Raw genomic sequence first — 72,089 nt, 5'->3', positions numbered from 1 at the left:
GCAGAGAGTTAATTCACTTTGTTATACTCTGGTTCCCACTGGATGGCTGAACAGGGTGAAGCCTCACCATTTGCACACTTTGAATATTTCCTGATACGGTAGAAATCTAATTAGACCACAGAAGCTAATGGAGAGACAGGTGGTGCTGATGACAATTTGCACAGCACACTGTGTTCAAGGCTACCTCCAACCAAAATAGGAAATTTTGCAAACCAATACCACTAAAATATAGGTGCACAGAAGCAATTGAGTCAATCCCATGTATTTGACTTCTCAAAAGAGGCTGTTAACTCTTAATTCGGTTCACTGAACCCAGAAATGTGAATACCATGCCCAGGGTCCACGAGTTCAGGTCCAATTATAATCCAGTCATTGTTAGCAAAGCGCAGGCCACTGCCTTGGTTCCCGTTGACAGATGAGATCATAGAGTCATATTATGACCGATGTGTAGTGTCAGAGAGAAATCTGGGACAGCAAAACTTCAGTGCAATCTGACAGTTCAATAATGATGAAGATGTTATCAGAGTTACAACAACCGTGCACTCTGCTTCAATAAGATGAGAGCCCGAAGGCAGTTATCCCCAAACCGCAGAAGATCAGCTGAGTCAGAGTGACCCACTGAGTGTTTTAAAAATACTTCCTCTAAGGTTCCAGCCTTGAGATTCCAATTTAGATTCAAGTCAGAGTCCAGTAGTATACACTCTTATAAAACTTTCTAGATGATCTGGTGCTGGAGCAGGTTTGTTTTTAAACTCCAAGAAAAAGAAATATTATTTAAAAAGAAAATTTTAATTTTGTTACACTCTGTGGCTTAACTGTAAACAGTATTTCTGGGGCTATATTAATATAAAACCCATTTTCTATGTCACCAAAAATTATGAGATACCTAAATTAGAAGGTGGGAGTGGGGAAGAGAAGTATGCATGTGTGGGAATGTTATCGGCAAGATGGGGAATAAAGAGCCAAAACCTAAAAATGAAAAATCAAAAAAACCAATATAAACATGCAAGTAGAAATATGGAGTTAAGTTCCAGAAGAAACAGCTCGAAATCTTTAAAGTGATTGATTCTAGGGGACAAGTACTAGGGATGTAGGAGCTGGCAACTGTTATTATTCACTCTAAACGTTGCAGTTACTATCTGACTTAGCAATATATATGTAACTTCTTGAGGAAGAAGACCACATTTACCCTCTCCCTTGAAACAATTTTTGAAAAGACAAAATACGTGAAACTAGAGATTGTAAAACACTGTACATCAGGCACCGAAGGACAGTAATCCCAGAGAGACAGGAAACAAACGGAGTGAGCTCTAAAAGTGCCCAAGCCTACCACCTGGAGAGAGTTTATAATGGCAGTGCAGGGAGGAAGGACCGATCCAAGTCCAGCAGAATCCTGGCGGTCAGGAGACAGACTTGAGAGCCTGTGAAGACCAGCACTAGAGTTGTCAAAACAAAGTACAGAGGATGAGAGTTGCACACAGGGGAGCCCTTGGTCTCTAGAGAGGATCCCCCGTGAGGACGCCATGAATACTGATGAGCACATGTTTGTGAAGGAACCACCCATGGCTCAGGCAAGAACACCTGAGGAATTAGAAAACAGTGCTCTCACCACTTCTGTTCAACAGTGTGCTGGAGGATCTGTGGGGAGGAAGGAAGGGCCTCCAAATTACGAAGAAAGAAGTAAAAGTGTCCTTATTCATAGACTACATGATAATCTATGGAGAAAATCCAATGTGATCTACAAAGAGGCTCCTAGAACTTATGATTGGGAGTAGTAAGGTCTCAAGATACAAGGTCAATGTACAAAAATCAGTTGGATCTCTATAGTAACAGCAAATGATTAAGAACTGATACTTCTAATGTATTATTTATAATATTAAAAATATGAAATTCTGAGGAATAAATCTAACAAAAAATGTGGAGCTACATACTGAGAAATACAAGACATTGCTGAGAGAAATTAGGGAAATCCCAAATACAAGAAGAGATGTATTAGAGTCACAGGTAGGAAAACACAATTGTCAAATGCCATTCTCCCCAAATTGATCTATGTTCAATGTAATACTAACCCAAATTCCAAAAGTGGTTTTGTTTTTTTTTTTTAAAAATAACGGACTTACTCAAAAATTTATATTGAAATGCAAAGGATCTTAATTGGCCAAAATCTTTGAAAATGAAAACTAAAGTCTCAGGATTAACACTAACATTTACTTAAAGGAACAGTAATCCAAACAATCATATTGGCACGCAGGTAGAAAAATAGGCCAATGTAACAGAGTAGAAAATCCAGAAATAAACATGGACAGCTTATTTTCAACAAAGGTGCAAAGGTAATTCCATGAAGAAAGAATAGTCTTTTCTTTTTTTCTTTTTTAAAGATTTTAATTATTTTTTGTGAGAGAGTGAGCACGCAGTGGGGAGGGGTAGAGGGAGAGAACCTCAAGCAGACTACACTGAGTGTGGAGCCTGACACAAGGCTCAGTCTCACAACCCTGAGATCATGACCTGAGCTGAAATTAAGAGTCAGACACTTAACTGACTGAGCCACCCAGACACCCCAAGAATAGTCTTTTCAACAAATGGTAGTGGAAGAATGAGATTTTCTTATGCAAAAAAAAAAAAAAAAAGGAAGAAAAGAAATGAAAAAGAACTTTGATTATAACTTGTACCATGAACAAATATTAACTCAAAACAGATTATGGAAACTAAAACTATAAATCTATGGAAGAAAACATGAAAAGAATTTTATTTTGGGTTAGGCAAATATTTCTTTAAAACAACAACTAAATCATAATTCATAAAAGAACAAACCATTAAATTGAACTTCATCAACTCTAAAACCTGTCCTCTGAAAAAGACACTACAAAGAGATGAGCAAACCACAAGCTGTGAGAAAGACAGTTGCAAGTTATATATATATCTGATAAAATACTTGGCAGAATAGGTAAAGAACTCTCAAAAATCGGAAAGAAAATTAACAGTCCAGTAAAGATGGCCAAAATATTTGAAGAGATGCTTTCACCAAAGATGATATGTAGATGACAAGCACATGAAAAGATGCTCAATATCATTAGCCATTAGGAAAATGCAAATTGAAACAAGCAAGATACCAGCACACACCTATTGGAAGGGACAAAATTGAAGACTGCCCATACCAAGTGTTAGCAAGGTTCTGAAAGAACTGAAACTTTCATATACCGCCAGTAGGAGTGCAAATGGTACACCCACTTTAGAAAAGAGTATGGCCATTTTTGAGAACGTTGAAGATACACCTACCATATGATCCATCCATTCCACTTCTAAGTGTTTACTCAAGAGAAGTGAAAGTATATGCTCACACAGATCGATGCTCAGAGCAGCTTTATTTGTATGACTGAAAAACTGCAGATACGCCGTAGGTTCATCAACAGATGAACAGATAAACAAACTGTGGTACATCCATGCAGTTGAAAACCATGCAACAATAAACAGGAATGAACCATTGGTTCATGCAACAGTGTGGGGGAAATAATTATATTGAAAAAAAATGGATAAAGTCAGGCAAAAAAGAGTACAGTACATACTGTGTGAATTTGTTGATATAAAACTCTAAGGAGTGCAAAGTAATGTATGGTGTATCTGAAAGCACATCAGTTGTTGCTTGGACACAAGGGCAAGGAGAGGTGTGATTGATTTTATCCCTCAACTTGACTGGGCCACAGGGTGCCTGGACATTGGCCATGCTTTACTCGGGGTGTGTCTGTGAGGAAGCTTCTGAATAAGATTAATATTTGAACAGGTAGATTGAGTGAAGCAGATTGCCCTCCCTAATGTGGGTGGGTCCCATCCAATCAAATTGAAGACCTCAGTAGAATAAAAAGGCTCAGTAAGAGGGAGCTCCTCCTACCTGAACATTTGAGCTGGGACTTCCGTCTTCTCCTGCCTTTGGACTCAGACCAAAAAATCAGCTTTTCAGGGGCTGGGGGCTGCCACCCTTTGGACCAGAATTTACACCACTGGCTCTCCTGGTTCTCAGGCATTTGGACTCAGGCTGGAAGTACGCCATCAAATCTCCTGGGTCTCCAGCTTGCCGACTACAGATCTTGGGACATCTCGATCTCCACAACTGCATAAGCCAGTTTGTTATAACATATATCCTATTGGTTCGTTTCTCTGGAGAACCCTGACTGATAAAAGGGATAGAGGGAGGGATTTTAAAAGGGCACCAATAAACTTTTGAAGGTGATGGATATGTTCACTGTCTTGATTGTGATAATGGTTTCATGGGCATATACATATGTCAGACTTAACAAATTATGCATTTTAAATATGAGGAGTTTATTGTGTGTCAGTTAGACCTCATTATATCTCAGGAAAGTTGTTTCCAAAATAGTTTTTGAAACAACTCAGTGTATAATGAAGAACAAATCCGCCTGTGGAAGTGTTACAACAGAGTTCCACGTAAAGTGCTGTGGGGTCCCAGAAGAGAAGTTGATTGTGATTGAAGGTATTGAGAACGCCTCACAGAGAAGATGGAGCCAAGAGTGTGTACCTCCAATCCCAACAACTCATACCCCCAGATCCTCCTCTGTTACACATATTCTTCCATCTTGCCTGTATCTGCAGCCCTCTCGGGAGAATGCTGTGGTTTCAAGTTTGAGCTCTCAAGTCATATGGCTGCTGACCACTCAGATAACCATCCTCCAACCGTCTGCACAATTCCCAGCACATGGCACCTAATAATGTTGGCTGCTTTTATTCATGCCTGGCCTTCCTCCACCATCAGACGAGAAGACTTTTCCATCCAAATTAGCATCATCAGCTCTCTCACTCATCATTTACTCCCTTGCTAACCGCCTGTGGTGGTTAATCCTCGTCCTGCTCTTTTCTCTGCTGGGCCCTGGGACGCCTTCCCTTCTGAGTCCTATTTCCTACCCGCAGCATTGCAGCGAGAACGATGAAAAGCCATCTGAATTATTCAGTATTTGACAAACACATACAATTTGGAATCCTAATCTGGCTTTAAAGTAAAAAGAGCCTGTGAGTAATTTATTGCTAAACTCGATGTCAGCCAGAGCTCGAATAGATAAATGTAAAATTACCCTTGGTGATTCTTATGAAAACATATGTAAATACATGGGTGGGCATAACCCAGTTATTGAATATTTTAAATCATTTTGCCCATTACTAATGAATGACTGGCCAGAATCAATTGCATACTCAAAATCAATAAATGGAGGATATTTCACTCTGAATTCCAAAATAGGTGAGGTTTTTATTTCCTCACGTTACATGGTATGTCATCAGAAGCTTATTAAAGGATTTAGCAATATTGAATCTGAAAACTAACAGTGAAGGATGGGGGAGAGAAACACCTTCTTCCAAGCTTGGCCTCAGGCCCCTGCCCAAATGGCAAGATCAACCCCTGGAGAATTGCAGAGCTGTCAAAATTTAATGTAGGGGTCCTGAGACCATTTTTTGATGTATCCTCATCTCTGTGGTTCTTTCCTCTTCCCTTCCTTCTCCCCTCAGAGCTTGGGAGTTTATAAGCTATTCACTTTTCCAAAGGAAAAAAAAAAATCAGATATTAGCCACTTAAATTTCAGTGTTAGCAAGGCTTCATGTCCTTCCTAAGAGAATTTGCATTTTACCAAGAAAATCTTAAAAATGTGGGATTTCGGAAGACTCATTGACTACAAGAGAATTTGGGGAGAAGCATGAAGACTCTCTTTCCTTTCCAAAATCACAATACTTATGCTATTACTTATGTATGTAAGAATGTCCCTGTTTCTGAATTTTAAGCCAAGCTTAAAATTGCTTGTTTTCACGGTCTTGTTTTCCTAAAAAGTTATGATTTCTTCTTATGTCCAAGGAGGAGGATTGAAAAAAAAATCTCAAGAGATTTCTTAGAGAACAAATGCACAGAAATNATGGATTGCCATGTGTGATTTAAAACTGAGCAAGATATATACCAGAGGTGAATTAGAAACATATAAATATTGTGCCACAAAGCCCCACTGAGTTTTTTATTGTCCAGTAAGACTGGTTGCCCAAAGCCATTTTAGGTAGGATGGAATTCAATTTGAATTGAAAAATGTAATGTACTTCTAACAAAGTGAAAATATAGCCACATGAAACAACCCTTGGTAGTTAATGTCATCAGAAAAAAATAACTGGTTTTTAATAGATATTTTAAAATACGTGGCAGTGTGACTCAGCCAAATGAGGTGAAGTTAAAAATCTGAATATAAAACCACTTAATCACCCCTTATCTACTCATCTCAAATGTCTGAGGGCCCAGCATGTGTCAACTGGAGAGTTAGCCCCATCTTCAAAGAGCGGACCGTCTGGTGCAGACAATGGGCATGTCAAGGACAACCTGCATAAAAGTTCTATGAGAAAGGGAAGGTCAGGGCACTATGAGGACACAGAGTAAAAGCACCTGTTCTAATCAGAGGAGTGAGCCAGAGTCTGTTTCTGTAGAGGGGAGGACCTGGAGAAAGGGGTCCTAAAGGAAACCCTAGCCAGGAATTCAACTCACAAGGCCTGGGTAAGAGAGAATTTGCAAGTATTATACGTAGAATGTCCAAACCAACAACAAGATCTAGGGTGTCCATTGAAAATGAGATAAAGCGGACCCAACCAGCTGAGACCCAAGGGGATAAGAAGAACTTAGATGGGGGGAGGGAAATCTAGCAATAGGGGCCACGGACTCAGTGTCAGGGAGATTTGGGTAGGAACATTCCTTTGGCCAGGAACATTCTTGTCTCGGAATTGGAGAACATTTTTCAAACATGAAAGAACACATTGCCTGTGTCGCTCACAACTTACCATGTTTTATTTTCTTTGCAGCATTTGTCAATAACTAAAATAACCTCATTTATTTATTGATGTGCTGCTTTATTTTCAGCACATCATGAAGGCCTGTTTCATAAAAGGCATCCAGTAAACATTTGTCAATGATTGTTAAATGAAGAATGCTAGGGCCCAGGGGCCAGGTGGGAAGGTGCCAGTGAATTGGGAAGCCCAGCAGGTTGTTAGGGTTCATGGGACAAAGAATTTACAATTCCAAAGAAATTGAAAATTTAATTAGACTAGTATGGGCTCACAATGTCAAGACATTGGCCAGTTTTAAATTTTTTTATTCAGATCTTCCTTACACAGAGCTGTTTGTGTGTGTGTGTGTGTGTGTGTGTGTGTGTGTGTGTTTACTTTTAAATGTTCGTCTGAATTTGCTGGAGGTCTTGAGTTTTTCTTATTCAATTGATGGTTAATCACTTCTAAGGTATCAGCCTGCTAAGACAAAATTGGTCAGAAGTCAGGGTCTTTCTTCCTACTCTCCTGTGTCGTCCTGTGTCTGAGATATTGCTGTATATGTTGTATATGATGAGTTTCTTCTATCTCCTTCCAAGGTATATATATTTTTTAGAAGGTCACATTTGCTCTTTGATTCGATGAACTCCTCAGGAGAAATAAAAATCTTGTGGTGTTGGCTGTCCTTTCTTATAATATCAAGAGAGAGTGTGTGTTCTCACGATGTCTGGGATAATTCCTCAGTCTAGAGAGTGACAGACTAGATTGAATTAGCTTTGGTTCTTTCATCACTAATTAGGTGGCAAAGCAGACCTGCCTCGGGGCACACAGACATGGACTCTGTTACCATAATTAGCTTAATGAAAGGGCGGTAGTGCTGGCAGGAGATGTCCTTGCATGATCTCCAAATTTGGAATTCACATTAGACAGTGGGCCTCTCAAGGACAGGAAGGTTGCCGCATTCTCCGTGTATTTCAGGTACCTAACACAGGGTAGTTTCCAACACTGATAGGTTCCCAGCCAACATTTGTAGAACTTAATGTGTTTCTATGAAGGAAGTTTCTAGAAATATATTACTGCATTCTGCCCTTAGCCTTGTTTTATTCACTATTTTTATCAGTGTCTTAAATAAAGAGAGACATGCTCATCTATTTTTAAAAGGATATAGCTGGGAGAAATAAGTAATGTGATGGTTGATGAAATAAAGCTTCAAAATTATCTGAACAGAGTAGAAAAATTGGCTATAGCCAACAGGGTAAAATTTAATAATGATACGTGGATATTCTTAGATATAGGTGCAAAATATCAATTACACCATTGCGAGGAGAAGCGAATATGATTAGCCATAGTTTATGTGAGAAAGGCCTGGATCGTCGTCTTCATCATCACCTTAGGGGGTACTCACTGTGTGAGGCATTTGCTGGAAAAAATAAAAATAAAACAATGATAGGAGATTTAATACAAATATAACATACAGAGCAAGGTAAATAATCTCACTATATTTTGTGGTCCTCAGACCACACTTGAGGGATTTACGTAATTCTAGTTGCTATATTGTAAGACATAGTCCAGCGGACTAGGCCAGTGCTTCTCAAACTTTAACGCTTATACAGACCATCTTGTGAGGAGGTCTGGCATGGGGTCTGAGAGTCGGCATTTACAACAAGCTCCCGGGGGAGGCAGAAGCTGCTGGGACACAGAACTCATGTCTTTCCAGAGAAGAGTCCGCACCCGGAGGTCTTAGGAACCTCAGAGCCAGCCCGTGATCATTGCTCAAAGAACTGGACCATTTGGCACAGAGAAGATTTGCAGGGTGGGGACCTATTTTGTCCTTAAGTTTTGAGTAACTTTCCTATGAATAAAGAACAGACTTGTGCTTTCTTGTCATCAAAGGCAAATGCAGAAGTGGAAGGAGTTACAGGAGGCAGATTTTGGCTAAATATAACGAAGTACATCCTAGCAGATGGAGCGACTCAATGATGGACAGCCCTGCCTCATCACCTCGACACGTCCCCGCATTAGGAACGCTGGAGCGGGCGCCGCCGACTGTCAGGCAGGCAGACAGAGATCATTCTTTTGTGGATGAGAGGCCGGCCTTGATAAAAATTTGGGATTCCTCTCAATTTTAAGATGCTGTGACTCTGTCCCTTATCTGTCTTGACTGGGCTCCTCTTTAACTGTCTTCTTTCAGCCAATTGTTCCAGACCCGTGAACTTCACAGCAGATTCTCTCTTATGAGAAAATGGGGGTGAAAATGTGCTGCAGTGTATAAAATATGAGTTTATATTGAGAGTTTTATATTACCCCATTAATTTTCTTTCATTTCTACATATCTGGTTGTCAACCTCACATGGCAGTTTCTTGGATCAAGACTGTATTTGGCAAGTGGGTGGCACTCATTTATGAGTGGGAGTCATATTTCATACTAATGAGGATGGCAGAGGTTGTTCGAAAGTTGACCGTGTTCCAAAGCAGTTGTGGCACCTTCAGCATTTAGAAATTTAGAAGAGGTCCTGACTCCTTAGGACGGTTCGAGCATAATCCACCGTGGCATCTGAGGGATACATTCATGGCTCTCAAGACCCTTTTCAAACCTAGGGTTGACGAGAATGCAAGTGTGTCCTGTAAAATATCGATGTCACTTGTTCTTGTTTCCTGTTGTGTCTCTACATTGACTGGGTAGCTCCAGTAGTTCCGAAGCTTTACATTTCAGGGCGATTTTTAGAGAACTGGCACCCGGAATCAGGGTGAAGGTACTTCATTAAGCTTATTACTGGAACTGAATCAATGCTTTTATGCCCCGAGGCTGGCCTGCTGTGCCATCTAATTAGTGATGGAAGAACCAAAGCTAATTCAATCTAGACGGCCTCTCCTGGGACTGAAAAATTGCTCAGGACATCCTGGGAACACAAGCTCTCTCTGAGGATGATGGTATCAGCATCGGTCCAAGAAGGTCACTGGTGTCAAGTGACGAAGGCCCTTCCAGCACCCCACACCTGAAAAAAGCAGCTTTCAGTAGAGCGTGCTTGATGGGAATGAATGCCAACCCAAGGCTTCCAAAGACAATACAACAGAAGCAGTGTATTCAAAATAATTTGTCACTTTTCTCTTGACGTAAAGTACCTACTAGAGTCACTGTTCTCCTGGATTTGAGGCTCAAAGATTGGCAAAGGAGACCCCAATTCCTCACCTTGGTAGCCAGGAAGCAATGCTAGATGTGGGTAGGTTTGTATAATAATATAGTACAGAAAAAAAATCACTTTCACTTTCAGAAATCCATCTGTCTTTGTAACAACATATATAGAAGGTAACGAGGGTAGATAATCTCATCTCATTGATGAGGACACTGAATTTCTAAGAAGCGAAGTGGCTTTTTCAATGTCACAGAGATGCTAAATAATAGAACCAGGACTCCTTTTAACTCCTAACTTAATTTTCTTTCCATTATGATAGAAGCAATTAAACGTCATATTTTCTTTGAGAACTAAAATGTGCCATTAGATTATGCCCATATATTGCTACAATAGGAATAAGTTTAAATATCTCTGCCACTAGTATTTTTAATGGAGTTTTTTTTATTCTCCCCTTTAAAACATAATTCTCTCAGACAATTCAGAAAATGTTTTATAAATATCCATGGTAATTGAGTTCCCGCTATGTACACTGCCTTTCACACAGTCCTCCCCGTGTGCTAGGATCATTTAGTCCTCACGAAAGCCCCACGAAATAGACAATACCAGCTCCACTTTGAAGATGCAGAAATGAACAGTGAAGGGTCTTACAGAGAGCAAGTGGCAAATTTGTCCCCCCCACTCCCCCACCCCCATGCCCATCCCATCATGCCCCTCTGCTTAGTCCAGGGGAGTCAGGAACCAATTTGACCGATGTTTACTGAATACATGTATGTTACAGTAGAATGAGAGCTCAAACATATAGCTGATGGTCATTTGAACCAGTTCACTTACAGCAGCTTAAAATCATTATTTTCTCGTTTAGCTTGGCATTTGTACCTTGTCCTTTTTTTTTTTTTTATCACTTTGAAACTTGCAAGTACTGAGTTAACACGTAGTGCACCTTTCTGTGTTAAACCTGAGAGACTGAACCAAAGGGTGACGAAGATGCCGGGGGTAAAATCCACTGTGATGCCATCTGCACGATCACCCTGTCTTGTGCCCGGCACTGACAGCCCATGACGAGGTTTGAAGGATGGAAATTGGAGAGGAACGACATGTGACAATTACTCTCTCCTTTCGGGCATCCAGAAATCACACATTAAAAGTTGCTCAATGGTCTTGGGTGAAAATCTCTCCAAGCCTCAGTCTCTCGACCTGTAAAAAGAGAAGACCACTGTTAGCACAGCATTCCTCTTGGGATTGCTGAGGAGCTAATGAAATCATGTCTAGAACACCTTTTGTAAACTGATGGGTATTACACACAGAAGAAATTACATACCAGTATAAGGTGTTCACACATTTTGATTTTTATTAAGCATTTTAATTGACTTGTCTCTGAATCACGTCCTTAACTGGCCTTACTCCATTTAAAGTGCTGGTCGCAGTTGGGCTGCATCACTAAAATGAAGGATGTGGTCATAAATGAAGCTGTAGGAAAGACGAGGATTGGGGGCTAGTCCTGCCAACAATACCTATGATATTGCTATATCGTAAGAGCAATGTGACCCTAGCCAAGTCGTTTAAATATCTTTCTCTCCCTCTGTAAACTGGGAAAGTAGCACCTGCTTTTCATAAGCAGGTTATGTATTTAAAGGACCTAACCAAATTTAGGACTCTTAGGGTATTTGCCAATTGTTAGTCCATTTCCCATAGCCATCCAATGAACCAATTAATTTTTAAAAGCTGTTGCGACTTGATTCTTAGCTTCCCTCTCTCACACACAGGGTAGGTGCCCTTGTAAAACAGGTCTCAGTCTGGTTTCAGCGTTACCATACATAACTAATGTGGTAAAAAACTTTGCATGCTGTTTCTGACTCTGGCGTTTATACCCCAAGATGCCATGGGTGATTCTGAGATACACAAGTTCTCATCTCTGTTTCCAAACCAAGAGGCTGATATTATGTTAATTTATGCTTTTACCAGGGAGTAGAAGGAAGTGATTCGTAAAAGTTACAAAGACTGAGATATACTAAACTGCAACCAATATTTGTGAAACCATATCAATACTGTTATAATTTTCTGTTATATTAGTCATGCATGTGAATGGTATGAATCCCTGGAAAAGTTTTGAAATTTACTACTGACCATTCCTCCCACCACAATTCTCTCCCCTTGAATTGATGTTAATATCACTTTAGATGAAGTTTAGCTTTCCATTAAATACATACCATCAAAGAAAGCAATACTTTTTGAGAAGTGCAGCAGCCCTTAAATGGAATAGTATTGATGCTTTCCAATCAATGTCCCTAATAGTGCATGCAGAAAAACAGTACAGCTCTCTATGCAGAAAAAAATCTATATATCTTAAGTAATTTACTGCAATAAGGAAAAGATAGCTTCAGGAAACTGAAGCTACGGGTTGTTTGTTTGTTTGTTTGTTTTTTCCTTGTTTCCTAAAATTAGCTGACTGTTACAGTGGATATGAGCATTATCCTACCCAAGTGGCTCCTGTGAATTTACTGTAATTCCATTATCTCCCACCAGGCGGAGACATAGCACTAGAAATGAGCAAGTTGGCCAGCGACACCATCCAACTGAGTACTTTTTTTTAGTGGCTTCCTACATGAATAATTCCTGTGTTCAGTGTGGATATTTAAATCTCCTCAAGTAGAGCAATGAGTATATGCAGCCATACAGAAACAAACACTGGCAATCCATGTGTCTTGAAGAGTCAAGGCACTGCGTCACCTGGGTATAAGACCTAACTTCCCCATAGCTAAATCTTCATTTTTAACATCCTGTCCGCCAAAGTTCAAAATATGGTTGCTTATAGAATGGTATTTTCTCCCTAGAAAAAAAATATGATATGCAAATAAACTCTAGCCCTTTATCATTTTAGCTAAATCCTATCCTTTGTTTAGGGTCATAACAAATCTTACTTCCAATAACATCTTCCCTGATGATATTCACCACATTTTCTCTCTCCCTGTTTGGCATTTTATAAGAAGTATTGCTTATATAGGAGATGACACAGAAAAATAATTAAAAATTCATCTTTGAAGTAAGATATACCTACATTTGAATGCTAATTCCAACAGTCACTGTTCTTATGACTTTGGGCAAATTATTTAGTCTCATCTTTGAAAGGAAGGTAATGATATCTATTAAGACTGTGTTGGGGCGCCTGGGTGGCACAGCGGTTAAGCGTCTGCCTTCAGCTCAGGGCGTGATCCCGGCATTGTGGGATCGAGCCCCACATCAGGCTCTTCCACTATGAGCCTGCTTCTTCCTCTCCCACTCCCCCTGCTTGTGTTCCCTCTCTCGCTGGCTGTCTCTATCTCTGTCGAATAAATAAATAAAATCTTTAAAAAAAAAAAAAAAAAAAAAGACTGTCGTTGTGAATATTTAAAAACTAAATGCAGGTGAAATATTTAGCAGAGTGCCTAGAAAAAATATAAGCACTAAGTAGAAATCAGCTTTATATAATATAAATTTAATTAGATGACACGGGTTGTACCTTTCCTCTGAACATGATGTCTCTCTCTGCTAAAGAGAAAGGAGACTTTCTTCCTGATTATATGACTGCCACAAGGCTTTGTGATGTATTGCATAGTAGCTTGATGGGCCTCAACTAACATGATATCAATACAAAGTCCTATGAATAGGTTTTTAAAAAACAAGTGAATGATTATCTAATGGGCGGTAACCTGACTTGGCATGTCTTCTGAAAACAGCTAAAAACATTTAGCTGACCATTTCTTCAGTGAGTCAACAGCATGACAGAGCTCTCCGAACATCCAGAGATGTTATAAACATCTTCCACTCTATATTTGTCTTTTAACTTTAAGGTATTTTCTGTCATCCCGACAGTTTACGTCCTTGTGACCTCATTGACAGCTGGTATGCCTAATGTCAGAAGTAGTCATAACATATCATATACAATAGCCGTGCTGATTGTCTAGCTGGCTCCCAAACTCAATCTGTCTTGTTCCTAGGTACACTTCTTTGCAATTAGGTGTGGACATGTGGTTTTATGAACCAAAGTGATGGACACTATTCTGGGCTAGTCCATAATAACGCCCATATGCTTCATGCTCTTTTTTCCCCCCCAACTTGATGTAGTGAGCATAATGACCCCCTAAGGTCATGTTTTAAAAAAAGCAGAACTGTGGGAGGTAATAAGTCTAGCATCCTAAATCAATGCTTGGAAGAGAGCCGCCCACCAATCAGGAAAGTCCTCTTTAAACTCCTGTTAGCAAGACATCAGCTTCCATTGTGTTTAGTCCTTCACCATCTTTTGATCTGTTTGCTACAACAGCTAGCAAACCCTAACTACTTCAGCTGGCCCACAAATATCTGTGGTGTTTATTTGGATTAGTGAGTCATATTCCAAAGCGGGTACTGGCAAGTGTGAAAAGTTTTAGAAATAACTTAAGATACTAAGATAATTACGAATTTAAAAATCAGCTGGAGAGCTTTTTCAAAATGCATATTTGTTAAGAATTCCCAGGTGATTCTAATATATATTCAATGTTAAAAATCATTAGTTTAGAACCCCGACACGGGGAGAATGTTTGAATGAGTTGGGGATGGTTTTCCTGGACAAGAGAAATGTGATGATAGTGGTCTTCACATATCAGAAGGACTAACATGAGAAAGATTTACATTTACACTGTGCAGAAAGAGAGATTTATACTTTTACTGGAAGAGACTGACCGGAATCAACAGGTGGAAGTTACAGGGAGATTTGTGTTCATTCAAAGGAAAATATTACCATAATTATAGATTTTCAAAAAATGAAGCACCTGCTTTTGAAACAATGGGTTCTCGCATTCTTATAATATCCAAGCAGTGATGATATAAAAGTATGATTACTATAATATTCTTTACAATCACTATTTCATCTAAACTCATAGCCACTCTGTGGGATAGACCCACTTTTTATAGATGAGCAAACTAAAACCCATAGTCATTAAACTGCCCGCCCAGTCACAGGGCCAGAAAACACCACAGGCGAAGCATTAATCCCTGTCCTCAGACTCAGAAACTAGTTCTTTTTTCCACTGACCATACATATGTGAGTAATTCCTCTTGGACATAAGATTCTGTGAAAAAGATAGGGAGCTCTTTAATGGTGGAGATGTTCTCTTATCCTTGTTTTTATTTATATTTTCATTTTGCTAAGTACACATTATGTGCTTATTAAATACCTATTTAACTGAATTTAATTGACACCATTCTTCTAAAATAAGAATGTCATAAAAAGTAGGTCTTTCCACTCCATTTTCACATGTAGGAGAGCAAATTTTGCCATCCCAAGATAGCCATCTTTGGCATATTGATTAGTCTAAGCTGGTTATTTTTAATAAATAGCAGACACAGGAAAAGCTCTGAAAACCCTGTAGAAGTTACCTTTTGGTAAGAGACATTTACATGTGTAACAAAAATCTCCATTTGTAAGGGTGTCTCTCTCAGTACTAGGAAAAGGGAGATGACTCTAAATCTCTAGAAACTATTATCAGTAGAGAAGGCAGGGACTTAAATCTGCATAACAACCTTACTCTTGTTTACTGTGCCTTTCCTTGTAATGACCCATAACTGATTCCCTACTCCCAACATCTTTTAGCTGGAGATGATATTTAAGGAGATAGCTTCAGCCATTTCAGGGACCAAACCTGGATCTCTCCCAGAAAAATCTATGTATACAGGAGGTATACATGTTATTAAAGTTTTGTTTGATTTTCTACTGTTTAATCTGTCTCATATCACTTTAATTCTTACTCCAGCTAGAAGAATCTTGAAGGGCAGAGCAAACTTCTTCCTCCCCAACACACACAAAACCACTACCATTGTAAATAATGTTGTGCACTATAGAAGCAATATAAAGAACATGGCCCATTATTTCCAGATGAAACACAAAATCAAGAGTCAGATACTTGAGTCACTAGTAACTAAAAATATATTTGAATTACACTCAGAAATCACAGTAAGTTTTCAGTGCTGGTCTGTAGTGTAGAGTACACTGGAGGAGATTCCTGGAGACCTCAGGTCTGCCTTGAGCACTTCGCCAAATGACTTAACCTCTGCATGCTTCCGTATCCTTTTCTTTGTTTTTTTTTAAAGATTTTATTTATTTATTCGACAGAGATAGAGACAGCCAGCGAGAGAGGGAACACAAGTAGGGGGAGTGGGAGAGGAAGAAGCAAGCTCATAGCGGAGGAGCCTGACGTGGGGCTCGATCCCATAACGCCGGGATCACGCCCTGAGCCGAAGGCAGCCGCTCAACCGCTGTGCCACCCAGGCGCCCCATGCTTCCGTATCCTCATCCAGGAGCCAGGCAATGATTTTCCAGTGACTGATGACACCACGGATAGTGAGGCCAGACTTTATATGCCTCCTGAGTCTGATGAAGCCTCTATATCAGACCATCAATTTGCAGGAAATTAACAGGCACATATCTAAAAAAAAAAAAACAACAACAACAAAAAAATACATTAAGGGATACAATTAGCAAAATCAGACTACGGAAAACTCTAGAGGATTAGCATCTTAGTGTCTTTTTTAAAAAATTCAAAGAAAAATAAGAGATAGACAGGATACATGTAAAAGACATAAATGGCATAACAACAAATTTTAATATTGTTTGGGTCCCAACTTCAAATTGCAGGGATAAAAATATTTTAAGCAAAAGAATGTAAATGGTTTGATTCCATCTATATAAAATTTGAAAATTAACAAAACTCATCTGTGCTCCTAGAGGTCACTATAATATTTTGTTTCTTTATCTTTGCTCTCATTCTGTGGGTATGTTCAGATGAGATTTAGTGAGCTGCATAGTTATGTGCATTTTTCAGCCTATGATCATTCAATAAAAAGTGTTTTAAATGACGTAAGTCTGGGTCCTATAAAGGTAAATTGTAAGAGAGCTAAGTGAAAAAAATTATCAATTTCCTTTTAGGTTTGTCAAGGAGGCCTTCATGGAATGATAGAATTGTTTAAAAACATTGAAAAAAACAAAAGAATCTTGCTCAGTAAAACTAGATACAAAGGGCATAAGATTTATATCATATGTGAGAGCAGACATAAAGGCAAGAAGATTGGGAAAATGGAGAAAAAGTGAATTTCAGGGGATATATGCACTGAGAAAGGAGGAATCAAAAAGATAGTCTGTATCAACCTGGAAACTGAAGACAAAAAATAACATTATCTATAATTATATCTGTATCCACATAGACATTATGCAAAATAATCTCATTTTACAAAGGCACCATCGCTGTTGGGGACACTGGCTCTATTTTAAAGACGTGGTGACTTTAAGTGGCTCTCACAAGGACGTTGGCTGGAGCACAGCATTAAACCGCTGTGATCTTCTGGCTCTGCCCCTGTTACTGTTTCATAAACTGGCCTTGTCAAGATGACAAATGTCATGCCATCCACAACCTGAAGAGGCATGTCTGAGAAAGGACAATAGGAACAGAGTCTGTCACTTCCCCCTCATTATATATACAGATGGATTATTTCTCCTGCTTCTAGCCAGATTGTTTCAACTCTGTCTGTGACTGAGCTATGGCTGATGCTGAAAATTTTACACCCAAAATACGAGAATGCCCCCTCACCCAGCAAGTCAGCACACTCTTATGGCAAATAATAATCATAGCAGTTTCCCTTTGTCATTGTAACTCTCTTTGACGTAAGCAAAGCAAGTGACTCAGACTTCTGGACCCACGTCATGGGGACGTGGCAGCGGTAAAAGAAAATTGAACAAGGCCTGAAATGAGAAAATCTGTAAAAGGACTGATTCAAACAGGAGAAGCCATCTGTCACCAAAGACCTTTCTGCCCCCGGGCCTGCTGATATCAGATAGAAAACAAGGTCACAAGGCTCTAGGACCAAGCTGAGTGAGACAGTCATCAGGGTACAGAATTTGCCAAGACTTCCATCACAGAAATTCTCAAACTAGTCCTCAAAAACTGAAATGGTCACATGCACACCTTGGAAGAAAATGTATTTTCAGACCAAGGGGGAGGACGATGGCAATGAGGAGTTATTGTTTAATGGGTGCAGGGTCTCAGTCTGGAAAGATGAAGGAGTTCTGGAGACAAACGGTGGTGATGATTGTACAAAATGTGATTGTACTTGATGCCACGGAACCATACACTTAAAAATGGTTAAAATGCTAAGTTTTATGTCATGCATATTTTACCACAATAAAACAATTTACAGAAGAAGTCTGATAGCAAAAAGTTATAAAACAAGAAATGAGAAGGCGGTCAGGTGATCTAATGCCAATTTTTAAGAAGTCAAGAGGTTTCCAGAAGCAGACACCTAGTTTCAAATCCGGTCTTCTGACCTCTACCCTACCTAGCTCCATGACATTAGGCAGATCACATAATTGCTCCAAGGCTGTTTCCTCCCCTGTAACACAGGTTGATGATAGCATGTAATTTCTAGGATTGCAGGGAAGGGTAAATCGGATAATCCACATCGACTTCCGGGTACAAAGTAAGTGCTCAGAAACTCTTAACTATTATGTTATTGTTATTCCTGTGTCATTCTTATTGTTGACAACTAAACCAGGGCTACTGTGAGAAGCTTCAAGAAAGCCCTCAGGAGAAGGGAATGCTACGGCTACACATGTAAGTCAACAGGAAATTTATTAAATGCCTGTTAGAATGCAATGCTCTGCTAGGTACTGGGGAAAGAGAGCAAACCAGAAACTCACCATATGCTCTACACACGTGAACTACACACGTGAATCACCTCCACATTGCTGAGCGGATAGCAATGGCCCAGCCTTCCTCTGCTGTCACATTTGAGCAAATAGAAGGCCCTTCCGTGAGTGGCACACTTGGCCTCTGAAAGGAAAAAATTCTTCTCTACCCTCAAGGTCTTCCAGCTGGACTAAGAATCAAATTTACATGAGACAGATGAAGAGGAGAAAAACCCCAAAGCTTTATTACATGCACCAGAGGCCCAATTATGACACTGAGACCTAAAGAAGTGACCAAGGCAGGCAGTTTTTATACTTTTGAGACAAAGGAATAATAAATCTGTGAGGACTTGACAGGATTAAAAAAAAAAAAGAAAAGAAAAACCCTTAACTTTGGGAGTTTGAATCAGTAAGGAATTCTAAACAGAATTTGGGCTGTCGTAGTAAATTAAAAACAAGAAGGGTTGGTTGTTTATACAGCTCCAAATTTCCCATCTCTGGTTAAAAGGATGTCTCTTCACCTCCTGGTACAGAGAAGGTACCTTTTACATGGGAGGTTTATTTCCTGCCTTCAAGGGGACAGAGGAGGGTCTGAGTGTTCTTGCACTAGCTGTCTCTTAAGTAACTTTTATTTAAAATAACCAACATGCCAAAATGGCACACTTTGGGATGGCCTGCCTTGGTCCCTACAGCCCACATCCCACCTCCACCTCCTGCAAGTGCCGGCATCTCTCTGAGCCTCAGTTTCCCTGTCCACACAACACAGAGAATAACAGTAGCTATCTATCTCAGATGGTGGTTTTGATGAGATTAGTGCACATAACGAATTTAGGACAGGACCTGGCAAGATTAAGCCTTCAATAAAAAATTACCTTAATCAACGATCCAGTGAGGACCTGTGTATGCTCTCTGTAGGGTGAGGAAGGTTAGAAGCTCACTGAGAGTGTAGCTGGGACACAGCAGAGCCCATAGCAGAGCCAGGAGTCCACCCAGAGCAGCAGCCTCGGAAGCCCGGGCCCTTTCCATGGTACCATAGCCGCCTGTGTGGTGTTAGCATCAAAGGGTTCTGAGGGTAATTCCTATAGCTGCATAGAGGGTGGTTAAGGTGACATCAGTAGAGTAATAGAAAACACTTCATGAACGAAGTGGAACATCGGGAGAAAAGGCCAGGATGTTATTCAAATCAATATGTGACTGGGGACTTACCTGTCAGTCTGTATAAACACTTAACATGCTTCATCTCTTTTCTCTTTATGACTCTTTGAGACATGTGTTATTAACCCCATTTTACAGATTGTAAAACTGAAGCCTGGAGTAATTTTTAAAATACGTGGAATATCACAAGGTTAGTAAGAGTCAGAGTTGAAATTTGAACCCACTTCTGTCTGATTTCAAAACCAGAGCCCGTAATCAAAGAGAACTCTTCTCTTTGAACTCTGCTCTAGATGAGGGGAAGACCTGAGCTCCTTACCAGTTTGTGGGACAAATAGCCAAGGTTGGGTCTGAAAGAAGCAAAGCTAGTTTAAGCATGTGGGTGGAGTCCAGGCAGAGCTTGGAGAGGAGAGGAGACCAGACGAGACCAGACGAAACCAGACGAAACCAGACGAGACCAGACGAGACGAGACCAGGGGAGCAGGAGAGAATGGGAAGTAAGATTTCAGGCAGATGAAGAGAGATGTGATAACCTAAGGATGAGAGGATTTTTTTTCCGATGTTAAAAGGAGACATTCACTATCACATTCCCTTTCTCCCCATGAGTTTGGGCAGTCATGTTCCTCTTTTTAGACCTGTTTTTTCTAAGAATCCAATTTAACTTCTGTGACTAACTTCTGCCAGATAATGAATATCTGCGGTGATCCAGGAAGAGTTCATTCACCTCATCAAAGGAAATGGCTTCATCCTAAATCAAAATTGAACCTGACTCACTACAGAATCAATAATGGGCACGGCCAAGGCCAGAATCATGTCCTTGAAGGCCAGAATCCCTAACACCACCCATTAACAGGACACTAGGGTAAAAGTTCAGGATGTTACTAAGAGCCACTTTGAGAATATGCTTAAATAAAAACCTCTATGGGTATGTGATCTCATCTTTACATGAGGCCTTTGAGAGAAAGAATAGCTTTTGAATATGTTTAATTTTAATTAAATTGAATTACCTAAATACAATTTATCGTAGAGTACAGGAGACCTATTTATTTAAATGGAAAAATTTATAGATTTCTACTTTTTGTAGGGGCAAGTTATTAACCACTTCTCTCTGAGTCCTCCGAAGAACAATCTTTCATCTGGCCAAGCTGTTTTTATGGACTAGTCTCTGAACACCCCAGAGGAGGAAGCCAAGTCCCGTCTTCTCATCCTGATCCTAGAAATAAGGCGACTCCTCCAGGGACTATTGGACATTAGATCTCAGAAGGAGCCCATATTCTTTGTGAGAATTCAAAAGGAAGTGGTGACTGCCAGACTGCTTTTACTTTTTTCCCTGCTTTGGTCTCCTGCAGTGACAGCCCCAGGAAAACCCCTCATCTCCAGAAGATATCTCCTTCTTACAAAAGTCTGACCCATAGATGCCAAAAAACTGCCTGGGAAGAATCTTCCCCATTGGTTGAGAAGCAGTGATCAGGGTGGCTAGGAGTTGAGGGTTGATTCCTGAGGATATGCATGCTGACAAATTCTCAGCAATCCCAGTGGTTAAATATCATCAGACAACCAGTCCTTTCCATACTGGCTCATAAAAGACTACCCCCTGTATAGAGGACCAGTGACCGAGATAATGACTAGTGCTGACTACAGTCAAAGCTTCCCTTGCTGCCCATGCGGTTGCCTCCAAAACAGTAAGATAGTGTTTCTACCTCTGTTTCTTAACTCTCTTCTGACCAGTAAATTAAAATGATCTACTTCCTGATAAAGACACAAATCCAGAAGATTTGAATTGTGAATCCAGACCTTTCTAATTCCGTTTAATGTGATAATTACAGGACTTCAGGTCAGAAGAACCAGTCAAGAGAAATTCAGAGTTTTAGGTTCTGGGTCTAGAATTTGGTGGGAAGAGACTTACAATCTAATTGGTTCTGCATTATGATCACAAAGGAAACCATTGTTAAATGACCCCCCCCCTTTTTTTAACAGCCTAAAGTTATGTTATGTAAGTTGAGGTTCACTCTTGGGATCTTGAATATGCATTTTTATATGTATTTGTTATGTACATAAAGCTAAATGACATAAGAGCTACAATACGGTGTTCCTTTTAGGAGATTTTTCTACATGGGATGAATTGGCTGAGGCATCTTTAAATGTAATTTCAATGATATTTAAACTAAAGATGGTTATCTTTTCTTAGTTAATATCCCTAAGGCAAACATAAGCATACTTCATATGTCCAAAAACCTCTCAACTGTGCTCAAAATTGGGTCATCTTAAATTTTTTAAAGAGTAACCACCATGTGTCATATCCGAAGCCTATTCTGTACTTACGTAACTGTTCTCAAACTACAAGTCACACCGTACTGAACATGAAATGTGTGTAAGGCAGCATTGGTTTGGATGTGCAGTTTAGTCCCTCAAACCCAAACACAAAGTCTGACCAAGTTGCTTAGGTCAGTGGATTTGGGCTTCAGTATTGTCCTAATCAGTGTCATCAACATCCAAAACCATGGCTGAGGTATGCATGAATGTATGTATAGTACAGAACCCACGTAGGAACCAAGTTATCAGTACAACCCATTTTTTTCATAATGAGTTGGATCTTAGATACTTTGAAGAAACCCACTTTTTCAAAATTAAGAAGTGTCTTTTTTTTTTTTTTGAATGCTGTTTTAAAAGTATTCAGAGAAAAAAATGTTTGATAAAATCAGGAACACTAATGTGAGAATTTGGTCCTTCATTGCATGCCTATTACATGTCGAAACTACACAACACACTGGCAATATAAACGTGCTGTCCCAGTTTTGAGGAGTTCTAGGACTAAACACGCACTCATCCCACACAGGCTGGTAGGTCCTAACACACAGGGATAGAGGAGCTATTCACTGGGAGGAGGAGGAAGAGGAGTAAACCACAGTGGGTTAGGGAGACAGCTCCAAATTGTCTAGCATCGTCAAACCATAGAAACGGATTATACCCTGATCAGAGGATAGCCTTGAACATCAGAGAACACGGTGCATTGGCTGGAATGGTGAAGGAGCCTTGGAAATATGTGAGACCAGCACCGTCATATTAGTACTCGGGCATGAAGAGGTTAACTCACTCAAGCTCATATGCATTAGGAATTTGGAGCATGTAGATAAGGTTCACCAAGAAATACAAGCAAATGCATTTAACTGAGTTTAGGAGAGCCTTCACATCAATGAGGATATTTTGTAAACAGGTCTATCCTCTACACAGGGATCAAAGGCAAAAGAGAAGTAAGTCCAAAAGAGATCTTTTGCAACTAAAGAGATTTTGAGTTCCAAATACCAAACTAGGGGCTGAGACTTAGCCGTGTGTCATCTATGTCTATGGTGAGTTCAAGGTCTCCAGAACTCTCACAGGGAAACCAAAGTTAATGACTAATAGCAATGTTCATTTAGCCAAGAAAGTGCATGTGAGTCATTGGATTTTGCCTCAAATTATATAATCCCTAAAATATATTAATCAAGGATTAGTGATTAGTTAGCTAATAAAAAGGTTTCGTTTTTAAACAATATTATTTAGTTAAGTGATTGTGTTCATTCATAGCTTGTGGTAGATTGTTTTTAAAAGACTTTGTCTTGTTATATATACATATAGGTTTTATATTTACTATATATATAAATATATATAAAATCATTGAATAATGTGCTATTCCCTTTCCTTTGGCAACTCTTAGGGAAATTTGGATTATTGACTCATGTGGCCAAATGTCAGACAAAATTATTCCTCTTGTGGTAGCTGTTTGAGATGTAGAGATAATATCTAAGATGAAATAAAACAGCCCATGAAAGTCTGGGTCAAGGGTCCAGAACTTTCTCTTACAAATCTGGACTGAGAGCTTCCCTTGAAGAGATGAAGGCTCTGACAAGGCCAGGTCCCCATTTCCACATGGAAGCAACTAGCAAGAGCTGCCCCTTCTCGATAATCTGAGTGCTCTGCAGACCATCTTGGTCCTCACAAGCCAAAATTAACATCCCTGGCCTGGCCCTGGAGACGTTTGAGTTTGTGATGCTTGAATCTTATAGACTCACATCCAGAGTTCCAGGAAGCATCACACATACTTAACGTTCTTATTCTTTAGAGGAGAATTTATTTTTATTACTTTGGAATAGACTACATTGCCTTTTGAAATATTTTAGTTCTTTGAATTTTAACCAGAAACTGGAACACTGATGGTCCTCGTGTGTATTAGCGAGCCACTTCATGCCATCAGTTTTCCTTTGAACGTACTGTAAAAGGTAGATTGAAGAAACTCTGGACTCCAGCGTCTAATTCCTAACACTAAATCCATCAATTTCTGTTTTACTTTCTAGCATCATCAGGAAGGAAAGTTCACAGCGGCTTATTGAAGAGATTGAAGAATAACTCCTCAGAAATGAAAAATAAACACTTGATGTGCCTACTGTCTCCAAAGGAAGACATCCCCTGACATTCAGTAATTAATGGTATGACCTATGTATTATTGGGAAGATTAATGAGTACATATTTCAAGTAAAATCCATTTAGTAAATGAAAAATGTTTTGGTTCTACACCATTATCCTCAAATAGAGATAGACCAACGTGTATGCATCGGTAGAGTCAAGAACAGGAATGAGATTCACGTCACTAGGTAGGGAGGCAGTTAGAGTCATTGCTGTAACATTGGTGATGCCCTTGCATGTCAGGTGAAGTTCTAAATGCCTTTACATTGTCAGTGAAATTGAGATCATTGGGCAGAAGGAACTCCTAGTGTAGACAGAAGCTCTAGGATTAAAAACCTCAAGCTCTCTGTCATTTATTTTCCTACTTGCATTTCAGAAAATAAAACAAAACAGAAATCTTTACATGGTAAGTATTCCAGCTTAAAGGGTTAAGAAATTTGGTTTAGTTTTCCCCATTTGGAGATAGCCCCCCACCCCGCCTCTGGCATGTGCTGTGAGACATCAAAAACACAAATATGTAACAAGTAATTCCTATATAGAAATCCTTAAGACAAATCCGGAAAAAGTGCTAAAATACAAGAGGACGTGGAATCCCTGAATATGCTCATATGAAGTCATTGGAAAACGAAGTGTTCCTGTTTTGAGATCATTCCTATGGCATTTTGATGCCTGTCCCAGACATCCCTCCTACGTCAGCTTCTCTTAAACAGAGAGGAACTTGGAAGCTCACTCAAGCATTTTAATGACCTCAGACGGATAGCAAGAGCCTGGGGGCTTTTTCTGAGTCAGAAGGAAACTGCTGTAGGGTGAGAGTCAGAACCCTACAAAGTTATCAACTGTGAGATGAAGGAAACACCAACTGGGAGAAGTTCTCACTATTTTCCAGGGTAGTGGCCTTTTATTTTCTCCAATTCACAAGTTCATTTTGTGACTACAATGGCTGTCAATTACAGGGGTCATTTATTTTTATTTTTATTTTTATTTTTATTTTTATTTTTTTAATGATTTTTTATTATATTATGTTAGTCACCATACAGTACATCCCCGGTTTCCGATGTAAAGTTCGATGATTCATTAGTTGCGTATAACACCCAGTGCACCGTGCAATACGTGCCCTCCTTACTACCCATCACCGGGCTATCCCATTCCCCCACCCCCTCCCCTCTGAGGCCCTCAGTTTGTTTCTCATAGTCCATAGTCTCATGTTTACAGGGGTCATTTAAACTCCGAAGAGAGAAAAAGAATTGCACCCTGCAATCCCTGGGCCCAGAGCTTTGATCACACATCAGAGGGGAGGCATCCATCTCCAAGTACACCCTCACCTTTACTGGAGGCATGGGAGTTACCTGCCAGTCAGGACGATTGCGTGCTCCACGGCATCTCAGAGGGTCTTCTGGGTGCTCCCCGCTTTCCTGCGTCTGGGATAAGAAGAAGCAGACCAGAAAACTTTCATTTGGCTCTAAAGGCGTGACTTGAAGTAGAATTTCAAAAGGGGAAGGAGACACTGACTAAATCACACACTCCCAGAACCAAAAGAACGGGACGATTTTGTGTGGCAGGTGAATCTCCGTTCACTGGTTAACAGGATCCGCCCAGGCTCCTGGGTTTCCCAGCCTCGGTGGCAGCACGTCCCTGCCTGGGCACCAGGTGCCCTCAGCTCGCCTGCCATCGTCAACTCTCAGGCTTCCTGCATTTCAACAGTGACACCATGTGGCAGTGACAACAACCCAGGAATCCCCAACGGACTAAATAGATTTCTGGGGGTTTTTTTTCCTTGGTGTAAATCTCTGGATTGAGTAAGACCCTGAGATTCTTGTTATCATGGGACAGGGCATCCCAGAGGAGAGAGCAACGTCTTCTACCATGGACAAGATGGGGCTCAATCACTTAATGTGAGTGTGAAAAGAAAATGGGACCATATGTTGTACTCCAAATTGCACATATTACTTAGACGGGTGATGACGGACCCCCAGTGCTGGAGGACAGTTCCGGCAGAGCACGGTGACAGAGGACAGGCTGTACTTCCTACAGGCATCACGGAATTGTGGAGAGCAGGAACAGTCGACGAGGTCGGGAGGAGCCCTGGACACAGATGCTCTCAAGTGAGGGTGACAGGCAGACGGGCAGGCGGCCGCAGAGAGCACTGGTAGAAAGGAGAGGGTTGCCCCCACTTCCCAAGAGGCTGCAGTGCTGGATGGGGCAGAAGGACAATGACAAGAGAAAACAAGCCTGAGTCATCCAGGGCCAGGGGCAGGGCACGCTGCTGAGATGAGGATCTCAGACAGAGAGTCTGAATCAGGAACACACTTATTACAGCAAACCCAGGTCCTGGTTGCAGGTATAGAAAATAAGAGGCATTCGTTCATTTATTCACTGAGCAAATATGCACTGAGACTTGCCCTATGCCAGATGCAGTTCTAGACACTAGGCATCTAGCAGCACATAAAATCCCTGCTCCCAGTGAGCTTGCCTTCTATCAGGGGCTATAGGCTGTCAGTACAATAGATAAGAAAGTAGAGAGCAGATGGCGACTCACAGGCTGGGGGCTGGAGGAGGTTCTAAGTGGGATGGCTGGAAAAGGCCTCTCAGAAGGGAGCCCGGGAGCAAAGACACAAAGGGGGTGAAGTGAGCCATGTGGATCTTTGGGGAGCGACGGCTCCAGACAGTGGGGACAGAGTGAGCGAAGGCACAGAGGCGAGAGCAAAGGCGGCGTGTCCAAGTAAGTACAGAAGGGCAAGTGTGGCTGGAGTAGGACGGTGCAGGGGTGAGTGGAGCTGAGGCCGGAGTGTCGGGACGTTGAGTTGCATGGGCTTTTCCCTGCAGGCCATATCAGGGACTTGGCTTTCACTGTGAGTGGGGTGGGGGCCCCTGGAGGGCTCTGAGCAGAGGTGCTGAGTGACACTGTGGGGCCAAAGCAGAAGACGGGTTAGCAGGAGGGAGGATCCGTGTGTTCGCCATGAAGAGGGTGAAAAGTGGCTGGATTCTGGATTCTGGATGTACCTGAAGGTAGAGCTGACGTATGTCCTGACAGGTTGGTTGTGACGTGTAAGAGAAGAGCAGAGCCACGGCAGGACCCCAGGAATTTTGCCCTGATCAGGAGTGGGCCAGGCCAGCCTGACAGCAGTATTACGTGGTCCTTCCCCCCAAACCCACCAAGACAGCAGGTGCCTGGAAGAAGGTGGTTGAGCCTCATCACAAACTGTGAGGACGGAAAACAGGAAAAAAAGCCAAATGATCCCCAAAGCTCTGTTTCAGATCCTGTAAGGCCGAGGGAGCTCTGTCCCAGGTTTCCCCTGCCCCTCAGGATGGCACCTGCCCTCTGAGACTCGCCCCACGCACGGGTCAGGTTTACTGCTCTGCTTCCCTCTTACTTGCACAGAGCAATCAATTAACTGTTTTTTATTTTACTTTTTTAAGATTTTATTTATTTGAGAGAGAGAGAGCACAAGCAGGGAGCAGGAGAGGGGCAGACGGAGAGGGAGAAGCAGACTCCCCGCTGAGCAGGGAGCCAGGACCCTGGGATCATGACCTGAGCTGAAGGCAGACGCTTCACCCACTGAGCCACCCAGGCGCCCCAGGAATAAATTACCTTAAACACAGAGTGGGAAAGCATGCTTTGTGAGGGCGTGTGAACACATGACAAGAGCAGCCCTTCCTTATTTACCTTTTCCGTCAAGCCGTAAATCAGCAATCTCTAGCTGTCACGAGCCCGATCCTTTTCATAACCCTTCAGACACACATAACTGATGAATTCTGCTTAACACGGGCGTTCTTGTAGAGCCCGCTCGCAACCTCTATCCCGTGTCCCATACATCAGCCAAGCCGTTTCTAGTGTGTTCTGCCCTCCTTCCCCCGGCTTTCCCGAAAGCCAACAGACCAGTACAGCCTCATGTCTGGTGCAAATCCACCCTCTTTTTTGAAACCCTATTGCTTGCTTCTCCTGTCATGCTTTTTAGGCCCTTCGTATCTCCATCCCTGTCTCTGCACTGCATTTCCCTTTAATGGGTATCCTCTTCAAAACAGCCCAACAGCATAATTCTTTATAGGGTCTCCTGGTAGGTGACACGCCACCAGTTTTCAGAATAAAGCAGCTCTCTTAAAAGCTCTCCTTCCATTACCCTAACACACATGCACGCATACACACACACACACACACACACACCCTCTTACACACATGCATTCATAAATCCCTCGTGTTGGGTATCTTGTGAAATCAGGGGTCCCACCCACCAGTTCATTTTGACAGTGACGTTAGAGCCACGCTTCCCTCCTAGGAGTGGTCACCTCGGAGAAACTTAAGATTCTCTCTGACGAGCTTTCGCTGACGCCGGAAAGGTGAATCGATCCATGAAGAGGCTTCGCTCTGGAGCTCCCTGGGGACATTCTTGCAACCATACGGCGTTCTCTGTGCTTTCGGGTACGGTGAGTAGTCACCCTGTTATATCCAGAGGTTTGTTTTTAATGAAATGCTGACAGTTTAGCATCTCCTTGCTTAACTGCTTGTAGGGTATCTGTCAAGAGTGACAGCGATCCAAGAAAGCATGGGAAATAATCCACCGGTGAGCAGTCATGTCTGGAGTTTTCTTACAAATTGCCATACCCTTGAAACTAATTTTAGTTGGCAATAGAAAATCAATACACATAACAAGAGATGGTTTAATCTCCTTAGGTATGTTGTAACTCACATCACTGTACACGTCTCCATTCCCTGCAAACAAACACACTGGAAGATGTGAGAAGTTCCAGAAAGAAATGCGGAACATGAACAAAACAGTATCAGGGAACAGAGAAAGAGCGGGAATTCCACTGGCAATAACAAAGTGTCCCTCAGGAACCAATGTGCCCCTCACCCGTGTGTGGTCAAGTAAGGTTTGGGTGGTCCGTCTTACTAAACTGTGCACAGAGCGACCGTGGCCTTCTCAGCTGCTGAGAGAAGTAGCAGGCGAGCCGGCTGAGCGTTGAAGTTGGCTGCCCGCGCTGCTCTGGTGTGGGCGGCCCTGCATCTGTGGGCTCGGGGCCTAAGCTCTCACAGGACCTTGTTCCCCGCTCGAGCCAACTGTGCTGCTCTGCTGCAGTGACCCAGACAGTGTGGGCACAGTCGCCAGTGCTGGATTTTGGAAAATGCCTAATGGATGGAAGATTTTTGTTTTCTGGTGCCACCAAGATTTTATATGGAGTAGAATACTTCTAATTCACATTTCCCCTGACTTTCACATCCTGCTGCTGGCTTCAGACGGTTTCAGAAAATTATCAAAAGGTAGTTTGAAGATTACTGAAATAAGCCAGACACAGAAGGACAAATATGGGTATGTTTCCTGTTAGATGGGGTCCATAGAATGGGCAAATTCCTAGAGACAGAGAGAGAATAGCAGGTACCAGGGGCTGGGAGGAGGGTGGTGGCGAGTTATTCCTTCATGGGTACAGAGTTTCTGTTGAGGGACATGCAAAATTTTGGAAATCGTGGTGATGATCGTGGTATGTAATGAATGTAACGAATGTGACTGAACTTTACACTTAAAATGATTACAGTGGCCAATTTTATGTGATATATATATTTACTACACCAACACGTATTCTGAAAAGGGTAGTCTGCAGAACTTAAGGTGGGATTTTCCCCTCCTCCTCAATACACAGGGGCTTTCTCTCCTGCCTCCCAAAACTAAATTATTAAAGGAGTTTATATCATCATGCAGGAAGGTTCGTATCCTCACGTCATCAGATGATGGAGGCATCTATGGCCCTCCTTATGGGCTAGAAACAAAGATGGCATGGAAATTTCCTCAGGATACAAATTTTATACGCATAAGTTATTTAACACCACAAGCTTATTACAATGGAAAAGACCAGTTATTTGGTCAACCCATCCACATCTGTGATGTCGTTTTCTAGAGGGCACTTCTTTTAAATGATTCCTCTGCTGGTTGTCTAGAAATCTCTAACTCGTATGCTTAAAGTGATGTTTCACGATGCATCATCTTTAATGATTATCTGTAACTTCCTGCTGCGATAGATGTATCGGAGTGCATCCGTACCCCCTCCCACCTCCTCTGCCCTCTGCCTCCCAACACCATCATATCACTGTTCTCACTCGGCATCTGTGATTTCGGACTTAACCCTCCACATCTTATTCAGATGGAGGATTCTCTGGGGTCCCTCACATGGGAGCTGGTGATATCAGTGGATTCCATCCTCCCTTCACCTTCCATTCCCCATTTACCCTCTGACATCTGTCAGCTCTAGCTTTCCTTTTGTTGCCAACGCTGATAGCAGTTATGATGGTTACTGGTTACAGTTTTCATGCTTTCTTTACAAGTGGATTGCCAAGGTCAACGCTAGTGAATGGCGTTTGCGTGATCATAATCACGTAATGTTAGATGCAGAGATGCTGGGTGTGCCGTGAGTATTCTTCTTTCTCCAAGATTGTAATGTTGTAACCCCTCTGCCACTCAGAGAATAATCCTAAAATTTAGTTCCAATGAATTCTCCTGCTTTATACCTACCGATTGCTAAAAGTCATGCCACATTTAGTTTACTGCAGTTTTGGATTATAACTGTCGTATGTAATTTGTTGGTTGGTTGGTTGTTGTTCACTGGAGTGTCTGAGAGCCTTACCTTTTTCCCCTTGCATTCCATGCCCTGATCATTTCCCAGAGTTTCTCAAAGTTCCGGTCCTGTTACCTGTTCCGTCATCATCTCTCCGATCCAAGGACATACCTTGCAGAGTCCTCCGTATTTCTGCTCCTGTACGCACCAGTTGTTTTCTCAGCCGGCTGCAAAAATGCCCCTTCACTGAGCTCAACACAGATCCCCCATTTGTTTGTTTGAAGTCTTTACCGCTTAGGCCGACTTCCTCTGGGGTTATTTGTTTCTGGTTTTGTTTTTCTTCTTGGAGTGTAGAGAGAGGTCTTTCTTTTATGTTTCCATATTTCCTAAGTATCCCTAGACTCTTGACGCTCTACTCTTATTTTAAAATGAAGCAATGAGGCCACTGTGTACGGTGGTGGGCTTGTTGGCTGGCAAGATTCACTCGAGGGTAAGAGAGCTGGAGAATCCCTGACAGCCAGAATGGGGAGTGAGGGTCTATGTCCACAGTGGTACCTGTGTCTCCCTAACAATTTAATTCAATTATTTAAAGAAAATTTGATTTTTTCGTTGTCCAGGGCTGTACCTGACCACCTCATGACAAACAATCCCCACACCCCGTGACTCTTTAGTTTATTAACCTGTTGTATCTCCTTCATGACTCTTACCACCCTTAAAACTATCCAATTTGTCTCCTTGCTCATAGTTCATTTCTCCCTCTGGAAGATAAAGTCCATGAAAGAACAGCTCTATTCTTTCTAGTTCACTGTTGCATCCTTAGTGGCTGGAAGAATATCTGAGCGCATAGTAGGTTCTCAGTGAGTATTGCTTGAATTAATGAAACCATTATCAATAAATAAAAATGAGATGTCTGGACTACTGCAATCTCAAGAAAAAAATTTACAAAAAGTTACACAGTGGGAGGAGGGAAGTTGCTTGCTGTCATGGAAAATTGAGCATGCTTACTACTTTGTGATATTTTTTTTTGAAACCAGAAACAAGGCCAATCCCTAGGCCCCAGATAAAAAATGAAAACTTCTGTTTGGCTGTCCCCACTGCCAGTCTTCTCATAGAGGCTCTTCTCAAAGGAAGTGGAGCCCAGACCTGGTAGCCTACTCAGTCCTCAGAGCTTCACCTTGAAAGAACCTCTCTTTATCTACCCCATGTCAGACACTATTTGGACTTTCGAAACAATTCAAGAAGGAAAATTTCACCAGCATAGGGCTGAGAAATAGATACTGATATATCAGATTATTGCTTAGGATTCTCTTGAGTAGAAAATAATTGAAATTTTGTGGAGAGACTTTTGACGTAAGAGTGCCTCTTAGAATCTGGATTTTTCATTAACTGCTTTAAAAAAATAAGTACAGGTTTCCCCTGTTATCCAAGGAGAGCATTCCCATGAAAGCTTTTGTTAGATGAAATTATGTAAAGCAATGACACAATTACCATTCATTTATATGGAAACATTTTTGAGCGTTCCCAGACTCAAACAATAACCTCTTTTAGGTTTTTCTGATATCTTAGGACATATCGGGCTCACAGATGCACAAAATAAATCAAGATAAATCACAACCGCTCACAGTTCAAGCCATGGAGACTTGGTACTGAGCTGCTGAGAAGCGTTCCCGGGAAAGGAGCTTGGCGGGGCTACTCTCACTGCTCGGGCTACAGGCTGTCTCTGTGACAGCTCACTGCAAGACAAATGCTGAACGCTATTTTCATTTTTTGCCCTTTTTTTTCTGTTGTTGTTAAAAGTGAAAACCCTCTTTGGATTTCCTTCGGTCAGTGCAAACAGGCACTAAATGCAGGTCTTTGGTAAAAGCGATGTGCTGTACCTTGAACTTGCAAAAAGCAGGGGATACCTGTATTTATTTAGAGACCAGGCATAGAGAAACAACTTCTCTCTGACCTCTTCCAAGTACATTGGGACATTGACTGGCCCATTTGTTAAGACTGAGTTGTGAGGATGCTAGAAATCACTTGAAGGCAATCATCTTCTGATAGAGGACGTGACAACTAATACGGTTAATTGCGGCCCACATTGCTTTTACTCCCTGCTCATAAGTTGTATTCCAGGAAACAACCCTCTTTCTGTTCAGTTCAACAAACATTTAGTGCTTGCCTACTGTGTATTACAATGCAGTTATGCAATCTCTTTTCCAATCCCACAACTATCTTAGGTTTTTCATTTCCTGTTTTCACTTTAAGTGGCTTTTTCAGTACGTGATTACCTCCTAAACACTCCTAAAGAGTAACTTTTTTAAAAAATCCCCCCGTTAAGCTGTGGTACACCCAGACAATGGAATATCATTCAGCACTAAAAAGAAATGAGCCATGAAAGACATAGAGGGACATAAAATGCATATTACAAAGCAAAGGAAACCAATCTGAAAAGACTACATACTGTGTGATTCCAACTATGTGATATTCTGGAAAAGGCAAAACCATGCAGGCAGTAAAGGGGATTGGTGGTTGCCAGGGGTTAGGGACGAGTGAGTGATGACTAGATGGAGCACAAAGGATTTTTTAGGACAGTAAAAATACTCTATAGGATATCATAATAATAGATATATTTTACTATACGTTTGTCCAAATGCATGGAACGTACAACACCGAGAGCGAACCTTAACGAAAACAGTAGACTCTGGGTGATAATGATGTGTCAGTGTAGCTTCATGGGTTGTAACAAATGTACCTCCCTGATGCCTGGATGCCCACAGTAGGAGAGGCCAGGCATGTGTGGGGGCAGGGGGATATAAGAAATCTCTACCTTCTGCTTGATTTTGCTGTGAACCTACACCTGCTCTAAAAAATAGTCTATTAAAAAAAATCCCCAGTTCTCTCTAAATAAGTCGTACACAGTATGATTGTACGTAGATGTTCAGAACACAGTAATGAAGGAAAATATTGCCTATACTTCTGTTTTCTTTCTTTCTGATTCATCTTCCTTCTGTGCACACCAATGCATTGCAAATGTGCAGGTGTGCATGCTAAAGCTTATACTGCCTTGTGTTCCCTGCTCAGTGCCACAACAGGGAATGCTTGCTGGTGACTGTCATGCTAAACTTGGGGCCGAAGAACCTGCAAGTACAAAATGTACTTGTAAACCACTGACCTCTGATAAGTTACTGTGCAGACACAACCTTTCAAATGTTGAAAAGCCTTTGAACTAGGGAAAAAAAAATTAGTTGCTTAAGGCAGTGATTAATCAATAAGCCAACTAACCCAAAGGGCACTACATTACCAGGTAAATAAATAAGCACTTGAAACTGGAAAATGCTGTACCTGTTTTTACCTTGTGAACCTGAGACACAGCCAAGAATCGATAGCTGAAAAGATCACCAAGTGTTCAAACACTTGCACTGGTATGCAAAAGCCATATTTCTTTTTTTTTTTAAAGACTTACTTATTTATTTATTTATTTTAGAGGGAGAGATAGAGCCACCCAGGTGCCCCCAAAAGCCATATTTCTATAGTACAGTATTCTATTTGCTTAACAGAGGAAGACATTTCACAGAATTTCATATAACCAGAAATCGGCATTGCAAGGTAGATATTGCTGCATTTCCAGAACTAATTCTGTGTGTGGAATTTGATGTGGAACTCCCACACCCATTTTCCCTCTTTCCTTGGCTTAGCGACAGATTGGCTCCTGAATCAGCCGCTGGGAGCATAACACCAAGCTGTGGGGCGTGTCCCAGGGTTTGTTGGATTTGCAACAAAGTAACTCCACAATATCATCATGTGGGCGCTGGAAGGTGGGCTTGTTTCTAACAAACAGGCAGAAGCGAAGGGGCACCTAGGTGGCTCAGTTGGTTAAGTGTCCTGCTTTGGTTTTGGCTCAGGCTATGATCTCATGGGTCTCATGGATCATAAGATCCAGCCCCCCATCGGGTTCCTCTCTCAGTGGGGAGGCTGCTTGGGAGTCTCTCTCTCCCTCACCGTCTGCCTATCCCCACACACTTGCTCGATCACTCTCTTTCTCTCTCTCCCTCTCAAATAAATAAGTAAACTAACAAACAAATCTTAAAAAAAAAAAAAAAAGATGAAAGTGGAGGCCCCAAGATCATGTAACAGATTAAGGAAGAAATTCTAGATTTCTTTTCTTTTTTAGATTCTCTTACTGTATCTACAACTGCTTACAATTCAGGAGATTTCCTTAGATTTGCTTAGTTGTAAGAAATAAAAACCCACTCATTGCTTCTGGTAATTGGGAGTGGAACTGGAACAGGGATGTTGGTCCTCAGAGAAGAACTTCTATCAGATCTTAGAAAATCAGAGAAGTATGAACAGCTAGACCTCAGAAGAACAAAAACTGGAGCATCTAGAGATTTCCAATGCAGAGATATTTGATTTTCATTTCTGATTCAGCTAGAAGAAGAAAGCACAAATCCTCTCTGAAGAATTCCTTCCTCAAAACAGGTCTCAAAGTACTTCTTTGAACTCAAAGTGAAAGAAAGAAAGAAAGAAAGAAAGAAAGAAAGAAAGAAAGAAAGAAAGAAAGAAAGAAAGAAAGAAAAAGAAAAAAAAGAAAAAGACAAGACCTCAAAGCACAAATAAGACATCATTAGTGACATTAGCAAAAATGTAGAGTAACTAGAAATTTCTACATTGCTGGTTGGAATGTAATAATGGTACAGTTAATTTGGAAAACTGCTTGGCCCTTATACATAGTCAAACATACACTTGCCACACATCCAGACAATTATTTACCCACGAAAAAAGAAAACATGTGTCCACTGAATGATTGGGACTCAAATGTTCATTGCAGCTTTATTCATAAGAGCCCCAAACTGGAAATGCTCAAATGTCCTCCAAACAGGTGAATGGGTTAACAAATTTTGAAATAAGCATACAATGGACTACTACTTCGCAATAATAAAAAAAAGAAATGAATTACTGATAAATGCAATAATATTATACTTAGAGAAATAAGAAAAAAAATACACCCTGTATGATTCACTTTATGTGAAATTCTCCAGCAGGCAAAATCAATAGTCCATCAGAAAGTAGAATAGGGCTTGCTCTGGGCAGGGAGTAGGGAGGGAATTAGCTGCAAATAGACCAGGGACATTTTGGTGGGATGGAAATATTCTTTATCAAGATTGTGGTAGTGATTACGCAAGTACATATATTTGCCCAAACTGATCAAACTATATGCTTGAAATGCATTTTATTATATGTAAACGTACGACAATAACATTATTTTTTAAAAGAAAAAAGTAAAGCATTTTAAAAATGAAGAACTTTTTGAAAGTAAGAAAAAATAATTATTTCATCCTTTGTGAAATAAGGTATTGATGGGTCCTTTTTTCTCTTTCAGATTTATCACAGGTATTTGAAAAGATACCTGCTTAAAGACTTGCTTTTGTTTTTAGTTGACTGTTTCATTTCTTTAATATTTAATGTTGAGATTAGTGGCCTTTGATGTAAATTATTCCCTTGAAAGGAATAAGTCATTCCCTCAATAAACTAGATATTAACCTCTTTGCTCTCAATTTTTTTCCCTATTAATTTTTAGCTTTAGGGCAAAAAAACAGCAAAACACAAATTATGAGTACAGTTCCTTGAGCAAGGAGAAACTGTATATTTTCCAACTAAAAATATGTATTTTAGAGTCATCCAGACTGCAACATGAGTTTGGAAGGAGGTTGCATTTTTTCCTCCATAATACATTAGGTAATTAATATTTGAAAGACACGGCAAGTCTGCTTGGCACTCATCAAAACACTTAAAAATTTTTTAAATTCCTGTTAATTGAAGTTGAATGCTTCATTATTTATAGCCAATATGTATCTATATTTATTTAGACTTTCAACAGTATCAGTAACATTAAAGATGCTTCCTTAGTTTTATAACATACGCTTCTCAGGGATATTAATAGAAGACTTATTACTATTGTATTTATTTTATTTTAAATGGTGTCAGACTGATTTGTTCAGCGGCAGCAGACAAGAAGCAAAAGTGTTTCGATCATTAGTTCTTGGTCATGGGTATCCAGAAATCCCACCTCCTGGGGTCAGGGTTGCTGCCTTACAACTTTTGAGTCTCTCTCAGAGCTGCGATTCTCAGCCAGCTCAGTCTTCACCCCAAAACCTGTGCTCTTCATCTCTGTGCTGCACCGTGTCCAGTTCACAGTCAAGCTCAAGACACAGGACCAGTCCACATGAAAATAATCACTGCTCGTTCTGGCTGCACATTCCTTTCTGCTCGGAGGGGACCCAACAGAGTTCATGCTCCTTGACCTTCTGCCAGTGCCCCCACCCCACCCAGGGCACGCCCTCTGCCTGCTTTGCTCCGGCTCCCTGGCTGCTGAGTCGTCCCCGGAAGAGATCCAGACGGGGGCCATTTGAGACCCTGCAAATCTATATTCTCTTAAACTTAGCTAATCCTCACCAGTACTTGGGAGTTACTGACTCTCTTTGCTATGGGATGTTTAGTGGCTATTCTGATTCTTTGCATTCCTTTATGTTTCTGATGTTAAACCTACTCTCTATCAAAGAACAAATTTCCCATGAAGATAAATGTAATTTATCATGATATTATGGACCTTTATCCCCATTGAAGAATTTTTCAACATTTTTATTCTTTTCCTACTCTCTCACTCTCTCCTCAACTTTATTTCTTTCGTTCTCTTCTCTCTCTCCACAAACCTCTCTCTCCTTCCCTCTCTTTCTCTCAGAGGCAACACTTTCCTCTCTCCTGCTCTTTCCCTTTGACCTTCTCAAGCAGGCAGTTGCCACTACACTTCTCTGGTGTGGGGCCAACACTCAGCAGGGGTCCCTCCCCAGTTCCCCTACATGGACCTTCCAGCCCACCACTCTATTAAAACTGCTTTCTTTGAAGTCTTGAACAAAGTACTAATCTCAGATGTGATGGCCTCTTCTTGGACTGTGACTTGGACTCTCTCAATATTGCACGGTGTTGACCGCCATCTTCTTCTCACACCTTTGCTTCCATGATGTGATTTTCTCCCATTTCCCCCTACCCTCCCTGTTCTCTTCTCAGGCCACTTTCATTGCCCCAAACCTTCCTACTTCCTCTCTGAGGTATATGCTCCCAAAGGATCTTCCTCCCCTCTCTCCTCTCTCACACAGCCTCCCTCAACACGTTCATCAGCTTCTAATCATAGAGATGCCAGCAAACCTGCCTCTCAAGGCTTGGCTGAGTCACCATGGACCAGTGATTTTAAGTATTGTTATTCCCTGTGCCTTCCTCTTCTTCTTCCTCACTCATGTTGGTGACATCACTGACTTCTGAGGTGTCAGAAGCTTTGCCTTGTGTTTTGGTGTGTATGTATCTTCTCAGGTCCTATAAGAGATCTTTAAAACCAGTGTCTTCTTTCTCTGCAGCAAGAGAACCCTCATCACATTCCTTTTTAGTCACAGACCTTTTAAAAGACTGTTGAAGGCTAACTTACATGGAGTTTACAGATCCCATAAAGCTAGTCACCAACTTCAGCTTAAAAACTACTGTTTTTTATTGTTCATTGTTGTTGTTGTTATTATTATTATTATTATTATTATTATTATAAATATGGCCAGTTGTCTCTATAGAATGAGAGATCAGAATGTCCCATGCCTGGGGAGGAATTGTTCCCTTGGGTTCCAGGGGAGGGGGCAGACCATTTCTTTGAGAAGAATGTCTGTCCCCTATTACCATACTGACTAACACAGAAACAGGAAGTCAGTGGATCTGAGTATAGCTCTTCAGAAGTAGCAATGCCCTTTGTGATCACCAGTCACAGTTGCTGAGGGCACCATGGCAAAGAGGCTCTAAAAATAGCTAATACCCTGAAGAAGGAAAGCTACAAAATCTAACAATGATTCTTCAAACCTACTTGAACTGTTTGCTCTTCTGATTGAATTATAAGTCTCCATGCTGGTGTAGTATTTTCCTTATTTTACACAGCACCGGTTGTATTACCAGTATTCAAAAATAATAAATAATATCTAAGGAGATTAAAATGGCAAAGCTTTTAATTTTTGGTATTATTTACAGAAATCAGACACTTAATGTAAGCATAGGCCACTGCGGAAGGTTTTCAGATGTGTTGATTGGGGTTATTAGTGATATTTAAATGTTATTAGGATAGTAATTTGATATTCACATGTGGAAGGCAATTTAGAAGGGATGCAGAATGTAATTATTAGGTATCCTGAAACTAATTGCTTAGACGAGAACAAATATTTCATTATCAGTTAAAATGATTACACATTCATTGAGGTTGTCTATTTTAGGACATTGCTGTTCCAATTTGCCTAGACCAAGGTACACGGTTAAGGGATTTTTCACATGTCCTGACTCAGAAGTCAAAAATATATTGGCCTTTCTGTTGACAGTGTTTTTCTTCCATATTATTGTTTTTATTAATTAATATCTTCCATTTGCATAGGTTTTTATAATTTACAAAGAACTTTCATATACGTTAATTGTCTCACTTGCTCTTTTACCCTTTGAGCTTATTTTAGATGAAGAAATTAAGATACAAGGCCCTGTGGACTGAATTATATACCCTCCCCCCCTCAATTTCCTATGTTGAAGCTTTAATCCCCAGTGTGACTGTATTTGAATGTGGGGTTTTTAGGAGGTAATTATGGTTAAATGAGGTCATAAGGGTGGAGTCCTAATCTGATAGGATTGGTGGCCTTATGAGAAGAGGAAGAGAGACCTTCCTCCCTCTCTGCCATTGTGAGCACACAGCAAGCGGGTGCCTCTCCCAACCCAAAGAAAGCTCTCATCAGAAGCCAGCCACACTGGCGCCCAGACCTCAGACTTCAGCCTTCCAAACTGGGAGAAAATTCATTTCTGTTGTTCAAGCCACCCAGTCTATGGTATTTTGGAATGCACAGGGGAATTTGCCCCCAAATCTCATAAGGGGTGACACTGAGCGCCAGACCTTGATCCCTCTCTTACCCCAGGGCTGTTTGCACCAAAACATACCACCTCTGGAGAAATCATCTGACAGGTTGAGAGTGTTTTATTTTTGCTCAAATTGTTACATAAAGGACAAGAAAGAAATTCGTAGTAGCATGAAAATGAAGAAATCAATGCATTGGAAGGAAAATATTTAACTAGCTGAAATCCCATGGCCTTTGAGAGATGTTAATCTTCCCTTGTGGTTTTCCTTTATCTTAGTGTGTGGTTAGGTCATGTTTCACTTTTATCAAGTGAAATATTCTTGCCGCCCTGAGGTCTCCTGTTTGGACCCGTTCTGCTCTGAAGCCCCACCCAAGGTGGGCTTCCTACCTGAAACAGAAGCAGTTGCAACTAATAAAAAAAAAAAGCAAGCTGTGAAACCATAGGGGAAACTGTTTCTAATACAAAAGGATAAGAAAAATAGTTTCAGGTCAAATATGAGAAGGCAGATTCAGGAGAGGAATTTTATAGCACTAGGGGCCTATTTTGTCTTTATGAGAAATGGTGAACAGAGCTATCTGAAATATGTTAGGCAGGACAGAGCCTCTGAGATGGTAAGAAACATTCTCTTATTTTAACAATGGCCTCATGTATAGTTTAGCCTAATTAGTGCTTTTCAAATGTCTTTGTGTTTAGATGGGGCAGGAGCCCTCCACAGTGGCCCAGTGCCCACCATCCCCTACAGTCTGACATTTGGCCCCCTTAACTTTTCTTCAATGGTGAAGAAGAAACAAAATTCTGATTTTCTCCTCCATTCTCAAATATGCCCCCCAGGACATCCAGCTCTTATGCATTTGCACATATTTGTATATATTTTTTAAACTGTGCACACTCAAATGTGCAAGAAACATGTTCTTTATTTTTTTAATAAGTAAATAGAGTTTCTATTTCATGGCCCCATTCCACCTGGTGGTAAACCTTGTGAGCTAAGGATTCTTTCCCTCAGCCCTCTTTTCCTTGAGGTTAATTTGAAATGCTGGAAGATAATACAGCATCATGGATTGTCTGTAGTGAGGTCTGGGAGCGCTGGGTTTGAAGGTTAGTCGTGCTCATCGGCCTTGGGAAGCATGTGCTGAGGAAGGGCAGTCCGACATGACACGCTTGGATATCAGTTCCTAGCACACCCTCCTCCCAACTGTGGGACTCGCTCAGCTCAACCAGCTCTCTGTGCTCCCTGGTATTTGTATCTTCTTCACGGCCCATGGGCCTGGGAGAATTGGGGTGCTGTGCTGCTTCCATGCCTTGGTGACATGGGATTTAGGTCACATGCCAATTTCCAGGTCTGTTTTCAGATCTCTGAACATGCAGGAGGCGCTTATCATCCATCACGCGCCTCTGCTCGGCTCCTGAAGCTGTCCTTTGGTGAGAGACGCCCACCAGCATCTCTTTCTCTTGCCTTTTGTATAATGTGCTCCTCAGTCCCCCAGGTTGGGGAATCTTTACTTACTTGTCCTGACTTATCAATTCTGCAACACTGCTGGATATTTGGGATATTTAGGTCAACATCCTACTCTTGATGTTTAGAAGATCCAGACTCTTACAATTCAACTCTCTCCTGCCTTTTTTCCCAAAGCCATTATCTCTGCCAGGGTCTTCAGATGTCTACTGTGACACTCAAAGGCTGAATCGTATCTTCCCTTATGAGGTTTTCTAGGAAGGAGGCATGTATGTCTTTTTTTTTTTTTTTAAGATTTTATTTATTTATTCGACAGAGATAGAGAGAGCCAGTGAGAGAGGGAACACAAGCAGGGGGAGTGGGAGAGGAAGAAGCAGGCTCATAGCAGAGGAGCCTGATGCGGGGCTCGATCCCATAACGCCAGGATCACGCCCTGAGCCGAAGGCAGACGCTTAACCACTGTGCCACCCAGGTGCCCCAGGAGGCATGTATGTCTTGCCTAGTTAATCCCCAAAGTGAGGTTAGAAGGGATTGTGAGGACAGCACCAAATATATACTCAGTATATTCTCCTATCACATATGCTATTTTGGGATTACAATTATTTCATTCTCTCGTTACCTAGTATCCTCCTCCAAACACACACACACACACACACACACACACACACACACACACACACTACCACCAAAAAGATGTTCTAGGCATACTTTGTCAAGAAGGGAAAGGAAAGGAACTAATATTTATTAAATGTCTGCTCTATGTTCCAGGCTCTTTGTTAGCTGCTTTTATATAAATTATCTCTTTTATTTTTGCCAAGAAAGAACTTGTTTTTACATTGTCCCTGGGTGCATTGTTCCTAGTTTTCCCTAGTCCACTTCTGTCCTATGAAGAAATTCCAACATTTACCAGAATACCCTGTGAAAAGATCTGTATAACTCACCCTTCATACTTCCATTTCCCCTCCCCTTGTTCAAGGTTATCCCTGGAATTGAAAGCAGACAGAAGTTATTCCAAGAGAGCCCTATCCAACCCTTTGGTCAAATGATCTGGAAGGGACCAGGACACACCCAGCATCAGGCCAGAAGCTATCCTGAGGTCACCTTGGATTCAAGTTAGATTCTGAAGCTACCCCAGAGACAAACTGGCATGAACATAAACCTAATTACAAAGTTAATGCAATTATTAAGACTGTCCTCTGACCCGTGTGGTTTCATTCATTCAAAAAATATTTAGGTGTCCACTCCACCAAGGACTGGATTGCAAAAGTCATCACATTTATAATACCCACCTTTCAGGAGTTCTTTGACCTTTCCAGCAATCCCAGGTATGTCTGTTTCATATAAAAACAGACAAAAACTTTACCTACCAATAATGGTTTTCATCTAAACATGCCCCTCCCCATTACACACAATAGGTACATCAAAAAAATATTTTTTTCATTTTTCCCCACTAAATTAACTAGGTTTCTGATTAAAACTTGGTTAAATTGTGAGTGATTTAGATGTAATGTGAAAAAAATCCCCTGACTCCATCTCATCCATCGTCCACTCAGGAAAGACTCAGGATTGGCAAGACCCACAGCAGACACCAGAGAAGAGAAAGCAAGAGAGTCTGTCTTATTGTTTTATTCAACACAGGTCAAAAGGGTGTTGCCTTCGCTGGAGGACATTCCATGAGACTTTCCATAGTCTCTCATTTGGATACCCTCCAATTAATTTCCCTAAGATCTTCATAAGTTAATGAATAAATAAACACTAGCATTAGTGAAAAGGAAGAACAGGGCTGATGTTTATTAATGCTGCTGATGGCATTTTAATTCAGGTTTTGTGATTACAGACACTTCCTTTTATTTAAAATAAATGTCAGTCAACAGAATTGTTGCTCTTCTTTGCAAATTGTGTGGATTCCATTAATCATGTTTAATGATTTATATCTTTCTTAATGGTCCAAGGGAAATAATTTAGAAACCCACACCACAATTAAAACACTCTCTTGCATATTCGTGCTGAGCAACCCTAAAAGATGTCTTCCTACTTTCTAATCATTAGCAGTTAAGCGATGTCTTGTCCTCCCTATTGAATGAATGTGTTCCCTGTCATCATCACCAAAACTTTCAACGTGAGTTATGGCCATAAAATAATGAGACTGACTTTCCATTTCATCACCTATAATCATATTTTCTACATTGTCTTCATTTTCCTTCATAGAAAACATCAAATAATGTAGAACAGAGAAGCAGGGATGTGCAGCATATAAAACCTAAATTGGCCAGGCTGGCAGGTCACAGCCTGGTCTGCTGAGAACCTCACAGAGATTCAGAAGCACAAGACCTGGATTTGATTCCTGGGTCAACCTGTTCCTGCTGAGTCAAGTTGCTCATTTTGGTCTCCCCCCCCCCTTTTATCCTTTTTTTTTTTTTTAAACTGTGAGATGGAAGCAATAGCTATTTCACAAAATTCTTGTGGGAACAAAAGAGTTCATTAATGGTATGTGACAGTGTCTAGCACCTTCTGCGTCAAAAAAAGGTGTGCAATGAACGTTCATTTCCTTCCTTTCTCCCTCGCTTTCCTTTTGTGAGCCATATGCAGGATTCTAGAGATAGAGCAGTTAAAAAGAACTTAATCTAGAGAAAGAAATATTCTCTATAGAATAATGGAGCACAGACCTGGTCTCAAGAGGATTTGCTCAAGTTATATTCCACTCTAACCTTCTGAGATATAGAGTGTTCTGAGATGTAGGTGTAACGTAGGAATCAAAGCCTGGAATGAGTGATGCAGCATTCATCCAGATGGAGAGCCAGGGTGGGCCCAGCCACCCAGCTGATGTTTAAGAACAAGCTCGGTTCCTAGGAGGTGACCTGGCAAAAAAAAAAAAAATGGCAGGGTCTCAGTCTGGGAGGACACTGGGATACTAGATAGATAAGGATCAGGGGAGAATGTCAGTAATATGTCTTAGAGCACTTGAGACAGAGTGGATTTTAAGGACAAAGAGAAACCCAGTTACCAGGATTCAGACACATGGAAGAGGAATTGGGACTTGGGAATGACGGAGGAACACCACCATGAGTACCAAAAGAGCAAAGTCCAACTGGTGCCTGGTGACTTAGTGTTGAGTCCACAAGACAAGGAAGACTGAGCATGCAGGTGGAAACTCAATGACCCTAGCTCTGGAGCAGAACTAGAATATAGGCTAAACCCGAAAACCATTTGTTCGGATCCAATAGAAGCCTTAAAAACAGATTTAAATGGCTGTATGTGATGCCTTCTAAGATTTTATTATGAAAAATGACAAAAACAATGAGGACAGTACTGCTCTAGGGAAGATTTATTAGTCATACACTAAAAAAATAAATAACTAAAGAAAAACTTAACTTTCCATGCAGGGAGAGGATAAGTTCCACAGTGAGATGGTAGATAAAGAAGGATTCTTGGCGGAAGGGGGATTTTGGAGCAACTTGGAAAGCAGGAGGAAAGCGTATGAAATGAGTGTTATTTTCTAAATATGAAATGTAGGTTGAGAGAAAACACAAGAAATTGTAGGAAGAAAATTAAGTAAAATAAATTTTAACTAAATTTTATAAGACAGATAAAAGATATGAAATCAGTAGGAAATGTTCTCAGAATCAAGGTAATCCAGACACCAAAAGGCACAACATCGGATAAATCCATGGTAGGGCAATCAGAAAAGGATTCATATTTATTTTTTTCTAGGACTGATAGCAACCCTGCATTTTTATAGTACCTATCATCCTCAAATTCTGAGCTCCTTAAAAGGCAGCGTATTAGCAAAGGGGGGAAAACCATAAATAATATATTCTGCACAGACCTGGTCTCAAGAGGATTTGCTCAAGTTATATTCCACTCTGACCTTCTGAGATATAGAGTGTTCTATTCATTCCTATAAAGATAGATTTAATAGCTATATGCATTTATGTACTAATTGGTCCGTTCAGGAAAAAAAATATTCATGAAAATGGTAATCTCTTTTACACTAGAACTGTGTGCCTATGATGAAAAATGACTTCTCTAGGGATGACTTACAGTAGCCATTTAAGAAAAGTAAGCAATTCTCGGTTAAAAGCATGGAATTTTTGTATTTTAGCCAGGTATATGAGATAAATTCTGTCAAAACCTGCTAGAACCTGCCCACTGGGGCTCCTTAAATAGGTGTGTAAGCAGAATGTTTATCTGGGTCAAGAAGAAAAGGCACTAATCTAGATATTTGAAAGCAAAGGTTTTAAATCCAAGCTCCATAAACACAAAAGTATGATTTTTTGCTAAGTCATTTAACCTTTCCTTTCTTCTGTTTTTTGTTTGTTTGTTTGTTTGTTTGTTTGTTTTCTATGAAGTAACATGCCTCTCTGCTTTTCCACAAACATTCTAAGGCAATATTTAATGTCTTAACCATCCATGTGACTCCCAGCATATGACTTATACCTTGAATCTCTTCTTCTGTGTCCTCAGAGATTATTAAACTTTCCAGAAAATCCATCTTATATCTTACTGTTGGAAATATAAATTCCATAAAATAAGAGACAAAATTATTAACACTTTTATACTCTTTGAAAGACATAACTAATGACTTCGATATTTGTTATGTAGTAATTCAAAATTTTGCAAATAGATTATGGCCAGTATCAGTGCTGGAGATCTAAGACACAAAAAATAAGGATTCTGACTTCAACTATAAGGACAAAGGTCCGTGGGAAAACCTATACAATTCATGAACAGATTTTTTTATATATATTTTTTAAGATTTTATTTATTTATTCGACAGAGATAGAGAGAGCCAGTGAGAGAGGGAACACAAGCAGGGGGAGTGGGAGAGGAAGAAGCAGGCTCACAGCGGAGGAGCCTGATGTGGGGCTCGATCCCACAACGCCGGGATCACACCCTGAGCCGAAGGCAGACGCCTAACCGCTGTGCCACCCAGGCGCCCCTTTATATTGTTTTTGAAGCATGAATAGACTTGCAGCTGACTGCCAGGTAAATAGAGTAGATGGATCACACATTTATCTGTTCCTTTCTGAAAAAGGAGTTCTTTTAAAGTTTACACCCTCAAATACACAAAGAGAGATGAGATCTCAGGCATGTGAACCACATTTTGGAAGACTGTAGTCATAGAATGGATGGTAGCTGACTACAAAACAGAAACTGAAACCCAAGGGCTTGAAGAGAGTAATCCAAAAAGCTGAAGGACCCTGGGAGAGGAGAAATGGGACTGGAAACAGGAAGAATGATGACAAGTCTGGAGCAGACAACGCTAGGTCTCCCAGATCACTGGCCCCCAGTTCATGTAGGCACATGAATTCCCCTCCCCAACTCCAGCAGAAGGCAGGTTATTGACTCTGGGGAGAACTCGAAAGAGGGAGGATCTGGTCCACAAAGGCAGACGTGGTTGAAGGTGGAGGTGAAAACCAAGATTGAGGGGGGTGTTTCATTCTCTGCTCCTCTCTCAAGACGCTGGAGCACAAGTTTGTACCCTCCAAGGGGGAAATAGGAGGATTCCTCCCAACCAGCCAGAAGAAAAGGTCTGCAGATACCGACAGATACAGCTGATGAGCAGCTCAGTCCCTGCTCATCAGCCTCAGGGAGACCCACCACTCAACACGCCCTGCTGTCCAGTTATTTAATGTCCCACTCTGAAAGCAGACAGTCAAGGATTACTGGCCATTTGAGGAAAGGCTCTAAAAATAGTATTTTTAACAAAGGAACTTAGAGAAGGGTATAAGGTAGACAACAGGAAGAAAAAATTTAATTGAGAGTAATATTACTCCTGGAAATTAAAAGAACACAATAACTAAAATGAAAACAGAAGAATTAGAATATAATCTTGAGGAAATATAATTAGAATATAATCTTGAGGAAATCTCACAGAGAGTAAAACAACAAGAGATGGAAAATAGAGAAAATGTAAGGATCTGACCAAGAGATCACATATTGAATAATGAAAGTTCCGGAAGGAAAACCGAGGAAATGGAAGAGAAGAAATGACGGAATTATTAATGCAAGAAAATTTCACAGAAAGAAAAGATATAACTTTGAAGAGTGAAAGAACAAGTGCAATGAAAACTAGAAACAAGGAGAGAATCCTAAAAGCATCAAGTGACAAAAAATGGGCCATGTAGAAAGAATTGGAATCAAATATCACTAAACAGCATGCCAATGACTCTTGAGGCAAAAAGCAACAACCTAGAAGTTTACATTTAAGTGCAAGTAGGAAAACAACTTGGTAGATTTGCAAGTCTTCAAAATTTTACTTTTGCCTTTTTTCAGGAAGTTACCAGAGCAGTGGTTCTCAAGGTGTGATTCAGAGACACCTGGGGATTTCAAAGAACTTATCAGGGGGTCCACTAGGGCAGACTATTTTCATGACCTTACTGAGATGTCACCTGTGTTTTGCTCTTATTCCCTCACAAGTGAAGAGCAGGGTTTCCTGAAGCTACATGGTATTCGATGTTACAGCAGACTGAACACGGAAGCGGATACGAGAATCCAACTGTCTTTTATTCAACCAGACATTAAAGAGATTTGCCAAAATGTAAAACAATGACACTTGCCTCACTAATTTTTGGATATTTGAACATTTAATATGTTCATTATCCTTATTTTGAATGCATGCATGCATGCATGAATGAATATTTTTAAGTTTCTCAGTTTTAACTTCTAACACATAAAAATTAATAATGTCCATATGTGACTGTAGCTTTCTCTGATCACCAAGCTGTCTTTCAAGATGGCGCCAAAAGACAAGAAGCCTAAGAAGTCAATTTGGAAGTATAATTTGGACCTTACCCATCCATTAGAAGATGGCATTTTTGATTCTGGAAATTTTGAACAGTTTCTAAAGAAGGTTAAAGTCAATGGAAAAGCTGGAAATCTGGGGAATGTTGTTCATATTGAACGCTTCAAGAATAAAATCACAGTTGTTTCTGAGAAACAGTTCTCTAAAACATATTTGAAATATCCTACCAAGAAATACCTTAAGAAGGATAATCTTCGTGATTGGCTTTGTGTGGCTGCATCTGACAAGGAGACTTACAAACTTCGTTACTTCCAGATTAGTCAAGATGACGATGGATCTGAGTCTGAAGACTATGTGAAGCTGCCCCTTACAGGGTTTTGCTTGCTAATAAAACAAATGAAGCATGCAAAAGAAAGAAACATCTAGAAATGGACTTTCAGTTTATTGGTGAATAAAAAGCCAAGCCTTGTACTGTGTTAAAAAAAAATAGATGTCACTCACTTAAACAAAAGCTCTTTGGGAGGGTCCTTAGTAATTTTCAGGAGTGTAAGAGTCTTGAAACCTAAAGGTTGAGAACTAGTGTTCTAGAGGATGCACTCCCCCAAAGAAGGGAAGAAGTCCTGAGATCTAGGAACAGACAAACAACAGAAAAAGACGAACAGAGTTCTCAGCAGGACATCCATTCAACAATTTTTCGCTGTTCTAGGTAAAGCAAGTTCTTTAGGAAAGGTAACTGAGTTGCATACTTTCTGAGAACTTGCATACAAGAGAACATACATTTATTTAACAAAAAATGAGATAAATAAAAATAAAAACTAACCCCCCCCCAAAAAAAACTCCACAAATATTTACTAAGTATCTGTGGTGTGCCAGGTTTTTCTGTTTCCTTCACACCTGGAAGTCCTTTTTTTTCTCCTCTAGTAAACGTGATTTTGTTGTTCTTTGTGGAGAATCTGTTTTTTGTTTTATTGTTAAGAGTTTGGTGTCTCTATATAGGGATGTTTATAACACTTCACTAGGCTATGTCTAAGTATGGATTTATTTTCATACATTTTTCTTGAAACATGATACCCCAGTATCTTGGCAAGATAAAGATATAATCAAACATTACTGAATCCACACAATAGATGCCCTCCGTAGGATTTGTTAAACTGTAACTCTCATGATCTTCAACTGCCCTCTCTCCCCTCTCCTGTAGCACTGACAGGGCAAATCCTCTACCCCAAATAAAGGCTGGGCAACATGGAGGTCTCATCTACTCTATGTCTGTAATTCAAGCTATTTTTTTAAAAGATTTTATTTATTTATTTGACAGAGAGAGAGGCAGCGAGAAAGGGAACACAAGCAGGGGGACTGGGAGAGGGAGAAGCAGGCTTCCCGCTGAGCAGGGAGCCCAGTGCGGGGCTCGATCCCAGAATGCTGGGATCATGACCTGAGCAGAAGGCAGACACTTAACAACTGAGCCACCCAGGTGCCCCTGTAATTCAAGCTATTTTTATTGCTGAGGAAAAAGCAGCTAACGATGTTTTTCCACAGTTCCATAGGTGTGTTAAAAATGAAAGCCATAGGCCTCCAATGGAGTCACTTATGTTAAGAGCCCCACATGAGCAAAACAAGACTTAACACCCAACCTACATGCAGTTTTACCCTGCCTCCCCCATGCCAGGAATGTAACCATTAGCCAGCCATCCTAGAATTTCCTGATGAGCACTAGGAAATTTTTTGACAGACTCCTTCCATTCCCATTAGAAGGGTGACCTTGCCTAGAACACTGCATCCCTCTCTAATAATTTCCTTTTTTCCCATTTCCTCTCTACCTTTAATAACCATTCCTTTTCTGCAGCTCAGTGGAGCTCCTTTCTATTTGCTAGATGGGATTCCGCCCAATTCATGAATTGTTTAACAAAGCCAATTAGATCTTCAAAGGCACTCAGTTGAATTTTTGTTGTTTAACAGGCGAATGGATAATATATCATAAATTGGAATTAAGCTTTTTGTCAGTTATATATTCACTCAAGAGCCCATCAGTATAAACCAAAAAACTCAGTACAGCGATTTGAGTAGGAGTTCCAACACTGAGCTGGGTACAAATTGTATCTCTGTCACTCACTGTGTGACATGGGACAAGCTATTTCACTACCCAAGTCTTAATTTAAGTATCTATAAGTGGAGACAATATTATTATTAACTTCAGGGAATTGTTGAAAGCAGGGCAGTCCTGGGGTAAAATGAGTGAGTCATCTGGAATGCAAAATTTTAGGAGGTCACATAGGAATTAACTCCAGTGGGTCACACACCTAAATGCAAGAGCTAAAGCTATAAAATTCTTAGAAGAAAATAAGAGTGCATCTTCATGACCGTGGGTGAGGCAAGGCCTTCTTCAATAGAAGACCAAAAGCACAAGTAACACAAGAAAAAATTAACTGGACTCAATTAGAATTTAAAAACTTTGTGCTCAAAGGGCACTATAAAAAAAAGAAAAAGATACCTACAGAACGGGAGAAAATATTTGCAAATCATGTCTGATAGGACTTGTATCCAGACTATATAAGTATCTCTCACAACTCAATAATAAGACAAATAACCCAATTAAAAGAAACGGGAGGGAAAAAGATAAATATGTGAGGTGATGGATGTGTTCATTAACTAGATGAGGTGAATCCTTGCACAATATGTCTACACAAATATGTACATTGTGTGCATATGTACAACCATGATTTACAGTTTAAATCTTACAACTTTGTCATTTATACCTCAAGAAAGCCAAATACTTTAAAAAATGGGCAAAAGATCTAAGTAGACATTTCTTCAAAGAAGATCGACGAATGGCCAATAATCACATGAAGAGATGCTCAACATCATTTGCATTAGGGAAATGCAAGTCAAAACCACAAGGAGATACCACTTCATACCTACCCGGGTGACTATAATAAAAACAGATGGAGACTAACAAGTGCGATGAGGATACAAAGAATTTGGAAAATTGCTGGTGGGAAGGTAAAATGGTGCAGCCCCTTTGGAAAATAGTCTAGCAGTTTCTCAAAATGTTAAACACAGAGTTACCATTTCACCCAGCAATTCCAGCCCCAGGTATATACCCAAGAGAAATGAAAACATATGTCTACATAGGTGTTCATAGCAGAATGATTCATAGTAGTCAAAAGAAATGGAAACAATCCCAATGTACATTGACTGATGAATAGTTAAATAAAATGTGGTCTTCCATACAGTGGAATGTCACGCAGTAATAAAAAGAATAAAGTAGCAATTGATGTTACATAGATGAACCTGGAAAACACGATGGTGAGTGAAAGACGCCAGTCACAGAAGACCACATATTGTGTGATTCTGTTTATATAAGATGTTTGGAATAGGCAAATCTACAGAGATGGAAGGTAGAGTAATGGTGGCCCAGACCTTGGGAGTCTGGGGGGGCCATGAGGAGTGACTGATAATGGGCATGGGTTTTTGCGGGGGGTTGATGAGAATGTTCTAAAGTTGGCTGATGGTTTCACAACCATGTGAATATAATAAGAGCCCCTGAACTGTGCACTTGAAATGGGTGAATTGTATAGTGTGTGAACTTTGTCTCAAGAAAGCTGTTCAATAGTGGAAGGAGGCACTCATTCTCAGGGCTGCACAAATTCAAGGTCAACAGAGGGCACTTGCCAACCCTGCAAGTGAGCACTTTCTTAAATTTTGTACCCCACGTGCCTGCTAGCCTCACCCAAGTCTTGGCCTTGAATGTGTGAACTAATGAGACGTTGCATGAAAGGTACTTAAGGCTAATACATAACACATGTTTAGGGTTTGCTGTCATAGAGGAAGAAAAATCATTTTACCTCTAGCCTTCTGAGTCCTTGGCTGAGACCCCTGTAATGAAAGCCAGATTAACAACAGAAAAACATGCAGTTTGTTAACGTGTGTGCGGTTTGTATGCTCTAAACCACTAGCTTAACTACCGTCTGCAGCCAAACACAGGAGAAAGAAGGGTGTGGCGAGGCCAGTTATGGGGAAGTTACAAGCCAAAGCACAGGAACCAAGGCTGAGGTTTGGTATCTGGAGTCAAGTTGGTGCCTTTTCCACTGATAAGATTCTGTTGTGATTTAGAGTCACCGTTTCTTCCTGGTGAAGAGAGGGAGACCCGCTTACAAATGGAGACTTGATTTATGAATGTAGATTTCCCTTACAAAAGGGAACTTTTCTGTTTTCAGGCGTTTTCCCATGTCTGCTGTTTCTCAAAACAATCCTAATGCCAAAGAGGCATATTTTGGGGTGCCATATTCTGCTTTTCTTCACTGTTATGATTATTAAGTACCAGGAACTTGCCAGGCTCTGGGCATATAAAGATAACCATAATAGCTAAAATATGCTGAGTACACAGGGCCCGACCTTATGCCAGATGGTTTCTGTGAAGTCGAGGTAACAGGCCTGGTTTACACACTAGGAGGTGGCTTGGCTTATAGAAAGGGACAGGCAGCCTGGCTCCACCCAGAACCAGTGCCCTGACCTGCATCATCATCAGGAGACTGTCAGGAGGAACAAGATGGTATTCGTTTTAATTAATAATTCAACGTGAGCCATAAATATGTGCATCAAGGCCATAAAAGCCTAACATGGTGAGTATGAAAAATCCCTTGGTGCACAGAGAAAAGTAATTCCATCCAGGGATTTGGGCAAGACCTTAGAAAGTCACAGCCCCACCACCACCAACACCCCCAGGGCTGAAAATGAGAAGGAGCTCGCTGGCTGGAGGTGAAGGAGAGCATTCCAGGCGCAGCGAAAATGGGCCAAGGCAGAGCTGCTGGCAGGCTCAGGAGCCAGTGGGCTTTGCTGTGGAGCAGACGCTGGGCGCAGACTCAGTCTGGGCTGTGATGGGCTTTCCATGCCACACAGGACTCGGAGATTGGTCCAAGAGGCAAGTAGGACCCCACAGAAGCCCCTAAACAAGAATGCAGCGTAATCGGACAGGAGGCCGAGAGAGCTTTGGAAAAGAGAAGAAAAGAAAAATTCGAGTTATGTAACAATAAAGAGACAACAGGGTGTTCTTCAAACCAACACTTAAGTTTCTCAAGTTTCTTGTTCAGGATTGTTCCTTAGCTAATACCCATAGGAATTTAGTGACTCCGAAGTTCCTTCATAGAAGACCCTGGAAGAAGGTCAATTTTCCCTTCATATATTCATGGCAGTGGCTTTTGTGGTCTTCTTTTATATAATTAACATAATACTGCATATGGGGTTGTTTTTTATTTAAACCTGCCATGGAAATTCAACAAAATGAAAAGCTTATCTCTTCCTGTGCCCTTTTGTTAAGTGTCCTGTTTCAACCCCTCTCCCTTACCCCAGATGTTGGTTTCAAGTATCACTTAAATCAAATGACTTGGATGTCAGCAACACTCTGGTATTTTATTTATCTTAAACCTTGCAGGTGAGAGACAGTGTTTGAGTGAGCAAGCCTGTGGGAGAGAGCCTTAGGGTGGGACCCTTGTTCATCTGTTGAGAATTTCTGGCCCACACACTTGGCTGCAGGTCAGCCAGGAAATAAATAACTATTTCTGTCAAAACCGCTTGCCAACAACAGCTCCATCCCCAGGATGTGAAACACCATCTCCTAATAGCATCTGACCTCCTGCCTCCGTTTCCTACGTTGTCAACAACAGATTCTCCTGGCTCGGATGCTGCCCCCTCACCCTGGCCAGCTGGTGAGAGGTTAAGCACAGACCTGGGATTTTGCATGAAGCGTGAAAGGAAATCTGTGGTATTTGTTCTGCTGCTGTGGCTTGGTATTGCCCAAACTGATGTTCTTTCTTTGGTCTCATTGTTAAGCCCTAAAGCTCTTTTCTTGTAGCTTATACCAGAATTTCTTCTCACAGTCTGCCTGAGCCATGGAAGGGAGGTCTTGCATACAAGACCATGACTCATTTCACCCTTATTTAGGATAGCTCTTGGGTTTTTTTTGTTTGTTTTGTTTTGTTATCACTGAAGGATTTAAAATGTTCTTTGGAGCAAGAAATGGGATGTATATTTTAGATTCATAGATGAGTGGGTTGAAAGAATACCTGGAGTTTCCTCTCTGGCACCTCCTCTGCGACAAGTTTGCCTGGAGGCCAATGGTCCAGTCTCTGCTGAACCATTGCTAGTGATGTCACTCCTTAGGTGGCCTGCTGCAGGTTTGGACGGATTGAGTTGTTACAAACATCTATTCCACTCTGTTTGTTGCAGTTAAGTTTGTCCTTCCATCGACTGTCCTTAAAGTATCAAAGTCTTCATATTATCTTCCTAAGTCTTCCCTTTCTTCCAGACTAAATTAAGGTCTTGGTCAAATCCATAAGCTTTGTAGGATTATTATTATCTTTAAAATGTTGGGACTTCACTTCTTGGTAAAGTATCAGGTTTCCTAATTTAATAAGAAATGCAGATAACAACGATGATACCTTCCATATTGTGCTATGAAGGCCGAGTAAAATCATAAAAATGAAATCACTGTAAAGAAAATACAGCCTTCTACAAATGTCATACAGAGAGTATTGGTATTAGAAATACAAACACCTGGGATCCCAGTGCAGACATCCTATGACTTAGAGCAAAGGACTGACCAGATAGTGACCCACAAGAACTTGAACTTAACCCACTCTTTAACATTGGGAAAGAAGCCAAACTGTCCCATACTCTCAGTCACTTCAGTTCATATAAGAGATATTTTGCTGAGCCCCTACTCTGTGCCAGGCACTATTCTAGAATTAAAAACAGAGAAATGCACAGAGCAGACAAAGGCACTGCCCTCTCTCAGAAAGTGTATATCTTGATGTGAAACCCGGCAATATATAAATCAGCACATCTGATATTAATGAATACAGGAGGGAAAAAAGTGAAGCAGGGTAACACTGTTCATGGGTAAGGAGATATTATTTTGTTTAAGCTGTATAGGTAAGGCCTGATTCACAAGGCAACATTCAAGGTGAAACAAGAAGGAAATAAAGGAGTTAGTCATGTGACTATCTGGGGAAGCATGCTCAGGAAGAGGAGATGGCATGTGCAAAGGTCCTGATGCAAGAGGAAACGTACAGCATGTGCCTGAAGTAGAGTGAACTAGAGAGAGAGTAGTAGGAGCTCCAGGGCCATTGTAAGGACTCTGGATTTTGTTCTAAGTGAATTGGAAGTCATTGGAGGACTAGAGTGGGGGATAGGTTGTAAGAGAACCACCATCCCACTCCATGATGCATAGATAACTGGGAAACCAGTTACAAATTTTCCAGTAAATTATACAAGAGATAATTATGGTGAATTGGACCAGGGTGGTATCCATGTATGTGGCTAGACATGGCGTAACTTTGCTTATATTTTGTTTTTGTGTTTTGTTTTATCTTGTTCTGGGGGGGAAAACATCCAAACTTTCTTCTCCAGCAGACAGCATGAACAGGTAGAACTGGAGGGGTTTCTCAGTGGAGTATACATTCACAAGGTGTTATTAGCTTAACAGTGAGAAAGTCTCTGGTGATTTCTATGTATTGTCAAGGTAGAGTCATCAGGATTTGCTGCTGTGTTATACATGAAATATAACAGAAACCAAGGAGTTGTGATGCTCTTGGGTTTTGGGCCTGAGCAATAGATCAACTGGAAATTATAGAGCATTTGGAAACATGGAGAGGAGAGGAAGAAGAGGTTGAAAAAGTAAGCCATGGTTAAATTGTAAGATTCCCTGTACCCCATGCTAAGGATCTTGGACTTCAGCCTGTGGGCAGTAGACTCTAGGCATAGGAAGTGATAGGACAAGATTTGTGTTTTCTAAAAACAGCTTCAGAGGTACATGCAGGATGGAATAAAATGGGATAAGACTAAAAGATGAGCGCTAATTTAGAATGATATTGAAGTAATTCAGGTGAGACATAATGAGAGAGAGAACAGGGGCTGGGTGGCAGGCTGACCTCAGTGTCTGCTGGCCTAAAAGTGAGGTTACTATAGACTTAGGAAAGGAGATAAACAACCTTAAAAAATCTATTTTCACCAAATGATGGTGAGCGGACTCCAGTATGTTCTGATTTATCACCTGATCTATGCATCTGTCGCCTGGACAGTTCTAGAGATACATTGATGAATTCACACTCTTCCAATTCAACCAGCATTTCTCCAGGAAGTGTTTATTGCATGCCTACCGCTAGTTAGGCACTAGACCAATAATGTGCCTGGAATGATGGCTTTAAAAAATGTAACTGAGACTGGAAATCAAAATAGCTTGAGTTTTAGTCATTGTTGTGTTTCTGGCTAAATCATTTCATTGTTTTTGACCCTGATGTACTCATCTCAAAAGGAGTTGAGCCCTCCCTCCCAAGCACCTGAATTATCCAACACCCAACTGTGCAGAATAAAAAATTTCACTGAAATATTTATTGGTTGCCATTCATATGCATAATTATTCTCACATCTAGGTTTCTATTCAGTGAGCATTTTCAGGCATATGGTATATGTCAAGATTGAACACATTTTGATTTGAACCTTTTGTTTAAGGGTGATGAGGTGGTAAATTGCTTTCATGTTGCAACTCAGTCAGAGTTATTTTTTCTCTTGCCTTTTCCTGAACAAGGAAAATATAAACTAATCATGCAGATAACCCTTAACATTTTGTCAGTAGTCTCGTATGAACAGATAAAGTCAGTGATGAGTGGGTTTAAGCAGCAAGAATTCTCAGTGTGTTTACAGTTTATGTGTACTGACTGACAACCTTACCTCATCTTTCCCGCTAAAGTCTAAGCAAAAGAGCACCTTCATTTCTTTTTTTAATTGGGTGTTGGACTGTTGTTGTTTTAAAATATAATTTTTTTTTAAGATTTTATTTTATTTATTTATTCGACAGAGACAGAGACAGCCAGCCAGAGAGGGAACACAAGCAGGGGGAGTGGGAGAGGAAGAAGCAGGCTCATAGCAGAAGAGCCTGACGTGGGGCTCAATCCCATAACACCAGGATCACGCCCTGAGCCAAAGGCAGACGCTTAACCTCTGTGCCACCCAGGCGCCCCTAAAATATAATTTATTTTTAGAGCAGTTTTAGGTTCAGAGCAAAACCCAGTGGAGGCGGCGGAAATGTCCTCTATGGCAGCTAGTCCCACATACACACAGCCTCCTTCACATCAACATCCTGCGTCAGGGCGGCATGTTTGTTACAATCAATAAACCTACACCGACACATCATTATCACCCAAAGTCTATAGTTATACTAGGGTTCACTCTCCGTGTTATACATTCTATGGTTTTCACAGATGTGTAAAGACGTTTATCCACCATTGTAATATACAGGATAGTTTCACTGCCAAAACCATCCCCTGTGCTTTGCCTGTTCATCCCTGCCTCTCCCTAACCTCTGACAACTACTGATACTTTCACTGTCTCTATAGTTTTGTCTTTTCCAGAATGCCGTATAGTTGAAATTACATCGTACATAACCTTTTCAGACTGGCTTCTTTCATGTAGTAATATGCATTTATGGTTCCTCCATATCTTTTCATGAATTGATAGCTCATTTCCTTTTAGCTCTGAATAATATTCCATTGTCTGGTTGGACCACAGTTCATTAACCCATTCACCTATTGAAGGACATCTTGGTTGCTTTCAAGTTTTGGCAATTACAAATAAAGCTGCTACAAACATCTGTATGTAGGTTTTTGTGTGGACATAAGTTTTCAAACCCTTTGGATAAATATCAAAGAATGTAGTTGCTGGACCATTTGGCAAGAGTATGTTAAGTTTTGTAAGAAACTGAAAAACTGTCTTCCAAATTGCCTCTATCATTTTGCATCCCCACTAACAACGAATGAGAGGTTCACTAACAATGAATGAGAAGTCTTATTGCTCCACATCCTCACTGCCATTTTGTGTTATTAGTGTTTTGAATTTGACCATTCTACTAGAGATGTAGTGACATCTCGTTTTTCTGTTTTTTATTTCAACTGCAATATAATTTGCATATAGTGCTGTATTAGTTTACAGTGTACAATATCGTGATTCAACACTTCCATACATCACTCAGTGCTCATCATGGTAAGTGTGCTCTTTAATCCCTATCACCTATTTTATCCATCCCCCCACCTACCTCCCTCCGGTAGCCATCAGTTTGTTCTCTGTAAGTTAAGAGTCTGTTTTTCATCTCTTTTTTCTTTGTTTGTTTTGTTTCTTAAATTCCACATATGAGTGAAGTCATATGGTATTTTTCTTTCTCTGACTTATTTCACTTAGCATTACACCTTCTAGATCTATCCATGTTGCTGCAAATGAGAAGATTTCATTCTTTTTATGGCTGAGTAATATTCCAGTGTGTGTGTGTGTGTGTGTGTGTGTGTGTGTGTGTGTGTACACCACATCTTCTTTATCCATTCATCTATCAGTGGACACTTGGGTTGTTTCCATAATTTGACTATTGTAAATAATGCTCCAATAAACACAGGGATGTATGTTTCTTTTCGAATTAGTATTTTCACATTCTTTGGGTAAATACCCTGTAGTGGAATTGCTGGATCATATCATTTTTTTTTTTATTTGTTGAGGAACCTCCATACTGTCTTCCCTACACCAATCTGAATTCTCACCAACAGTGCACAAGTGTTCCTTTTTCTCCACATCCTCAGCAACACTTGTTGTTTCTTGTGTTTTTGATTTTAGCCATTCTGACAGATGTGAGGTGGTATCTCATTGTGGTTTTCATTTGCATTTCCTTGATGATTGTGATGTTGAGCACCTCGTCATATATCTGTTAGCCATCTGTATGTCTTCTTTGAAGAAATGTCTGTTCATATCTTCTGCCCATTTTTTAATTGAATTATTTGTGGGGTTTTCTTTTGGTGTTGTGTAAGTTCTTTATGTAATTTGGATACTAATCCTTCATCAAATATGTCATTTGCAAGTATCTTCTCCCATTCAGTAGGTTGTCTTTAGTTTCTTTGATTGCTTCCTTTGCTGTGCATCAGCTTTTTATTTTGATGTAGTCCCAATAGTTTATTTTTGCTTTTGTTTCCCTTGCCTGAAGAGACATATCTAGAAAAATGCTGTTATGGTCAGTGTCAGAGACAGTACTGCCTGTTCTCCTAGGATTTTCATGGTTTCAGCTCTCATATTTAGGTCCTTAATCCATTTTGAGATTGTCTTTTTGTGTATAGTGTAAGAAAGTGGTCCAGTATCAATCTTCTGCATGTAGCCAACCAGTTTTCCTAAAACCATTTGTTGAAAAGACTATCTTTTTCACGTTGCATATTCTTGCCTCCTTTGTCATATATTAGTTGACCAAATAATCATGTGTTTATTTCTTGGGCTCTCTATTCTGTTCTTTTGACCTAAGTTTTTATTTTTGTGCCAATACTATACTGTTTTGATTGATACAGCTTTGTAGTATATCTTGAATTCTGGGATTATGATACCTACAGTTTTGTTATGCTTTTTCAAGATTTCTTTGGCTATTCAGGGTCTTTTGTGGTTCCATACAAATTTTAGGATTATTTGTTCTAGTTCTATGAAAAATGCTGTTGGTATTTTGATAGGGATTGTGTTGAATCTGTAGATTGCTTTGTGTAGTATGGCCATTTTAACAATATGCTCTGAATCCACGAGCATAGAATATCTTTCCATTTCTTTGCATCATGTTTAATTTCTTTCATCAGTGTTCTACAGTTTTCAGAATACAGGTCTTTTACCTTCTTAGTTAAATTTACACATTGGTATTTTATTATTTTTCATGCAATTGTAAATGGGACAGTTTTGTTAATTTCTATTTCTGTTCATTCATTTTTAGTGTATAGAAATGCAATGGATTTTTGTATATTGATTTTGTTACTGAATTTATTTATCAGTTCTAGTAGTTTTTTGATGGAGTTTTTAGGGTTTTCTATATTTGCATCATGTCTTCTGTAAATAGTGAAAGTTTTACTTATTCCTTACCAATTCGGATGCCTTCTATTTCCTTTTCTTGTGTGATTTTTGTGGCTCGGACTTCTGGTACTAGGTTGAATAAAAGTGGTGAGAGTGGACATCCTTGTCTTGTTCCTGATGTCAGAAGAAAAGCTCTTAATTTTTCACCACTGAGTATGTTAGCTGTGAGTTTCTTGTATATGGCGTTTATTATATTGAGGTATGTTCCCTCTAAACCTACTTTATTGAGGATTTTTTTTAGGAATAGGTGTTGTACTTTTTCAAATGCTTGTTCTGCATCTACTGAAATGATTGTATGGTTTTCATCCTTTCTTTTGTTGTTGTGATGTATCACATTGATTGATATGTAAATATTGAACCATCCTTGCATTCCTGGAATAAATCCCACTTGACTGTGGTGAACGACTTTTTTAGTGTGTTGTTGGATTTGGTTTGTTAATGTTTTGTTGAGGATTTTTGCATCTATGTTTATCAGAGATATTAGCCTATAGTTTTCTTTTTTCTTTCTTTCTTTTTTTTTTTTTTTGTGGTGTCTTTCTCTGGTTTTGATATCAGAGATGCTGGCCTTATAGAATGAATTTGGAAGCTTTCCATTCTCTTCTATTTTTTGGAATAGTTTGAGAAGAATAGGTATTAACTTTTCTTTAAATGTTTGGTAGCATTCATCTGTGAAGCTGTCTGGTCCTGGACTATTGTTTCTTGGGAGTTTTTTGATTACTGATTCAATTTCATTGCTGGTAATTGGTCTGTTCAAATTTTCTATTTCTTCCTGATTCAGTTTTGGAAGGTTATATGTTCCTAGGAATTTATCCATTTCTTCTAGGTTTTCCAATGGTTGACATATAATTTTTCATAATATTCTCTTATAATTGTTTGTATTTCTGTGGTGTTGTTTATTTCTCCTCTTTCGTTTCTGATTTTGTTTATTTGAGTCCTCTCTCTCTCTCTCTCTCTCTCTTTTTTTTTTTTTGATGAGTCTGGCTAAAGAGTTATCAAATTATTGATCTTTTCAAAGAAACAGCTCCTGGTTTCATTGATCTGTTCTATTGTTTCTTTTTATTCTATTTCATTTATTTCCACTCTAATATTTATTTCCTTCCCTTCTTCTTCCAGTTTGGGTTTTATTTGTTCATCCTTTTCTAGCCCTTTTAGATGTAAGGTTAAGTAGTTTACTTGAGGTTTGTTTTTGTTTGTTTGTTCGTTTTTGCTTCTTGAGGTAAGATATTGCTATAAACTTCCTTCTTAGAACCGCTTTTGCCAAATCTCCAAGATTGGACTGTAGTGTTTTTATTTTCATTTGTCTCCATGTATTTTTTTATTTCCTTTTTGATTTCTTGATTAACCAATTCATTGTTCAGAAGCATGTTATTTAACCTCCATGTATTTGTGTTCTTTTCCAAATTTATTGTTGTGGTTGGTTTCTGGTTTCATAGTGTTGTGGTTGGAGAAGATTCATGGTATGACTTTAGTCTTATGAATTTGTTGAGATTTGTTTTGTGGCCTAACGTTTGAACCCATTCTTTACTCCTCTCCTTGTTTTAGGTATATGGTGTCATCCTTTACATCCTTTTATTTTGTGAATCCCTTGACTTCTTAATTTTACTACTTTTGTACTTCCTACTTTTCTTGCTCCTGTTTATGGTCTTTCCTTTCCACTCAGTGTCCCCTTTGCCATTTCTTGTAAGGTTGGTTTAGTGGTGATGAATTTAACTTTTGTTTGTCTAGGAAACTCTTTATCTCTCCTTCTGTTCTGAGTAATAGCCTTGCTGGATAGAGTACCCTTGGTTGCAGGTTTCAGCCTTTGAATAAACCATACCACTCCCTACTGGCCTGCAAAGTTTCTGCTGAAAAAATCAGCTGGTAGCCTTATGTGGTCTCCCTTGTTTGTAACTGTTTCCTTTTCTCTTTCTGCTTTTAAAATTCTCTCTTTATCACTACTTTCTGCCATTTTGATTACTATGTGTCTTGGTGTGGACCACCTTGGGTTGATTTTGTTGGGGGATCTCTGTGCCTCCTGGATCTGAATTCTGTTACTTCTCCCAGATTAGGGAAGTTTTCAGCTATTAATCTTCAAATAAATTTTCTGTCCTGCTTTCTCTCTCTTCCTTCTGGGATCCCTATAATGTAAATGGTGTCACTGAGTTGCCTTAATCTATTTTCATTTTTTATTATTCTTTTTTCTCTCTCCTGTTCAGCTTGATTGCTTTCCATTATTCTATCCTCCAGGTCACTGATCTATTTTTCTGCTCCCTTTAGTCTACTATTTATTCCCTTTAGTGTATTTTTAAGTTCACTGATTAAGTTCCTCATCTCTGATTTTTTTTATGTTTTCTATATCTTTGTTGAGGGTCTCACTGAGGTCCTTCATTCTTTTCTCAAGTCCAGGGAGTATCTTTATGACAATTTTAGTTTAGCTTATTGCTTATTTCTTTCATGGATGGTGCCTTTAGTGTTGTATCTAAAAAGTTATCACCATATCTAAAGTCACCTAGATTTTCTACTGTGTTATCTTCTAGGAATTTTATAGTTTTGTATTTTACATTAAGGTCTATGTTCCATTTTGAGCTACTTTTAATGAGAGGTGTACAGTTTGTGTGTAGATTCATTTTTTTTTTATATGTGAATGTCCAGTTTTTCCAGTACCATTTGTTGAAAAGACTACCTTTGCCCCATTGTATTGCCCTTGCTTCTTTGTCAAAGATATTTATGTGGATTTCTTTCTGGGCTCCATTCTGTATCATTGATCTATTTGTCTATTCTTTCACCAACACCACACTGTATTGATTACCATAGCTTTAGAGTAAATCTTGAAGTTGAGTGGTGTTGGTCTTCAACTTTGTTCTTCCCCTTCAATATTGTGTTGGCCATTCTGGGTCTTTTGCCTCTCCTCACAAACTTTAGAATCAGTTTGTTGATATCTATAAAATAACTTTCTGGGGGTTTGATTAAGTATGCATTGAATCTGTAGATTAAGTTGGGAGATCTGACATCTTACCAATATTGAATCTTTCTATCCATGAACATGAAATAACTCTCTAGTTATTTACTCCTTTGAGTTCTTTTATCAGAGTTTCATGGTTTTCTTTATATGGATCTTTAGATATTTTGTTAGGTTTATCACTAAATGTTTCATTTGTTTGGCTGCTAATGGAAATAATAATGTGCTTGTAAATTTCAAATTCTACTTGTTGATTGCTGGTATTTAAGACAGTGATTAACTTTGATATTTTAATTTTGTATCCTGTAACTTTATTATAAATCATTTACTAATTCTAGGAAGTTTTTGTGTTGTTGGTTTTTCAGATTTTCTACATGGGCAATCATGTTCTCTGTGAAAAGATAGTTTTATTTCTTCCCTCCCAGTCAGAATTCTTGTTGTTTGTTTGTTTGTTTGTTGCATTACCTAGGATTTCCAATACAGTGTTGAACAAGAGAGATGAGAGAGGACATACTTGCCTCATTTTTTATCTTAACACAAAAGCTTCTAATCTCTCATCATTAAGTATTGTTAGCTGTAGGTTTTTTGTAGATGTTTTTAATCAAGTTGAGGAACTTCCTCTCTATTCTTAGTTTTCTGAGAGTTTTTAATCATGAACTGATGTCAGATTTTGTCAAATGGTTTTTCTGCATCTATCAATATAATCATGTGATTTTTCTTCTTTAGCCTGATGGTGTTATGAATTACATTCATTGATTCTTTAATGTGTTTGATTCCTAGCATAGCTGGAATAAATACCACTTGGTTGTGGTGTACAATACTTTTTATATGCTGTAGGATTTGATTTGCTATATTTTATTGAGAACTTTTACATCTATGTTTACGAGAGATATTGCTCTGTAGTTTACTTGTAGTATTTTTTTCTGGTTTGGGTATTAAGGTAATGACAGCCTCACAGAATGAGTTAGGAAGGGTTTCTTCTTTCTATTTCCTGGAAGAAATTTTAGAGAATTGATATGATTTTTTCCTTAAACATTTGTTAGAATTTATTAGTGAACACATCTGGGTATGGTGTTTTCTGTTTGGTAAAGTTATTATTGATTTAATTTCATATATATATATATATATATACATATATATATATGCTATCTTAGTCAATTCAGCTGTTATAACAAAAATACGATAAACTGGGTGGCTTATAAACAACAGAAATTTATTTATTACAGTTTGGGAGGCTGGTAAGTCCAAGATCCAGGTGCCAGAAGAATCAGTATCTGGCAAGGACCAATTTCCTGGCTCATTGACAGCCATCTTTTCACTGTAACTTTACAAGGCAGAAGGGGTAAGGGAGCTCTCTGGGGTCTCTTTATAAGAGCACTAATTCTATTCATGAGGGCTCTTCCCTCAAGACATAATCCTCCCAAAGGTCCACCTCCTAATACAATTACATTGGGGGTTAGGATTTCAATGAATAAATTTGGGATGGGGAGAGGGCACAAACATTCAGTCAATAGTATAGGCCTATTCAGATTAGTCTATTTCTTCTTGTATGTTTTTGTAGACAATGTCTTTCAAGGAATTTGTCCATTTCATCTAGGTTTTCAAATTGTGGGCATATCATTGTTTATAAACTTCTGTTCTGGAGGTGGCTCATTCCCAAAGAAGTCAGCATATTTTTTAATTGGCATTCCAACAAGACCTTTAGTCTAAAACTTCTTGTATATTGATGCCTACATTGCACAGGATTAGGGCCAATAACATGATAGAGTGGAGTAGATCTCTCTTGACTAGATTATAGTTTTGATTCTAACTCTAACTTGGTATATGAGCCTGAAAAGTTCAATTCACATTTTCATATTTCTTGGGTCTCACTCACCTTTAATTCAACAATATTGCAAATATTTACTGAGCAGTCATGCTATGTCAAGCACTGGACCAGGCAAGCAAAGTAGACAAAATGCCTCCCCTTGGAGCTTTACAACTATTTAAGAAAGCAGACAATAAACAAAAAATTGCAATTCAATAAGCATTAAAGTAAGAGTATAGTGCTACAGGAGCACATGGCAAAGACATCTAAACACATAGGAAGGCTTCATTGAGGAATGGACCAGATAATCATAAGATTCCCATTAAAGAAATAAAAATGCATTAGTGTATACAAGACTTTTTCTGACTTCTAATCTAGTAGAATGGACCAGATCAATTGATTTTCCACAAAGTGCCAAGACAATTCAATAGGGGAAAGAAGCATCTGTTCAACAAATCTTGAGATAGCAAGGTATCCTATATGTGAAAAAATAAAGTCAGTCTCCTTCCTCACACCATACGCTAAAATTAACTCAAAATTGATCATGGATGTAAGCAAAAGAACTTAAATCATAAAACATAGTAGTAAATAGTCATTACCTTGAGTTGGGCAAAGCCTTCTTAAATTCAGCACCAACAGCACAGCAACAAAATAAATAAATTACTAGACTTTTAAATAAAATGAAAATTTTTGTGCTGCAAAAAACCAAAACCAAACCAAACAAAAAACCCTTCAAAAAAGTAAAATGACAACCCACAGAATGAGGAAAAAATATTTGCAAATCATTTATCTGGTAAGGTACTTATTTCCAGAATGAAGAGAAAACAAATATAACGAAAATCAAATAGCCTAATTTTTTGAATGTGCGAAGAATCTGAATACACATTTTTCTAAAAAGGAAATAGAAATGATCAATAATCACATGAAAAGATACTCAAAACCATTCTCCATTATGGAAAAGCAGATCAAAACTGTAATGAGATACTGCATCATATGAATTAGAATGCCTATAACCGAAAAGACAAGCCAATAAAATATGCTGGCAAAAATAGGGCAAAATTAGAACCCTAATATAGTATTGAGAATGTAAAATCGTACAGCCTCTTTGGAAAATACTCTGACAGTTCTCAAAATGTTAAACGTAGAGGTACTGTGCCCAAGGTAAGTGAAAACATATGTCCACAGAAAAACTTGTACCTGGGCGTTCATAGCAACATTCTTTATAATAGCTGAAAGGTGGAAACAACCCAAATGTCACATCACCAGCTGGATAGATAAATCAATGTGATATCTATTCATCAATGGAATATTATTTGGCAATAAAAGGAAATGAAATATTGATACATACTATAGCATGAATGAACCTTAAACACATCCTAATTTAAAGAAGCCAGTCACAAAAGACCACATACAGATGGTCCCCAATATGAAGGTTCGACTTACGATTTTTCAATTTTATGATGGTACAGAAGTGATGCACATTCAGTAGAAACTGTACTTTGAATTTTGATTCCTTCGCAGGCTAGCAATATGTGGTACAATACACTCCCATGTTGCTTGCCACAGCCTCAAGTCAGCCACGCCATCATGAGTGCAAACAACTGATAGGACCATTCTTTTTTTTTTTTTTAAGATTTTATTTATTTATTTGACAGAGAGAGAGACAGCCAGTGAGAGAGGGAACACAGCAGGGGGAGTGGGAGAGGAAGAAGCAGGCTCCCAGCATAGCAGGGAGACCGATGCAGGGCTCGATCCTAGGACCCTGGGATCACACCCTGAGCCGAAGGCAGACACTTAATGACTGAGCCACCCAGGCACCCCTGATAGGACCATTCTGTGCCCATTTGACCATTCTCTTTCTTGCTGTCAGTACTGTCAGTAAACTGTCAGTAAACTACATGAGATATTTAACACTTTATTGTAAAACAGGCTTTGTGTTAAATGATTTTGCCCAACTGTCAGCTAATGTAAGTGTTCTGAGCACATTTAAGGTAGCTAGGCTAAGTTATGATGGTTGGTAAGTTAGGTGTATTAAATGCACTTTTGACTTACTACATTTTGAACTTACAATGGGCTTATTGTGACATAACCCCTTCATAGGTCAAGGAGGATCTGTATTGCATGCTCCCATTTATATGAAATGTTCAGAATGGTATGGTGAACCTATGGAGACAGAAAGTAGATCAGTAGTTGCCTGCAACTGGGCAGGGACAAGAATGAGAAGTCACTGCTAAGGTTAAGGATGGTTTTGAAGGGCACGGAAATGTTCTAAAATTGATTATGGTGATGGTTGCACAGCTTGGTAAATATACCAGCCAGATATTGAATTGTGCACCCTAAATGAGTAAATTCTAACACATGGGCAATATCCTATAAACCTGTTTCCTAAAACATAGAAAAACATTTTACATCATAACACAGTCCTTCTATTTCTATCTATCTATATCTCTTCTTTTCTCTGACACACAGATACATCAAAAAAAATTTTATAAAGCAACACTTATCCTTTATATCTTTCCATTATTTTCTATTCTATTTTATTCTGTCTCATTAAAAACTATCTTGACCTGTGCTCTTGTTTACCTTTTGCTGCATAACAAAACACACCAAAACTTTGGGCTTATAAACAACATGCTATTATTATTAATTCAAGGGGTTCTATGGGCTGCGTGGGCTCCCCTGGGTGTCTCTCCCTTGCATTTTTTATGCAGTTGCAGTCAGGTGTACGCTGGGCCTCCAGACTTCTGACGGCTCAGCTGTGTTGGATATCTAAAAGGACTCGCTCCTATGGCTGGCGGTTGACACCAGCTGTCAGCTAGAAACTGAGTTCTGGTTGTCAACTAAGCAGCTTCACTTGCCTTCTCCACGTGGGCTGTCTTCTCACACAGCGTGGCATCCGGGTTACCAGAAAGAGTGTCCTAAGAATGTGCATTCCAGGAACCCTGAGTGGAAGCTGCTAGATCATTTATGACCTAGTCTCTGAAGTCCCAGAATGATACTTGTGATGTCTTCTATTGATTAAACAAGTTACTAAGATGACCCTGATTCAAAAGGAGGAGACACAGACCCCTTTACTTACTGATAGCAGGATCAGAGAATGGGTGACCATATTTAATCAGTCTCGATTCATTAGATTGATTTTACTACCCACGAATGGGCCACAACCTGTGGTTTGAAAAACTTCACTGTAATAGGATAAGGTAATGTCTCTTCTAGTACTAATATTTCTTGAAACTGTAAATTAATTAGATCTCGTGTCAGGTTATAGAAGCTAATAATTTCTTCCACTTGAAAATAGGAGCCAAAGGAAGAATACAAAGCAAGAAGTGTGGCAGGATCTGATGTCTATGATCAGGTTGCTGCCTAGAAGGATATCACACTAGTCTCCAGCCTCCCATGGCTCTTATTTGGGTCCAGGTAAATCTAGGGTAAATAATTCACTATAGGGCCACATGCACCATGATGGGCATGCGTGAAGGTTAGCAGTGAGCACCCTTGACAGTGCTGCCTGTGTGGTCAAAAGGATTTTACACATCTATCAATGGGGCTAAGAGATCAAAGATTTGTGGAGAGACACCCACATTCTTTAATGTTGTCCCCAAACTCAGATGGCTGTGGAAATGACATTCTTAGTAAAATGTGTCAACAATAGGGTACTGAAAAGAAACATGTTTTACAGTCTCTGTGCTATTATATCAATGTGTATTATATCTTAATTTTCAGAGTAGTCTTTGTCTATTAAAACTCCAAGAGTACTCGCTATGAACAGATGTTTCCTATTTTCATGGCTTATCAATGCAAGACTAAATCGAAGGCAACAGGGTCACTAAGAACAGACAAATGAAGGGGTGGGCATGAACAGTGAATTTGTGAACCAACTAGGATTTTGCTGAGCCATATTATTTGGAGGACTGATTTGCAAGCTGAGGTAAGCTGCAATAAGGAGGAGTCATAGTCAGTATGAATTGTACCCATATGATTAACTACAGCACAAACATAATCTCTGAAAAAAAGAAAAACGCGTTCTTCGCCTGTAATTTTATTCTACCGGGTATTATGAGATGTTTCTAAATGGACAGTCAGACTTCTAAGTGACCATGTAATTCCCCATCTCCGCATGGCAGGAAGAAGAAAAATATAAATATGCAAAAGCTGGTCTCTTACATGGTTGCATGGATACCAAGCAGATGGGTAGATGAACATAAAACTGTTCTTTATAAGCAGAGAGAACCCCTGTCAATCCAGGCTGCATCCATCTGGCTACGCAGCTACAACACTGCCTTACCCGAGAGGGACAGAGTGCAGGAGAGAGTAACACAGAGAAAGAGAGAGAGAACGCTATTCGAGCTTCAGAATCTAATTAATATTAAAATAATAAAGTAGCTCTCAATTACACCAGCTTTGGGTTTAAGCTCTTGTGGATGCACCTGGGGGACTAAAGATCTTTGGCTGAGTTATTTAAGGGGCCTGTCAAGCGGCCGCAGCACTACTGACTAGCTAGCTGCTGAACCTCTCCAAAGGCTCCAGTGTCTTCCCTGTGAAATGAGGGATGACATCGATGCCGGCTCCTAGGGGTTCTGTGAGGGTTACCTGGAACACGTTTGCGAAACTCGTGGCACAGCGTCTGACACATAACACATGTTCAATAATTAGGAAAATAATATTAGCGACTTTGTGATGATTGTTGTCTTCGCAACTACTTGCTCTTCCTGGAAAAGAATTTCTATCCCTTCTTCCCCCTTTCTTTCTCTTCCAGTTTCTTATCAAACACTGTGTGCTTTCGTGGCTTTCTGCTTTTCAGCCATTAAAAACACATATTTCAGGGGCACCTGGGTGGCTCAGTCGGCTAAGCGTCTGACTTGATTTCAGCTCAGGTCATGATCTCAGGGTCGTGGGATCGAGCCCCGCATCCAGCCCTGCGCTGAGAGTGGAGTCTGCCCCTTAAGATTAGAATTCTGTCTCTCCCTCTGCCCCTCGCCCCCTAAAAACAAAACAAAACAAAACAAAACAAAACAAAAAACTGCACATTTCTTCTGTGCAAACTCGCTGTGGCCCAGTAGCCTCAGAGAAAGAAAACTCAGATGGCAAAGGAGAGAAGATGGAGCCTCCACCACGTCTCCTGGGGGGCGACTGCCTCCTCGCCCTTCTCTCCAATCTATCATGAGTTGCTGTGGCCTTAAGAGTCCTTTGGCCGTGACTTTGTTTCTCAATCATTTTATTTCAGTTATTTAAATAGTTAGGCTGCTATCTAATTATGGGGTAACACATGCTCTCAGAAGGTGAGATAACTTAGAGCCCCACAGGGTCATCCCTCCTCCATCTTCCTCATCCCCCACCTGCCCCCAGGCCCGGCCCCTGGGCTTCCAAGTGGAATTCCCTTCTAGAGAGCTTCTGGCAGATGGCTGCCCAGCTCCTGTCTGAATGTCCCTCAGGGTGAGGCAGGCCATCCCTCTTTAGACAGCTCAAACTATGACACACTTCTTTAAGCTGAGCCCAAATCTGACTTCTTCCCAGTGACCCTCTTTTCCATGTCTGAAGTATGAGAGAGCTAACGTAACTGTTCTTTCACATGCTGGCCTTCCAAAGATTTGAAAACCTTGATGCTGCCTTCTGTGGACGCACCTCAAGCACCACCGTGCTCTGCTCCTTCCTCCTACGTACATGAAATGATCCTCCAGCATTTTCCTGTCCTATCACCCTTCCCCTAAATGCCTTTTTTACTTTAGCTACGTGGTTTTTAAACATGACACCTGAGGTGTCAGCTTGTTGAATTATTCTGCTTACGGCTCAACCAGGGAAGAGCACAGTGGGCCTGCAGTTTCCTGAGGAAACACTGTACATCGATTCAATCAGCCTAAGGGGCCTTCGGGAGTCGAGGCATCAGTCGGCTTGTCAGTGTAGACTAGCCTACATTAACGAGCTGCCGAGGTCCCAACGTGAACTGCTTCAGGTCAGGTGAGCCCCACTTGCCCTGCAATCGCACAGCTGAGCTTAAGTAGGCTGCCTGCAGAGACGTCCTCTAAGATGTCACAGAATAACGATTTTTACATAACTAAGTCTTCATCATTTCTTCTTGGAGGCTTACAGCAGCATTCTGATGATCTTCTCTTCTTCCATTTTAATCCTCTCCTAAACTTGTGCCACGAGCTATTGTCAATTATTTCTTCATAAGGTGCTCTCATTAGGTCATTTTCTCAATGAAATTCCCATCTCTGAACCCATGACCAGTCTGTAGATGGGTTCCAGACGAGGGTCTGAGGACACCTTGAAGATACACGTGCAGAATGTTGTGTGGGAAGAAAATCCCATAGCTTTCGACAGGTTAAGAACTATGGGAGGGGACGGTGATGGTATTAAGGGGGGCACGTATTGCATGGTGCACTGGGTGTTATACGCAAGTAATGAATCATGGAACTTTACATCAAAAACTAGGGATGTACTGTATGGTGACTAACATAATATAATAAAAAATTGTTATAAAAAAAAGAACTAATGACTTTTAAAATAAAATTTCAAGGGGTGCCTGGGTGGCTCAGTCACTTATGCATCTGGCTCTTGATTTCAGCTCGGGTTGTCGTGATCTCAGATCTCAGGGTTGTGGGATTGAGTCTTGAGTGGGTCTCTGTGCTCAGTCCAGAGTCTGCTCTGGATTCTCTCTCTCCCTCTTCTTCTGCCCTTTCCCCCCTCAGATAGATAGATAGATAGATAGATAGATAGATAGATAGATAGATATAGAATCTTTAAAATAAATTTTCAAACACTTTATGGCCAGGACAACTGAGAAGGAGTTGAGACCTTGGTGGATAAAAAAATCAGGGGAAGGGAGAGGCATTGATTAAGAATCATTACAAAGGATTCTTTTCTGAAATAAAACCCAGTTGGGCCCTACATCTGCTGAGCCCAGTCATTTGTACCAGCTTCTCCTCTTTTCATGGTTCAGACCCTCTCTCTCTTTCCAGGCTCATCTCCTCCTGTTCAAGGTGAACGCTCGTTCCAGCCACAGAACAATCCTGAAAACCATTCTTTCAGGATTTTGCCAGCTGTCCCCTCCTCTGTCAGTCACAGCATGTAGTGGAAAGTACATGAGTTTAGGGGCCAGATTTCAGTTCCTTGCCTTACCACTTCCTAGCTTAAGAGACTTGGGCACATTTTCTGACCTCTTAAATCTTTAGTTTTCATCATCTTAAAAAAATGGAGAAAATACAATACCTCATAGGGCTGTCGTAAGGGTTCAGTGATCTAACATAGGTGTGGTAGATAATTGTCAGGCTTTCCGGTTGTCCAGCATATTTTGAACACCCAGCTACATATGAGGGTGCCCAGTCTTATGAGTCCCGTCTACTCAAAGTAAAACCCAGAACTCTGCACCCTCCTTACAGCGAGGGCTCCAGCATGCGATCTGGGCTCCACCAAATACATGTACTCACCCACCCAGGACTGCAGTTCCAAAGATACCTTGAAGAAGGAGGTCTTGCACAGCCATCATTTTCTTCATGACGTTGTTTGCAGAGACAAGGAGTTGCTGGGGCTGAGTGGTGGCAAGGTGGAATGTTGATGCGGCAGGGTCAGCCATGGTGATCGC

At 40.2% G+C, this 72,089-nt stretch overlaps 1 protein-coding gene across 1 annotated transcript; it reads left to right on the top strand.

The window, feature by feature from the left end:
- The first annotated feature begins 47,455 nt into the window (after positions 1-47,455).
- LOC103662535 (60S ribosomal protein L22-like 1) lies at positions 47,456-48,327 on the top strand. The gene has a single exon (XM_040631251.1). The coding sequence runs from the start codon at positions 47,844-47,846 to the stop codon at positions 48,276-48,278; it is 435 nt and encodes a 144-aa protein (XP_040487185.1). The 5' UTR covers positions 47,456-47,843; the 3' UTR covers positions 48,279-48,327.
- Positions 48,328-72,089: the final 23,762 nt, after the last annotated feature.

This window comes from Ursus maritimus, unplaced genomic scaffold (assembly GCF_017311325.1).
Source record: "Ursus maritimus isolate PB19 unplaced genomic scaffold, ASM1731132v1 scaffold_16, whole genome shotgun sequence".
NCBI lineage: Eukaryota > Metazoa > Chordata > Mammalia > Carnivora > Ursidae > Ursus > Ursus maritimus.
The sequence above is the reverse complement of the archived record's forward strand: the minus strand, read 5'-3'. Positions and strand labels throughout refer to the sequence as shown.

What these genes read in the sequence shown, in the direction of transcription:
- LOC103662535 (XM_040631251.1), top strand. Translation starts at nt 47,844, where the DNA reads ATGGCGCCAAAAGACAAGAAGCCTAAGAAGTCAATTTGGAAGTATAAT.